At 35.5% G+C, this 60,948-nt stretch overlaps 3 protein-coding genes across 6 annotated transcripts in view; 1 reads left to right on the top strand and 2 right to left on the bottom strand.

The window, feature by feature from the left end:
- The first annotated feature begins 882 nt into the window (after positions 1–882).
- LOC140784784 (uncharacterized) lies at positions 883–46,500 on the top strand. 3 transcript variants are annotated; one of them, XM_073132336.1, is made up of 13 exons: positions 910–1,331; positions 2,928–3,075; positions 4,351–4,505; positions 8,099–8,281; positions 15,146–15,221; positions 20,306–20,383; positions 26,096–26,181; positions 27,771–27,844; positions 28,808–28,853; positions 32,382–32,491; positions 42,590–42,764; positions 45,360–45,489; positions 46,246–46,386. In XM_073132336.1, the coding sequence occupies exons 1-12, from the start codon at positions 1,059–1,061 to the stop codon at positions 45,450–45,452; spliced, it is 1,497 nt and encodes a 498-aa protein (XP_072988437.1). In that variant the 5' UTR covers positions 910–1,058; the 3' UTR covers positions 45,453–45,489; positions 46,246–46,386. The 3 variants fall into 3 exon arrangements, with proteins under 3 accessions (XP_072988435.1, XP_072988436.1, XP_072988437.1); XM_073132334.1 differs by lacking the exon at positions 45,360–45,489 and having other exon boundaries at positions 883–1,331; positions 46,246–46,500; XM_073132335.1 differs by lacking the exon at positions 46,246–46,386 and having other exon boundaries at positions 893–1,331; positions 45,360–46,039.
- A 7,466-nt stretch (positions 46,501–53,966) lies between these two features.
- On the bottom strand, positions 53,967–58,926 carry LOC140784446 (conserved oligomeric Golgi complex subunit 4). Its single transcript, XM_073131863.1, has 2 exons — positions 57,077–58,926; positions 53,967–54,744 (listed from the first exon to the last, which is right to left on the bottom strand). The coding sequence occupies exons 1-2, from the start codon at positions 58,916–58,918 to the stop codon at positions 54,115–54,117; spliced, it is 2,472 nt and encodes an 823-aa protein (XP_072987964.1). The 5' UTR covers positions 58,919–58,926; the 3' UTR covers positions 53,967–54,114.
- A 1,833-nt stretch (positions 58,927–60,759) lies between these two features.
- LOC140784447 (uncharacterized) overlaps positions 60,760–60,948 on the bottom strand; it is an 11,920-nt gene continuing 11,731 nt past the window's right edge. For both annotated transcript variants that reach the window (XM_073131865.1, XM_073131864.1), the window contains one exon: positions 60,760–60,948. This exon is cut by the window's right edge. In XM_073131865.1, the coding sequence (XP_072987966.1) occupies positions 60,906–60,948 (43 nt within the window). In that variant the 3' untranslated portion in view covers positions 60,760–60,905.

Genomic DNA, 60,948 nt, shown 5'->3' with positions numbered 1-60,948 from the left:
AGGATTTCCCATTTCTCCATAATGACCATGAACAGTTGCTCCTGGAGTGCCCAAATAAGACTTAGCTGATTTTATAACTAAAGAGTCAACATTAATAATTAAAATTTGACAAGATTTTTTTTATGTTTCTGTTCAGGTGCAGGTAGTCCGCATCTTTACAAACATGTTCTCGAAACAGTTGGAACTCAATAGTTTTTCGTTTCAATATGTTAAGGATACATATGTATCCACAATTTAGAATTACTTAAGAATTCACTTTTTTATCCTCTTGATAGAGGGTTCATAATTCCTAATCCTAATCATGAATAGAGGTAAGAGAGAAAAAAGAAAAAGAAGGCAATTTGATTGGTATAATCCATGGTTTAATCTTATATGTAAAAACTCATTGGCGCCAAGCGTGAGGGAATGGTAGACGTTTGGTAATTTCTCCTCCGACCAGAATAAAAGATCCCATTGACGCGGAACCATTTCTTTCTCAAATCACCAACGTGGACTCGAACCTCCACGCTTATTACAAAAATTAAAGAGGCTTTTGAATTTGAATATCACATCAAATATAATAATTATATTGTTATATTAGTTTACAACCAAATATTATAATAATTTAAATCCGTATGAACTCATATGCAAGTTTGAAAACATGTGTAGGGTGTTACGATAGTGGTGATTTATACGAAAAAGCCTCGTAAATATGGTATTGGCAGTTATGAGCCGAAGAGCAATTTTACTCATTTACCCTTTAGAAGCGTATTTTTAAATACGTACAGTAGTAAAATAAAAGCATATGTTTTACATATTTTTTATGTATAATTTATATAAATAATGCTTGACGTTTTTAATTAGATTCGAATGTATAACTTAGTAAATTTGAAGATCGACTCTACAAATTCTTGCCTTCAAAGCGGTAGGCGATCGGCTGCCAAAGTTGATTACTCCAACCTACCACTATCTGCGGTGGAAACGACCTCCACCTCGAGTCACCAGACTCACCACTCCCCTAACTCCTCTTCCTGCGAATTGCCAAAACCTCTCTTTTCCCGTTCTCCACTGCCCACGCCATGGCGACGTACAGGCTCGCGGCGGTCATCAAGAATTCCGCCTCCTCCGGCTCTGCCGCCGACGAGTTCCTCGTCGTCCGGCAGGCCCCTCCGCCGCCGTTGCCGGAAGAGGAGTACCAGAGCTACGTCGACTCCGATCTCTGGGACTTGCCCTGGGCTCCTCTGAAAACCCTGCAGGGCGATGTCGTCTCCGATGCGGTCGTTGATGGCGCCGATTCCATCTCCGATAAGCTCGATCTCACGAGGTTCGATGTCGACTCAGCTCTCAATCAGGTGATTTTTTGGCTTTCTCTTGTTCGATCGGTTGTTTCTAATGTTTTTAGTTAGAATTGTAAGTGTCTCTCTTGTAAGTTATTTTAAGTTTGTTCGTCTACTAACCTCGTTTAAGTTTGTAGCGTCTCAGTGATTAATATATAACAAGTTATAGAAATGTAAAGGAAACAATGTAGTATTTCTTGGAGTTTATTGCTTTCTATAATTATGAACAGGTAGATGATCTTAGTTTATTGCCAAGGAGGAAACGATACTTTGATTTAGGGATAATTACACTAAGACCCTTGAACTTTTACCCATCTCCGCATGCACCCTCTTTATCATTTTTTTTTGGGTATATATTGACTCCCTAAACTATAGAAAACATCTCACCTGCAATGGTTTTAACAGAGAATGTGAATCATTTTACCTCGACTTCCTCTCTTTCTTTTCTCTAAAATAAAGACAAATTGTCCATAGAGGGGCAAACATTGATCAGGTAACACTCATATAATTTTTCAATTGAAAGATCTTGATCAGGTAACACTCACATATAATTTGTTAATTGAAAGATCTTGATCAGGTAACACTCACATATAATTTGTTAATTGAAAGATCTAATGGATAACTAATGGAAGGAACATTTTGGAGGTTTTTCTATGGTTAAGGTTCATTGTGTTACGAAAAACAAAATTTGGGATCTATGTAGAAACGAGCAAAAGTTCCAAGAGTCAAGTATAATTATCTCTAATTTTAGTACATAAAATTTCCTTTCATATTTTTTATAAATGGTCCATTGACCATACTCCACAGTAGAAGGCTTGCCAAATGTATATCAATGATTCCATTTCAGATCTCTTAAACAGTATGTGTAGGAAGTGCAAAAGCATTTAGGTGAACTTTATCATGTGCTATAGCGGCTTGTCCTCTGCAATCGCCCTCTACTTGTCTTGTTTATGCTTAGTCTCTCGAAGTTACTTGAAATAAGAATCTGCCTGAATTGCTATCATAGAGTGTTTCTTCTGTTTTTGGTTGACAAATGCTTCTGTGACTACTTTGATCTTTACCAGACTTGTGTACAACTACCTTGCGCTAATCCGTTCTCTGGTGCTATCACTAGCTTCTGTGGGGCTGCCAATGTTTAACTAGCCATGAACTTCACCATTGCCATTGCATATTATCTTAATAAAATACCATAACCGATAGTTAATCTTATCTTGCTGACTGAAATCCAACTTCAGTGTAATGGGTTATGGATCCCATAAAATTGGAATTTAGAAAGCCACTTGGATCCAATTTGGCATGCTTTAGATTAGTTAAATATCTGTTTGACTCTTGAACTTGCTAACTAAGAAATTATATCTGGGCTTATCAGGGATAAATACAAGCCCTAGTTTATTTATCTCATACCATGGAAATGCTTGACCAGATCTTTAACTTTTATACGCTAACTATTATGTTTAATCTATTGTGTGCATGCCATGGAACAAAGCCACTATTATGTGCTAACTTTGTTTAGTCTAAACTACCATTGAGTAAGACAATATTCAACGGCAGTTTTATAGCAGTGAAACGACCTCTAAGTACATATGCAAAATTTTATTGATTATTTTATAGGTTGTTATGCAAGTGGGTTTGGATACTGCAACTGGTGGAAGATGGGTGCTCCTAAAGTATGTAGAAGAAGCTGAATTTGGTCCTGAACCTATTATCAATACTCTTTTTGTCCTTGGAACATTGGAGATCAAATGGGGACATCTACAAGGTCAGAAGTCAGAACACATTTATATGATATCCTGTTATTCAGCATAGTTAAGAATATTCATCTTTGAACAGCTTTTCATTTTGGTATAGACATATGCTATATACATTTTTGACCTTTTTTTTAGAACGTCTATCCTTCATATTCTTGACTCACGGATTAACTTTACACCCAGCTAACCATCATTTATTAAAATCTTATGGCTATCATAACCTATTATTTTATTATATTCTCTAATGTACTATATTCAACTACCTATAAAGATGCATTTCATGAATAATAAAAGCATCTTTTGTAGCTGAGCATGTTACTTGATATGATGTTTAAGGGTTTAATGAATGCAACATACACTTTTGTGGCCCAAGATTGAGTCACAAAAACATCTTTGGTAGTAGGGATGCGTTTTGTATATCTTCTAGTCTCAAGCATCGCATTAGCATGAGGCCAGTTGTAGATGTCCTTCCGATGGAAGTTTTGGTGGTTGTGAACTTGTGACAGTAGCACTCTAGGTTTGCGTATGCTGAGTATTACATAGCATGGCTTCCAGGTGCATGATACAATATCAGGGGGTTACTATGCTATCACTCATACTTTGTTCTATCAATAAGGGTCAGGTGCAGTGCACCACTGATGGTGCCACTTTTACATTCATTAGTTGTATGTGTTGTGTGTGTGTGAGATTGCCACTATAAGTGGCGATCAATTGGCAGAGTATCTATTATTCCCATTTCTAAGCAATGTCATCGTGTCGGTTAGTGAGATTGTCTTCTTTCTCACTTTAGTGTGGCCTTATGCTTTCTATCGTTTGAGACTCTATTTGTAATAGTGGCAGTAGAGGTGCTATGACTGTTTCTCACCTTGACCACACCCCTGCCCCACCCCTTTTACTTCCTACTCATTCTCTCTCACATTTTAGATCTGCTATCATGGCATAAGAAGGTCTCCTAAGTCTACATAGGATGTGCTGCCAATGTGTAGCATGCTAGCAAGATTTTGGTAAGCTCCTGTGTTGCAACTCTCAAATCCTTATCCCATTATAATTTCTTGTAATAATCTAATTCAACGATGGTCGTGCTGATAGTGTACCAGCACATGGCACGAGGGTGTTGCACGACACCCCTCCTAGTAGCGATCCGCTCGCCGTCGAGTTTTCCATCACTGCTGGCCTCATCATATATGTGCCATGTACCTATAGTTTATATATGTGCATTTGTTCTTACATGTGTGGTAGTCATAGTAAAGCAATTGGATACTACTATCTTAATTTCTTATATGCAGAATCATGTAGGTGGATATCCAATGAGAGCTCCTTAAAGTTGCTTTTGGATGTGAAGCCCTGTGCTGCTCGTTTAGGACCTTTTGTAGTTATTGGACTTTTTCCTTGTTCAGCTATGCCATCAAAATCGAAAGCTGCTAATATGCTACATTGCCAGGTTTTATAGTTTTCAATTAGATATTTCAGGCATATTTATAATCTGGAAATGTGCTTATCTTGTAGATTTTGCTATTATATTCTCCTTGTTTTTATTGGGGATAATTTTCTTTTCACTCATTGAACTATCACCATTTCTCATAATGATTTTTTGAATTTTTTTAATACATAATGACCTCCTAAACTATTAGAAATACTTTCCTTGACCTTTTCCATTAGGGGGTTGTTATATATCAAAATAAAAGTTTAAGAGGGTAATTATGTATAAAAAAAACTTCAGGGAGTGAAAAAGAAATTATTCCTTTTTTATTTTCTCAAACTTGTCAAATATTGTTAAGGCTGTATATGAATTTTCTCAAGCCTCACTTGACACTTTCCATTAAGGGGTCATTATGTACCAAAAATAAAAGTTTAGAGGGTTATTATGTATAAAAAAAGTTCAGGGAATGAAAAAGAAATTATCCCTTTTTTATTTTCTCAAACTTGTCAAATATTATTAAGGCTGCATATGAATTAAGGATTGCCAGGAATAAGGCTGCATATGAATTGTCCTTAGGAGACCCTATGCTGGTCTGAGCCTTGGGCATTGGTTTGTATCCTTTCTTAGAGAGCTGAGGTCCTATTTAAAAGAAGAGTAAAATGGATTAATCTGAAAATTGATCACACTGAAGAGAGGACTAGACAGTGTCAGTAAGGCCTAGGTTTTGAATATTTAGAAAGGCTACACTAAAACATGGATGTAGGATATGCCCATCTATTAGAATGAATGAGTTAGTGGAGTATTGAATTAGAATCTTAGGTGTTTCCAACGTTTTAACTAGAAATAAGAAAATTCTGGATTGTACTGTTTTTAGGATGTTCTTCAAATGTTACCGATTGATAAGGGGAAAATCTTGCTTAGAATGGGTGGGAAATTAGTCAATTACACCTCCAAATAAGCTTATTGTAGCACTTGATACTTCCCTAGCGGAACACAGAGGTCACCTGCTAATATGGATGTCACACAAGGTTTCCTGATTTATTTGTATGGTTATTTGGCAAAAAACTGAAGGTAACAGACTATGCCACATTGCCATATTAATGATATTTAGCTGTTAAAATAGTTGGCCAGTTTTGAACGATGAACTTCATGTCAATTATTTAAGCAACAAGATGATAAAGAAAACACAATGCCATTTAGGATGATGGTCTGATTAAATACAAAATTTCAAATCGAAGGACACTAGTCCCTGTTTCGTCATTAGTGCCAAGTTGAGCACTAAAAATTGATTGATCTGTAATCTCCCTAACTACAGCTGAGGGTGGAAGTTTGTATAGGGTAACATATACCAAGGAACATTGCAGACAGTAGTTCAAATCAAAACTAGAGAAGAATTATTTTTTTTCAAGAACCTTTGTGAATACAACTTTTTGGAACACTAAAACCTTCCTAAAGAAGATACAGAAGAATTCTAAAGTATTTAATACTTCTCATCAAGGACTTAACTGCCTTTTGCGTGACGTAGGCAAATAGCTTGGCGGTGTGGTATGTGCCGGTTTTTATGAATTGTGTGGTTTATGCTGACAAAGGAAATATGACATGACCTGGTATCACATAAAGAACACCAGACTGTGCAGGTCTTCTTGTACCATACAAGTCAACATGGCTTATGCTGCATGGCGCACAAACCCATACTTCTCATAGTAACTTTCTTTATGGATAATAGGTGAAGGTTTTACAAAATTTACTAAATACTACTAAACGTGATGAAGCTCCCTTTTTCGACGAAATAGCTGCTGCACCTTTTCTTGTTAGATGACTGCAGGGAAGCCTAAAACAGGCTAGACTATGTAACACAAATGCATGTCTTAAAGAACAACAACATAGCCGTATGGTAGACTTAAAGTTGTCCAAATGCTCTTTTGATCAATTGATTGTTTGATCCTCCTCAATCTTCACCATATCCATTGGCAGTCATGAGGCCCTATTCTTTTGCCAGATACTAGCATGCTGTGTTGAAAACAGTTCAAAGCTGAAAGTGACTACTTTTCTTTCTCTATTAGCGTCTTGGCATATTCATCTATTCAGTGTCTGATAAATACGAAAATGTCTTTTGTCATTTTCATGAGCCTCCCCTTGATCAACTTATTATTTAATTATTAATGTAGGATTTTCATCAACTTGTTGTCTGTTCACTCAGCAATTTCCCCTAGGTCGAAAGCTTTCTTATTTCGAGAAGATGCATACATTTTTCTTTGACTCTTGTCATTTCCTCTAGTAAAAGGTGGGGACCGCCGTTGATGTATAATGTGACTCTCCCCATATGTCCTTTGCCTTGTAATCTCATCTTTGTGAAGTTAATGCCCTCTGCACCTTCTTGGATCATAAGACCACATATGGCTCCATATCTCTTGAGAAATCTTTTTCAAGTATGCAAATTTGATATCGCTGTTCTGGATTATATATTCTAAATTTCTAATAGGGTATGATGTTATTGGAGATAAAAAGGATTTTGATAGTTGATACTACTTGAATTATTGTACAAGGGGAATGCTCGTCTGGAAATGGATTAAGGTGAAGCACTCATAGCAATTAGGATATCTAATCTTATTGCTAAGGTATGGATTTAGAGTGAGATCGGACTGTAAGAATGAAGAAATAAAATGATCTCATTATTGCAGGAATTTAATGTTTAATCTGAATTCTAATTTTGTTCAAGCTACAATTTGTTTTTTTCATGGAAATTTGGAAATCAGTGAAGTACAACCTAGAAGCTATAGAATTACAGGAAACTGAAACATAGAGCTTATCTGTGATAGGAAAAGGACATTTTGGTTATATTATACACACACCCAATGGGTCAGATGATGAAATTTAAAGGCAAATACTAGTTTAAAGTACATCTAAGTCACAAAGTGAGAAGATCAAAAGAGAACAATAATGAAAATATTGGGGTCTGTAGAGACTCCAATTGTTTTTTAGATGCAAACTGCACATCTTTGCAGAAGAATCACAATGAAAGGAGATCAATCACAAATTCACCATTCTGTATTAGAGATAACTCCATATATACCAAATTTTACATGAATAAAGATGATGTTGTGAATTTGTACTTGTTATCCTTTCTGAATATAATTGTCGTTGAAACTGCTTTTGTCATTTATTGTAGAATATCTTGTCAGACTACAATCCCTCTAACTGTGGATATGTATGTTGCAACTTTAGGTATATTAAATTATCCTTTCATTCACAATGGATATCACATTTCTTTAGCAGATGGGATTAACTCAGATGCATTATTGGCTACATGAAAGGAGAATATGGTCTGATATCATATATCAGTATATTTTAGATAAACGACTCAAAATTTACTGATTATTTATATCTAATGGTTCATGTGCCATTGGATACTCTTGTCGCCATCTTGACAATAAAAATATAATTAAAGTATCCAGGAAAGGATACATTCGGTATTCAAATATACTTTTATACTTTGTAAACAAGAGAAGCAAGCTATTTTATCCAATTCTTAGCTTAGGTTAAAATTGCCAAGATTTTCTTATTAGCATATTTGCAATATTATTGCATTTAAACATAGAATTTGTTTATATTAGGAATACCCTCCTGGGATAACACTTATACCAATGAAGAGTAGAACACAGAAGCCTTTTCGCACAACAAATCTAGTCGTCATACTACCAAACAACAGCAACAATGTCTTAGATGATTGTAGTTTCATTGCTTCTGGAGATGCACTGATAATGGATCCTGGATGTTGTTCGCACGTTCATGCAGAGGTAAAAGCATTTATTCGTGTTATCTACTCTTGGATTATTTAGGTTTACTAGTGAATTTTTCTTACCCTTCACCATTTCTTGTGAGCTTGTTCATTTGGTTATATAATGATTTAAGTGATGAAGAATGAAAGTCTACATAGAAGTCTAAGACTCTCAATAAGTTGTTGACTTACATTTACTACTTCTTTTAAGCATAAAGTTTTAATGTATTCTTTTAATTGTTGCAGTACTGTTTACATAAACAATACCGACAGTATTTTCTATTATTTAAAGAGTCATGATTATGGCTTCTTATTAGGTTCTGGTCAAGGTCAGCGTTATCTTCTATGTAGTCATCCAGTCCTACTAATAGTCAAGTTACATTATAGGGCTGAAAGGGGCTGTTTGTATGCACTGGATCGTATCGTGAGAGATCAAGTGAAAGCAATACTCAAGTACGGTGAATTGATGATTCCATCTCTCTCTCTCTCTCTCTATATATATATATAGAGATATATATATATATATATATATATATATATATAGAGAGAGAGAGAGAGAGAGAGAGAGAGAGAGAGAGAGAGAGAGAGAGAGAGAGAGAGAGAGAGAGTGTGAGAGAGAGTATGTATATAGTAAATGATATTGAGAATAGACCCAGGCTCGAGAGTGACTTCTAATTAATGTGGATCTACAAACATATGCCCAATAAGATGAATATGACACTTATTTGAGATTGGAAAATTTCAGATAATGAAATTACATTATTATCACTCGTGCTTTATATTTTTTGATATGAGCATGCTTGGTATATCCGTGTATTATAAGTGGTTGAGCTTTGGACTTTAGAATTACACTTTAAGGGTTATAGTTTTCAATTGTTAATGGATAGACTCACCCACCGATCGAGCTAAATCGTCTATAAAGCAACCCTTTTGTCACCCAAGCAACCCTTTATGATCTGACTAACCCGTTAATGACCTGGTTAACCTGTTTATGACATGAAAAAAAATCTGTTTATAACTCGAAAAAAATTCATTTACAATCTGAAAAGACCTATTTATAACCCGAATAACTTATAAAAAATTAAAAAATTTGTGTCACTCAATAACCCGTTTATGATCCATGTAACCTGTTTAATAAACGGGTAGTGTTCGTATTTAGAAATTTCGATTTGTTTAATAAATAGGTCATGTTGGTGCTTGCATTATCGTGACCCGATCTGACTTGAACCCGGCTAATTCGACCCAATTGCCACCCCTACATACAAGCTAAAGAGAGGAGCTTCTGAATGGTCTACAGATGATCAAGAACAAGCGACCAATCAGATATTGGCCTTGAATGAAGCAATTGCTACATATCTGTTTTCGTTATGATCAATGGTTTATCAACAATATCAAAATTGTCGACAAGGAAACCATTCCATCCATGACTATACTATCGTATTTTATTGACAATCTACTACCTTTAGATCATCTGTTCTTGTTAAACCAAAAGAACTAGACTTTACCACTTATTTGCATCCTCAATTGCGCACGGAACAATTTATTCTGAGATAGACTATGAAACACTGGTACGTGAAAACACATTGCATACCCGTTATCTTATATGTATTGGATACATATATGCATCTGATACAGGGTAGAAGTATCCTTTTTTTTAAATTTATTCTTTTAATTTTTTTTTAAAATAACTGGATATGTGTATGATATGGAGCTGATACGAGAAGATGTGCCAATGATATGAGAGAGACTTTAAGTTTACTAACAATGGGCCGGTTCTGGGTCAAATATTGAACCATAAAGTGTTAAAACCCGACCCAAGATTCATTTTGTGTCATAAACTAGCAGAGGACCAGCAAACGATGTGGCTGTGATCATCCCTCTTTGCTCCCCTTTTTCTCCCTACGTGTTGGTTGTGCTTCCCTCCTTGCACTCTCTTTTCTTGTATGGATGTGTCTCTCATTTTCTCTCCCTCTCATTTATTTTGTCTCTCAAATCTATTGAGAGTTATTACCAATGATTGGTGGGAGGTTACATATGGCAATTCTTAAATCTGCTGCGGCCTATGCCAGTAGGTCCATCAGATGCTGCCTTGCACACCACATTATGCTCTAAGTTTCCAGCAGGTTATTCTCTTTTTTGTTGTTTTTATTGTCTTTGTATGGTCCATATTCTGAGGAAGAAAGACTAAAATTTTGACACCTTTAGCCTTTCAGAGGTCACATCGGTTACTTTGAGAGGTCATGTCAGTTACTTTGCTTCATTATTTTCTATTTTTTCCTTTCATGTTCTCAGCCTCAGCCTTTTATTAAGATATTGCTGCAAGATAATGGTTACAAAATTTCGTGCTTTGACTTAGGTCAATATTTGTAAGATCACCTACAATAAAGGTCAGTTGTCGGTCTTCTTGATAGATAGATGTAACAATGTTTTGAAAAGCGTCCACCATATTCAGGCGATCATGTGGCCACATAACACCTATGTAAAATGCGCGTGCATATGAGGGCATATATGTGGTCGAGCAATAAAAATATTAAAATAAATTATATATATGCCAGGGGGAGATTGTTAGTGCAATATTTTGTAATAGCAAGTTCGTGGACATAAAACACTAGTTAATATGATGTACATTAATAAATGTTTTTGCTAATAATGTAGATGCAGTGTTAATCTATTAGATTGTATGTTGGATAAATGCATGCCATTGAAGTTTAATGTAGAGATGTTTTGATTTCATATATACATAAATATAAATTAAATAGTTTATCGCTGTATCCTTGATGTATCATATCCGTTTAAATGCTTCATAGGAGATAGAAGCTTAACAAGTAGCAAGATTTCTCGGAGGACTTTGTCTAATGATTTATGATCAAATCATTCTCAACCTATCTTCATTCTTATGATGCAGTTCAGATGGCTACGTGGTAGAGAATCAACTAGATCGATTGGGTGGGAGGGCTTTTCCCTTTAATAAATTATCTTCTAAGACAACTTCAGTGGATCCATTATTGAATCAAGTATGTATTTCGCACCGTGATTCAGTTACGCAATCTAGTCCACTAAGAAATCAAATAGGACAATCATGTATAGAACCTCAACCAACTATGTCAAAGAATTCAACAACATTATTGCCATAACAGTTAGAGAACAATGCTGTGTGGAACAAACCATATATCGCTACAAATCCTAGGAAGTGTCAATGATGTGGAAAAGTAGTACATTGTTCAAATCAATGCCCTAAGAGACAACCAGTCAATCTCAGTGTCAATGGTGGTTTGGTCAGAAAAGAGCAATATGAAGATGCTCAAGAGGAAGAAGATGGGGAGCTCATGTAAAATATGAGGACGTAGATGTTTCTCTAGTGGTTCTATAATTATTATATGCTTCAAAAGCAAGATCGTCCTAAGCAGTGACATAACATTTTCAAAACAAAATGCACACTGTCAAATAATAGGTTTGTGACGCTATCATCTAGTGGATCTTGTTCCTTTACTTGATCTTTAGCCTAAACCCAAGTTCACGTCTAAAATTACCACATCTAGACCACTTTTTTACATTTAATATTATTTAGTATATATATATATTTAAATAATAGCACTTCTAAACTATTTAAAAATCTAGGTTTTCTCTCTCCTTGCCATTTGCTACCTCATACATCTTTGCCATACCATCATCTTCCCTACCTTTGCCTCCCTTTTTCTTCATCTCTTCTATCCTACTACAACAAAATCATTTCTTTTCTCCTATCTCGTCACCTTTTCCTCTCCAACACCAACCCACCTCACACCACTCATCCACCTCTCTCCTCATCGCCAACTATTCCCTAGCAAGAGATGGAGAAGATGACAGGCTTTTCAAGTGAAAAATGGAAAGATTCACTTTGTCTTCTCTATCTCTTGCTAGGGCATTGATGTGGGCATCATCTTCAATTTGACCAAAATAAAATTGCTTGAGTCCAATTTTGGTCTAATTGTTGATTTTAATTCAAATAATCAATTAAATTAGTCAATTAATAGATATGGTAGCCTATATACGGGGGATGTCCGTATTGAGTTATTACCTAAATTGGGTTAATCAATTTAGGTAAGGTTTAATCAATTAGGATCCTATTAGAATCTCAATTGATAGTTATGGTAAGCTTATATGTGGGGGATGTCCACATTGATTTATTACCTAAATTGGGTCAGTCAATTTAGGAAGATAATCAATTAGAGTCCTAATAGAAAATAAGTTTCTATTAGAATCAGCTAGAATCAAAATTGTTAACCTATTTAAGGGTTATTGCATGAGAAACAAGGACAAGTTGGAACAAGATTATTTTGAGATCTCACTTTCTCCCCTATGGTCTTCTTCTTCTTCTTCTTCTTCTCTCTCTCTCTCTCAGATTATTTTGAGATCTCACTTTCTCCCCTATGGTCTTCTTCTTCTTCTTCTTCTTCTCTCTCTCTCTCTCTCTCTCCCTCTCTCCCTTTCTCCTACTCTGTCTTAAGATTCTTCTCTAATCTCTTCTATTTTCTCTCTAAACCTCTCTCCTTCAATCTCTACATTTTTCGTTGGTTATTGCTACTGCCCAGAAGATTCCAGTAGTGAAAAAGAATCTTTGGGTGCCCGGACGTAAAGAGGATTTGGTTTCAAAGTAAAAGCACTACTATTCCATTTATTGGTAAACCTAAACTCTACAATCTTTCCTTACAACATATTATAGGCCTTTCTACTATCCACATACCTATTTGAGAGTTGAGGAAGTTACTGTCTTATCTGAGTGGTTTTCTCTCCTTCCATCTAATAGTGATCCTTTTAATCAATTAACTTCTTATCAGTTATTGCTTACTATATTTTACTTTAGTTACTTGTTTGGGTCGATTGTTCTCCAAAACATTACCTTCATACTAGATTTGCATCAGGCATGGGCACAACAGTGAGGAGAGAGCGACAACCACGGCTTGATGAGGAGAATCATTGATGGTGGAGGCTTTGTGGCCGTTAGGATCACGTATCGTTTAGCAATCTAAAGATATATTCCAACTCTTGAGATTAAGGAGAGTCTGCATATATCTTCGGATCCGAGTTTCGACATTCGTGGTGAAAGCCGAGTTTATTGCAGATATTTGAGACAGCGAGATCTTAAGATCCGACGATTAGAATGTCTTGAGATTTGGAAGTTTGGTAGATCGAGGGTGAGGGTATGAATGTACTATAGTGGATGATGGTGGTGGTGGTCGGCCTTGGTGGTGTTGCAATCATGGTGGAGCTGGCGGCAATAGAAGGTTAGGGTTTGTCCATAGAACGTGACAAAAAGGAGTAAGGGCCGTCTCTCCGGGACGAGAGGCAGGTAGCGGTGGTTAGCCCTAGGTGGTGCTAGGGTCGGCTAAGCTTGGTCTAGTCGAACATGGGAGGAAGAAGACGATCTTAACAATTTGATTAATCCAAGATAGTTCAATTAGGTGAGCATTGCAAGTATTTATAGTAAGCTACCAAATTAGAATCCAATCAGCCTAGCTTGATGAGCTCAGGTCCGTCTAACCTAATAAGTACATGGGAGCAGAAACTAAATGATTAGACTGTAGGGTCCAATTTGAATTACAACTTAAATAAGTAAATGCAAAGCTGAAACCAAATAATAGAAGTCAAGGGTCTTTATTGCATTTTCTGGATTGGCTTCGAGTGCTAAACCCAATGTCTCACCCCTGACATGGCTCAGACTGATGGAACTGTATCAGTGGCATGGTTAGTCTCCCTCTCCCTCTCTCCTCTATTTCTCTCCCTCTCTTGCATGGGGCTGGTATGTAGCAGTCCTATCTTGGGGCATACCATAGGCATGGCAATCCTTGGAGGTATGTATGAATTTACAGAAGAGAAAGAACGTGAATGGAGGAAAATAATTGACTAGGATTGAGAGAAAGAGTGCTTTGGTTGCGTGGAATAGAGATGATGAGTACTTTTGGTTGAGTGAGCAAGGGGAGAGAAAATGAGGAGAGATGAGGAGGGGTGGGGAAGATGATGATATGGCAAATGATAAAGAGAGAGATGGTAAATAGTTTGAAAGTGCTATATTTTTTTGAAATATTATTAAAATGGTATCAAATCTAAAAGAACAGTCTCCAATTTATATATTACTTGACAGGACAATCCATGTCTCGAGTAAAAAAAAAATTGACCAGCCTAATTTGCCAACCAACGCTGACACAAATCAGGAAAAAATAATAACTAATTAGCTCATCAAAACCATTTGAATGACATTTAAATTCCATTCAGAGAGAAACATAACAATTGGACCTTAAGAACCATAATAGAACAAAATGGAGCATTGATGCCTGCATCAATTGTTGAACAGAATCTTGGTTTTTGTTTGTCTCCCTTCAGTCACTCTTCATTTTCCTTCGATATCTCATCATCAATAAATAAATTTTAATGATGAGTTCCTATGCTTTCCAACTACAAGTCCATCTCTTGCCGATCATATTCCATTCTACATCCTAAATTGCAGCTCCAGTTACCTCATGCAACTCGTGCCAGTAGGCATAGGTCTGTACCCATATTGGAGTGACATGGGACCGGCACGGGTTCGCACAGCTCAGCATGGGGGTGAGCTACTAGCACACCCTGTGCTAGATGCCATGCACCATCGAAATGACCCTCGTTGGTTAGATGCACATGATCGATATATTTAAACTTTTGTATGAAGGATTAAAATGCACGAAGAATAAAAATGCAGAAATAATAATATATTGCGAAGAATGCTATTTGCACAGAGAAAATAATACTTTAAGACAAGAAGTATGCACATATTTTTGCAATGCTTTCAGTTTTCAGGAAGGGTATCTGAAGTTCATTCCTTCTCCGTTTTTCACTAATTAACAAAACTCTATTCTGAAATTTTTATCAGCTGGCAGAGGTTGTCACTTCTCTCCCAAGAAAGTTAGTGATATTTATTACTCATCACCACTATGACCATGTTGATGGTATGATTTGTCGTTCTCCACTACCTTATTTCATTTTATAAGTTTGTGAATTACATGAAGAATTCTTGCATGAAGACTTATTTCCTTATTGTTTGCCTGGAGTTCTTGCATTCTAAGTGTTTAACATGCATATCAATTCTAGAAGTTTTCTTGATGATATCAATTTATAACTACGTATTACACATTTGGGATCCTGATTTTTCTGCATATGCTTATCTAGCTATTAATATATCAACAAGAATTATTCTTCTTTCCTCTAGTTTTTTCTCGTCATATTAACCATTCTAATGACTTTTTGTAGTACAATCATTTATTGTTGACATGGAGTTTGCTCCTTTTGTGTGTGCAAAATACACTTCCCAAACTAGAAAGTACGCAATCTAGGATTGTCATTGAAGCAATTCCATACTGCTTTGAAACTACATTACAGTTATGTTAGGGAAAAACTTTCTTCCATTGTGGTACAAACTAGAAACTACGCAATTTAGGATTATTGACCTGTAGAATAAGCATGTACGCAATTTAGGATTATTGACCGGTAGAATAAGCATGCGTTCCTTTTTGTTGTATGTTTGGTAATCAAAGCAATAGTTTTGCAGGATTTTATCTGAAATGATTAGGGTTGATTTGCTACTTAATCCACTTACTAATTGAATCAACAATGATGGACCAAAATCCATAATTGAAGCAATCACAACTCTCTAGGTCTTTTGTTAGACTGCACTACCCGACATTCATCACCCAAAAACCCTAAACCCGTAATGATCTCAACCACTTCCCTCAACTATCTAACAACAACTCGAGCACTCTATGGTTGGCTATCTTCTCCTCTAACCCCTCTTTGTTCTCTCCTCTCTCCATATCATCGTCTTTGTCACGACCCAAATTCAAAATCATGATCGACTATGTACCTTAATGAATTTAAGATACATGAATCCTTAACATTAAATTCCTAAATCCAACATATAAAAAACCAAATATATATCAATTACTTAAGTCCATTAGTAATAGAAACTCCAAAGGTAAGAAAGAAGCTCAATATTAGGCGACCAATGCCTCCAAAATGACCCAGACAACTAATGCAACCAAAAGAAAAACCAAGGACCTAATTGGAGGTAAAAGAGTCTTGGAAAACCACGTTCATTTGCCACATCGATTTAAAAATGTTAAAAAACTTTTATGAGCTAATAATTTTAGCTAAGTGAATGAACCCACTCTATATAGATATAATTGCAAGTGAAAATTATAATCTACAAAGCATGATTTTGAAATCCAAAGTTCAACAATATGTAATACATAGACAATATATGACAGAAAACCAAGCAATACTCATTGTATGAATAATAAAGCACAACTAATAATAATACGAGTAACAAACTAATAACATGCTCATATTTCATTATGTGTAATAACACAACTTCATTTTTAGGCACAATAATAACATGAGAATGTTTGTGTTAAATATTATCGATAATTTTCAAAATCCATCCACTGATAGTATTGTTTGTTGTAACATCTCACATGATTTTCATATAAATATGAATTTTGCAATTCTTATATGATGTAATATGGATACTAAATATGACACCAACATAGACACACTATAAACATATGAAGACTGTGGATATAGAGTATAATAAGGGTGTTATGACTTTAGTGGGTATGATTGTTATGATGGTAATGATGATGATGAACTCATATTATTCTGTGAGCGCATCTCATGATACCTGAAGTTGATTGATGATGATGGATAAAAGTAAAAAAAAGTTAAAAAAATTGGACTCTACATAATGTATCATATTTGTTAAAAAATAACTGAAAATGATTGATGATGATTGGTGAAAATAAAAAAATTTAAAAATAATGGGCTCTACATGACATATTATGTTTATCACATGATAAAAAAAGCCTCATAAGATATTTTAGATTTACTACTCTAATGAATCCATATTGTATCAATACAATCTATTTCGAACCTCATGCAACTCGTGCCAGTAGGCATAGGTCTGTACCCATATCGGAGTGACATGGGACCGGCACGGGTCCGCACAGCTCAGCATAGGGGTGAGCTACTAGCACACCCCGTGCTAGATGCCATGCACCATCGAAATGACCCTCGTTGGTTAGATGCACATGATCGATATATTTAAACTTTTGTATGAAGGATTAAAATGCACGAAGAATAAAAATGCAGAAATAATAATATATTGCGAAGAATGCTATTTGCACAGAGAAAATAATACTTTATGACAAGAAGTATGCACATATTTTTGCAAACTATAAGGTAGAGTACAACTAAGTGAATCATGAAATAACTCAAATCAATAAATGAAAGTACAAGAAAAATTGTCACCTTTATCAAGAAACATTTATGCCTCAATTTAACAATTGTTAAGCAAGAACATAATTTTTGAATTAAAAGTAATTAAATTTAGGCGGATTTGAAGCCTAGAGACTTGGGTTGGGTTGTGGGCTAGGCACAGCTCATTAAATTCAATAATTCGGGTTGGGCCCCTTTGGTCTGATCGGCCAGCTATACCCAGTTGGGTTGAGTCAAGACCCAAACCCAAAATCGTAATGAGTTGTGCTGCCTCCAGCCTGTAGCTCACTCAAATCAAAACAATAGGTTGGGCCCCATTTGGCCCAACCGGCTGCTCATGCAAACCAACCACCGCTTCCATCACCCTCCAACGGTCGAAGAATGGCAATGGCACTACACCGAAAAGTATAGAGATCGAGGGAAGAATGAAAGAGGGAGAGACTTTTTGGTAGAAGTGGTCGACGATGAACCCAAGATTCCATGACCAACGACCATGAGGATCACTACCTCAGTGATCTAGGCCACAAGGGCCCTCCCATAAGGCACCGACAACACAAAGCTATTGGCGTGAAGCTTCTTGGTCTGGTGTGGTGTCAACAAAAGTCATCAGCTTGTGAATCACTATGATGAAATCCAAGGTCCAGTAATAACATTCTATAGTCTTGATAGAAGTGAAATTAATTTTGAGGGGAGAAGAGGATTCACAAACGGTTCCCCGGGTGAGAGTTTATGAGTTATGACTACATGGGAGGAGGGCTAGGGTTTTATAAAGGGAAAAATCTAGGGGGTTTAATCAGGATTTTCCCTCAACTATTTTGCGTAGGGTTTGGCCAGTTAACCCCTCCTCTTGTAACAATTATGAGAGGGAAGGAGGTGATTTATTTATTTTGTTTTCGAATTATTACAGCCTTCCCTTGCTCAGCTCTACCATCACTATTGCCTCTACTCTCCTCTGCTAAAAGACGTCCGCCAACTTCATTCTCAATATAAGTGATACTTGAGTTCCTTGTATGTAGAAGCATGATTGTGCAATTAGTTTGTGATTAAGTATGGATGACTAGATCTATAGGTGAAAAATGTTTTTCCTACTTATTTCTAGTTGTCTTAAATAAAAGGCTTGTATGGGAGTTGGGATTCTGATGTCCTATGGTAAATGGATGAAACTGCCAAATATAACCATATGAAACTTTGGCCTTGACCCAATCTCAAATGACCTAAATGCTCATTGAACCATGAAAGAAATGAAAGGTATGCCTTTGGTTTTTGTGAAACAAATCAATACTGTTCAAAACGTCCAAGAAAGTGATACGAACTGGCTTGATCCGATTTGTAATATTTTTGGACAGATTTGAGGATGGAACTTTGAATATGTTGTTGCTCTTGAAGAGAGATTTTCAAAGGATTTAAGATCTCACGGTTTGACTAATTAGATTTTAAGATATTGACCAAATAGTGGATGAAGGTTAGAATATATTCTACGCTAATCGAGAGGAAGAGAAGATGAGAGAGATGAGGTCGGCCTTTAGGGATAAGGGTGGTGCAGCAGACAAGAAAGCTTAGGGGTTGAACAAAACCTTGCCAACGAAAGAGGTTGCGTCAATTGGTGAAGGAAGAGGGAGGAGTTGTGGCTGTCGGCTAAGATGAGAGGGAGGAGATAGGGCGACCAGAGGCTTAAGCCAATAATCCTTCCTTAATTGATTGATTGATTAAAACTAGGGCTTCACTCTACATATATATAAAGGGTAATCCTAAACTGACTTTTACTAGAATTTGTATTAAGGGCTAACATTAGAGATAAATATGAATTAGCTAAATCAGTTTTTCTTATCTTTCTCGGATTAGTTCTTCGTTTCGCTGGAGAAAGAGTCCAAATTCGAGGAAACTTTGAATATGAAAGTTTTAGATTACGACTTCTCCAAGCTTACCGAATGGTTTTATCATATTTGGACATTTGATGAATATTTTCTAAATATTTTTCCGAAATTGCACAAAACTTAACCTAACTAGACTTAAATAATTAAAAAAATTCTAATCTACTAGAACTCTCTCTAAATCATATAAGCAGATAAGATAAATAGATTCGATTTATTGAGCTCAATATCCCCAATAATGTGGTCCGACCTAACCCGGTTCACATCAGATAGTATGATATAATCTTATGCTCCTCCTTTTTTGATAATAAGTATAAAAAGATATACCTTTCAGATAGTACTTCTTCAATATGATATTGTCTAGCACAATTTTTTTATCCTTGATGGTATGTGACCAAGTTGAATGTGCATGTTTATATCAATTTCTACGAAAATTTATTTCTGCAAATAAAATGGGTCTCTAATAAGCTAGTCAGACAATGTTACAAACTAATGTCAGGCTGTAGATGGGTTTAGGTTGTCTTGGACCTGGCTTTGGTTGGAGATGCAATAGGTCATACCTGGTCCAGACTGACCCAGAGAGGAACCAAATTCAATATCATTCTTCTGCAGTTCTATAATTTTATAAACTGGCTTGTCACAGGTTAAAAGACCGTAATATTTTCCAGCCCAAGTGCAGCTCTAAAAGTTTCATTTGCCTAATTGGAGGCTAGTAATAGTCAGCTTAGTACTCACCTGCGGGCTGATAAAACTCAAGTTGGTTTACTAGGTTACTTGTACTAATGTACTCTTTGAGAAAAAGGACATACTCTATATTTTGCTGAATTATTTTTGCTTCATATTAGCTCATTTTTTCACTTGATATCTCCTTACACCGTTTTGTTGCTTTTCAGGCCTTTTAGTTGTCCAGAAATACAACCCCGATGCTATTCTTTTGGCACATGAAAGAACCATGAACCGTATCGATAAAGGTATTGTTGATTATCCTTTAAACATTTCATAACTTGTCATGAGTTGTGCATATATTTATATATAAAATCTAGACACATTACATAAATAAAAATTATATATTAAAACATAATTTGTTAATTGCATGAGTACAAATAAAACCTAACAATTCTCCCTCCCCCCTTTGGCAATTTGTAGCAAAATATAAAAGTGTCTACATAACAATGTATACATCCTAATAATGCATAGTACAAGTTTTCTTTTGTTATAAATTATTCTGCATAACTTCAACACTCATACTAAGCGAAACGCATGTGAGGATATAAAAATAAATTAAGCAATTCATAGCAAAACCAAACCCAAATGATTAACAATGACTTTTTGTCATAAATTAACAAAAAATGCAATCAATACAAGGAGAAAATACTAAAACATGAAAAAAATGTTACCCGATATTGTATTTGATTCATGTAATCATTCAAAGACCCATGCTCCCACTCAAAATCATAGCCTATTTTACATCACTTTTCATCCAATAAGTTTTAGAAATACACAAAAATATTGTAAGTCTCAAATTCAATTTTCAAGTATTCAAATTCAAACGATTCACAAATTAAAAAATTTAACATTTGAGTTTACATATTATATTCAAGTATTTTTGGTTGATGCGCTCAAGAATTTCAAATTAATTTATAAAAAAAAGCAGACTCATTATAAAGTCAAGAGGAAATAGATGTACAAATATTTACATCAGTATATTATAGATTTAGTGATTTGATCACCTAAAATTGTCAAAGGAACATATCCAATTATAATGTTTTGATAATTGGCTATAGTAATTCGCTATAATGTCTTGATAACCTCTCGCTCTCTCTCCTTCTCTTCCTCCCCGTAAGCAGACCTCTCTCTCTCTTTCCCTCTCTCCCCGCAAGCAGACCTCTCTCTCTCCCTCCCTTCGTCCCCACAAGCAGACCTCTCCTTTAAAGCCTTTCATTTTTTCCTTTTTTTTAATACCGATAGGGCTTAATTTAAATTTCTGTTGTTTATACATTAATTCTAATTAGTGTGATAAACTGATAATGTGATAGGTAGATACGGTGATATTTGCTTTAATGCTTAATTTGATATTGTAATCTTTGATACTGTGATATAAAAGTCTGTTAAATTTGTTAATCTTCTAATACATATTTCTATACTAATATAGTTTTAATGTAGTCTTATTTCTAAATTAGTTCTTATAGTTTGATGTATACTTCTTAGTTCTTATAGCTTAATGTATACTTTTTAGTTCTTATAGTTTGATGTATACTTCTTAGTTCTTATAGCTTGATGTATACTTCTTAGTTCTTTGAATGATATTTCTTAGTTCTTATAGCTTGATATATATGTATTTTACGATACTAACTTGCAAACTTTTGTTTTAGATGTATCAATAATTATATATTATTTTATTTATTTATTTCGTCGTGTCCTATGTCGTGTTCGTGTCCTATTTTTTTAAAATTTGCTATGTCGCAGTGTCCGTATTGTGTTGTGTCAATACCCTGTATTCGTGCCCCATGTCCATGCTTCATAGATGAAAATATAAGACAATTTTAAGACATCAAACGTTAAAAGGAGAAACTAAACTGAGTCAAACTAAACTTAGTTCAGAATCTCTCCTTTCAATTCAAAAACTTTTTTTATTTTCTATTATTTTCTATTTTTTCCACTAATTTTTTATATCAAATAACCATTTTGGTATAATGACTGCTTTCACACACGAGTTAGATAGCCATTTTCTTACAATGTATTATATTGAAAATCAATGTTTTGAAAGGCGGCCGCGGGTGGCGGGCGATCACCCCACCGCCTAGTGCCTAGGTGGAAGGCGGGCGACAAGGCGGGTGACAAGGCGGTTTAGCATTTTTAATAGAAAAAAATAAAAATAAATAAATAAACATATATAATATACATTACATACTTATGTGTAATTATTGACAAACAAACTAATAGACTAGTTACTAAGTGATTAACATTTAACAGATTAAAATATTTCAATGGATTAAGTGATTAATAGATAATTACTGATTTACAACTTTGTAAGCATTTATTCTTCAACAGATAATTAATTTAGTCGACTTTTGACTTGTCATTTTGTCTAATTGCCTATCATAACTGATTAACGGATTAAAACAGATTTTAAAAAAAGGACATTCGATCTGTTCGATTGAGAAAGTGAGATGGCAGCCCGCCTTATGTGAGCGCCATACCGAAAGGCCGCCTTTTCCGATTTTGAAAACATTGTTGAAAATATAGATGATTTATGAATGATATAAAGGTGCACGGTGTCAAACTGGACACTTTTATGATAATTTTCACACTAATCACAAGGTAGCCCTTTTCATTGCTCTTTTAACAAACAATACCTAATGAATGAATGAAATAAGTCAAAAGGTTAAACAATCAATGTCAACCTAATGAGTGAAATATTTAAAGAATACCTAATGAGATAATGCTTGGACAAAGATTGAACCGTAATAAGTATAATGGATGTGCATAGAAGGTAATGAAAGATATCCAAGAGTAAGTAAAGACACTTAGAGATAATATACCAAATGTTAACTCTATAATAAGACGACTTTATGTCATTAGAGTCTTTCTGACTATAAGTGAAGCAAACTATAATCCAAAGCAAAAATGAAAATTAGAAACCCAAAATAATGAAACCTAAAAGTATTCAGAATCACACAAATGGTCAACCAATTAAAAGAATAATCTAAAACTAAAAAAATTAGATTTATATACAAAGCATATAGCTAGAGAATATAAATAAGCAACCAAACTCTCGATAGATAGTATATTCGACTAACGAATTACTCAATAGCACCACTCCGAAGGGTTGCCGAAAGGTCTTATTTCCTAATCCAAACTTGTTCAGTTTTCATCCCATAATAAAAAAACATGTTTAGATTTTTGTAAAGAATTACAATATGGCCTAATGTGTTCTTGAACTCCACAATGATAACAAGAATATAAATCCTACCCTTAGACCCATTCGTATATGTTTTAACATTCACATTATACTTCTCATTATATATCTTAATATTGTCTTAGAATCAATATGAGAAGTAACGATGGCTGTGCCACAGGCATGGATTGTGCCGACCGCTGGCCGGCACGTGCAGCGACACTTGCTGGTCGTGTCATAAGAAAAGGAGAGAAAAAGGTAACACCTTCGCCGCTCGCCATCACTCGAGCTTGCGTTGGGTGCCCTAGCCCGAGAGAGGGGAAGAAAGAGAGAGAGAGAGAGAGAGAGAGAGAGAGAGAGAGAGAGAGAGAGAGAGAGAGAGAGAGAGAGAGTTTATCGGTTAAAACATAAGTTGCGGATTTAGATCAGCGGCGACGGCGAAGGCGAGCAACGATGGCGATGGCAATGGCGACGGCGAGCTGGATGACGAGGTCAATGGCAAAGCTATTAGGAGGGGTGCCACGTGCCGGTATGCCGCCGGCATGCCCCGTGCTGGTTGGCACGGCCATCCATGTTGAGAAGTGTTAATGTAATGATAAGATGATTTAACAAAAGAAGAAGAATATACATTACGTCGCACTTTTGGAGAAGAGATATTTGATCCTTTAACATCATATCCTAGCCTTCTTTTCTCTCTTCCTTTGTGATCTAAGAAGTTGATTCAAATTTTTGGACCTTATAGTTGTCAAGTGCAATCTTAGCATTATACAACTCATCATCAAGACGCTTCACCTTTTCAAGCAAACTCTTTTTAAGAATAATTTGCTCATGCACATTAACCTCTAAAAATTTAATTTTATCTCATAAGGAAGAATTTTTAGAAATTTAAGAGTTTTGAGTTTAAAAGAGTGTTATCTAATGTTTTTTTGAGCTTTAAATTTTCCTCTTTGAGATGCTCCATGACTTTCAACATATCCGTATGATGCTCCATCATCTTGGCTTTTTCTTCTTGAGTCATCTTGAGCATTCGTAAAAGTTTTAGATTAGCCTTTTTCATCTTGTAGGATTCTTTATATATTGCATCATCGATGACTTAGATGTCCATCCCATTGTTATCATCGGAATTACTTTTATTTTTCTTTCTTATATTTGACATCTCACAAGAACTATTAGAAGATGACAAGGAGGCAGTGAAGCAAAATAATTTCTTTGATCGAATTACAAACCATCATTCCTAGATTTATTTAGTATTATTCCAAAAAATTATAAACCATTATTCATAGTCTTGTACTTTTTCTTGCAATTTGAGCACTCTTGAGCAATATGCGCATAACCAAGGCTCACAACATTGAATTACTCCCTTATAATATTTAGTTCTTAGCTTTTTGTCGGAGCCATATTTAGAAGTTTAAAAAAATTCTTAATAATTTTCATAAAACCCTCATCAAGTCAGGATTAATATAATTGACCTCATGAAAAGCATGCATCTTATCTTTCTAATATGAATCTTTGGATCTATCTAACATGGCAGGGGTATCAATAACTCTCAAAATATTCATCTCCTAAAAGATCTCTCTCTAAGATAAGAGAGTCTGCTCTAATATTAATTGAAAAAACGAACTTACATAAATTATTAGGTATGCTATAATTGAAAAAAAATGTAATAAACGTCATAGGGGATGAGATCTATCACACGCTATCGGTAATAATATATGAAAAAATAAAGCATGAAAATAATAATTGAAAACACAACTTTTTATGTGAAAATCTCCAAATCGAGTGAAAAACCACAGATGCAAACTTGAACTAAAACGAATCATGAAAACCAATCTTCTAGATCTGATATAGATGCATATAGATGAGAGCGATTCAGGACATTCTGTCTAAAGTTGAGAAGTAATCTCTAATGGTCTCCGAAAGATGATCTCAAAATAACGATTGACTGCATTCTATAGAGTTAGATTAAACCTCTTTATGTACTTTTTAGAGATAAGATAGAATACTTTTTCAAACATTCTCTATCGATTCTCTTAGAGATAAGATAAATACTGTCTCGAGATTAGGTGTATATCTCTTATAGATAAGGCAAAAAGATGATTTAGAAAAATAGCATATTTTATAAAGATTCACGATTCCATTCGAACGCAAGTTCACCTCATTCGAATGGTTTGACTTGAGTCTTTGTATCTTTGAACGACTGCCAGGGTGTGTTCGAAAAGCCAAAAATGCTTCTCTATATCTTTGAACATTTTCTAGGGTGTGTTTGAACGATAGAGTGGACAGTTGAATGCAGAGTGATCTCATTCAAGTGACTTTGTATATTTTTTCATACTACAATCGTTATGATACTGTTTGAGCACTTCAATAACGATTTTAGAATCGTTTTGAGCAATTTTAATTTCAAAACCAATCTTTCACTTTAATATTTTTCATCAAACATCTCATAACTTGTCATACTTTGTGCATATATTCATGTATAAAAACTAGACACATTATATAAATAAAAATTATATTTTGAAACACAATTTTGCCAATTAGTATAAATAAAACCTAACAATAGTAGATTTTTCTTAAAAAGTCATACTCAACCTATCTGACTCTCTTAAGTCTCTTTATTCATGTCATTATTATTTATAACTGACTGTTGTACATTATTGTTAGAATATAAAATTTGGAGGGTAAAATCATTTCTCATCATTGACATAGGGAAAAATCACTTGATACTGTAGGTAACATGCTTTGAATTCCACTCTTTCATCCTTTAAATACTGGTATAATATTGCAGGAAATTGGTCTCTTGGATATATCTGTATATCTGGCAGCGAGAAGATATGTATAGGTGGGCAACAATTGGAAGTTATTTCTGCTCCGGTATGATGTAGCACATCTTAGCTGATCGTGACTATCTGACTTTATAAAAGTATGATGTTCAAAGGAGCTGTTGCATTTATCTAATCTAATGCAGCCAAATGACATTTTCACTCAAATGGTATATCAAAAGACACAAAAGTATAGATGGTTCTTTTGTTTCGCTTGTTTTTTAAACACATCCCACTAAGCATCAAGCCCAGGATCACCATCGAAAATGATATATTTCTCTGATCTGCTATTTTGCCATTGAGATTGAATCATTGAAAAATTGGACCAGGGGGAACTTTTGATGAGTTTTTGACCAAAATATTACTACCGTACAAAATATTATTCTCTAAAATACAATATTGTTCAAACTATTTTTCAAACTAATACTATAGTAAAATCGCTGTCTTAGACAGCAATTTTTAATCATTTCCTCTATATAAATCGCTTTTAGAAGAAATCTCTTTCTCTGAAAGTGATTTATATAAAAACAATGGTGAAAAAAATTTCGTTGTCTAAAACAACAATTTTTCTAACAGTTTCCAGTGTATTACAAAAATTAAAAATCACTGTCTAAGACAGCAATTTTGCTGTAGTACTAGTTTGGGAAATAGTTTGAACATTGAACTAGTTTGGTAAATATTTTATATTTTAGTAATATTTTGGTCAAACACTCAACTTCTGATAGCACTTAATGCATCAATTTAGATGCAAAAGAGCCATAGAATATTCTTATAAATTTTATTCAGCAATAGATTCCCCTTCCAACATTGGACTACAGCCTTATTTATAGTTTTTAGTTCTGTAGCAGACTATGGACTACAGCCTTCTCTATAGTTTTTAGTTCTGTAGACTAGTCGTAATCTTAATAGGAAACAGAAGACTCATTTAAGTAGAGAAATCTATAGAGAAATCTCATTAAAATTAAGACTCATTCTAAGAATCTAGAGAAATCTCATTAAAATTAAAGGCTTGGAGTCTCATTTAAGTAGGACTTGAGATGTATCTCTGTCCAACTTCTTTTTACCACCTCCTGCATCAGATCCACAAGTCAATTACTTGGCTTTGTGTTTGTTCATCTTCTTAAAAATTATTCCAAATTAATTATGCTTACCAATATTTAGTTTTTTATTCCTTTTTGAGATTAAGCAGTGATGGAAGTTACTCAATCATTTTCTCTGGAAAATATTACAAAATAAAAATATGTAGATTCACAAGATTTGTTAAAGGTCATTCACATTTCACAGTATCTCTTCATCTCAAAATATTTTAAAAAAAAGTCCTCTTTTATTGTACATTTGAGTCTTTTCTCAGTAGCCGACTATGTTCTTTAGAGAATTTAGATATGTTGTTTGGGTGTCCTAAACGAATATTTGTAATAGATAAAAGTTATATTTGAATGACTTTAATCTCTTCAATGTAGATTTCGTCATTTCTCTCTATTAATTTTTTTATCTTCGTTCAAAGTAATTTACTGGCTCATCAATATCTTCCAGACAAACACAGATGCAATCTATTCATCATTAGCTCATTCTCATATTTTTGATGGACAGATTTTTAATGCTGTTTCTCAAGTACTTACAACACATTTTATATAACCTTAGGGCCACACGGATGGTCATCTTGCTTTGCTTCATGCCAGTACAAACTCGCTTATTGTCGGAGACCATTGTGTAGGGTAAGACTCTTGATCCTATCATTCAAGTGTTTACATGGTTTTGCCTGCATGCCTACCCTTCTAAAGATCTCTTATTTGTGTATAGACCCCTCTAAAGTTGATAGTTGTGTCAAAACCCTTGGTTTTCAGATAGATGCCCCTTTAACACTCTTGGCTTTTGCACAGATACCTGCAGAGATAACTAATTGTTTAAGTTTGGTCAATTTTATTGTAGAAGTGAAGGCAATTATTTTGTAACGGCGAATTGGTGGATAAAATCACACGTATAAGTGATGCAAAACGTGGTGGAGAAAGATGAAAGAGAAAAATAAGAAGGAAAGGAATGGGGTTTCACACCTCCACCCTAAGAAATGGTTTCATACCAAAATTCTTTAGAGAACAAAATTACATAAACTTTTATTAACCTCCAAAGAAAATATAACGGGTCTATATATAGACCTACAATAAAATTAAGTAAAAAAACACCCTACATAGAAAAAAAATAAAAGACATCCTAAATAAATTAAAATTAGAACCAGATCCCTATAGGAGGGATCATCAACTGTCGGCGCCTCCTGTGCTGGTACACACGCCATCGCGTCCTATCAGTGATGTCCGCATCAATAAGAGTTGTACAAATTAGATTTGAGTGTGTAGCCAAGTCACATTGGTCATAGAAGATTGGATTGTGCAAAGAAATCAAGTAGAAGTGAGTAGAATTCAAATTCAGCAAAGTTGTTCTAGAACTCCATTTGGATGGGACTAAGGGCGGCCGTCCTCTCTAACTTCCAACTTTGGTTTCCTTTGTTTCTTCAAAATTATGAATATACATATAACAAGTAAGAACTATTGTTATACCTCTCTAATTACCAACTTTTATCAGTAATATTATGTTGTTTGATGGATATTCTATTTTAATTTTCTTATTATCACATGTTTAAGTTTTTTCTACCATATAAGACTGAAAGGTTTCCTACTTTGCAGTCATGGGAGTGCTGTCTTGGACTCTACAGCTGGCGGAAATATGAAGGTAGTCTTGTCTTACTATCTCAAGATCATTGTTTCAGAAATAAAATGAGTTACTTGGAGCTAGATATATCACATGGCTGGTGGTATTTATCTTCCTGTCATATTATTTCATCATGTACTCCAACTAATCCTTGCTTCTGCTTTCTTTGGGACTTCCTGATATAGCAATATATCGAGAGCATTTACTTCATGCCATTTAGTATCTTATTAGTTACTTTCTACGAGAGACATAATATAAAATTAAAAATTAATAAAAAAATCAGCTCATGAGTTCAACCATTTCATAGTTAAGTTAGAACATCTAGAAGTTGAGATTTCCAACTGATTAATTGTCCTCTATACAACATAATGGCCAAATATGCCACTACTTTGTTTTCTATTGCATCTCCTGGTGCTTTCATATTAAATGTGGTTTGCCTTTTCCATTTGTTTATCAAGTAATTCATTAACTACAAGAAAATTGTTCTGCATTCCTCTCTGTATATTACCATTAGATACTTTAAAGTCTTCCAGCCTTAATTACCTTGAAAAGAATGTCCTTATCTTAGATGCACAGTGCTAGACTGCTTATTTACATGGCTTGCAAAATTTATAAAATACTATTTTTCATATATTAGTGTTGCAGAAAGCCAGAAAGCAGCCCATTCAACCTGAATTTTGATTTCAAGCTCTAGATGCTCCTTTAGGACTTCGCTTTTAGCAAATTGGTCCTTGGAAATCTCCCAAGCCTAATGAGCCAAATGTGCAATTTTCATGTTAAGCTAACCTTGTTTGTATGTTGACCCTTATCTAGTAAAGCATATTCTTGTCCTTTAGTTATTAGTAAGCTCAAGAAAAACTGAGCCAAATTTCATACATTTTCCAGTAGCTTCTCTCAGTTTGATTATAGAAATGTAATTAAAAACTTAAAATCCAATTAGAATACTGTGAAGCACAAAATAGAAGTATATTACTTTGAACTATAGATTTAGCAACAAATAGTACTTATCTAAATCCTTTGTACTCAAGCATGATAGGCTTTAGGTGGTATCATGTTTGATGATTTGACCAACACAAAACAGTTCTGACTGAGACATTCAAAAATTAAGGTCAAAAGACTCAAAACTAATTGTCCAAGGCTGGAATAAGAAAAATTGCTGTTTCGGCTTCACTTTGACAACTCTTGGTCGAAACTGATCTATTTTGACTCAAATATTTCATTTTTTTCCACCGGTAAAAACTGAAACCAACCAAAAGTGAAATAACAACTTTGAACCATAGGTGGTACAATCTAAATCAAGGGTTAGTTCTTCTTTTCCCCAGCAATTTCTTGAATGAAACATAGCCACTTAACCAACATCTTTCACTGTTATTGTAGAGGAAACAAATTAATCTTACGGAACACTTTTTCAGGCCCATAGCATGTCTGACACTAAGAAACACTGATATGGATAATTGAATTTGAGATATGACAACAGATGCTAGGAACATGAACATGCATATGAGATATGGATTACAATACAGCACGGATGCATCAACATGGTAAATCTTGGAAAACAAGGATAAAACAATTTACTTGTGTATGCTTATAACATATTGTTATTTATTATTGTCAAGAGAAAATAAGAGAGATTTGATCCATATATGAAACGATTGGGGTAACTCCCCATGAGGTAACTGTATAATTTCTTAAGGTAAAAGAGCACATGACCTATTAGAAACCAAAATAAACAGTAAATAGTTCCAATAAAGGGAACCCAAGGACCATATTCTTCTCCAATTTGGTTTTTGCTCTAGCCTTGGCTAAATGCAGGACAAATTCGAAGAAATTCTGATCATTGGGCTGAATGGTCTGAACAAGTACAATATTAGATACCTTTGTATGATGAGCTAGTTAGTTGTTGGAACTACACAGTACACATTACACACATCTTTGTCCCTTGACCAGAAACTATGTATTCATGGCTGCCACAAAGACCCAGTGCAGCCTAAGCCGTTCGACATTAAGCATATATGTTGCAGCATGGCACAGAGATACTGACTGGACCTTGTAATTGAAAAAGGTGGTGAAAAAGTCCACTGAATGAACACAGTGATCAGGAAGGGCTGCTTGAGTAGCCCTCCATTACAAATAAAGTTCAACTAGGAAGCTCTTTGGTGTATTTGTATAATGGATCATGTACCAATATGAGTTAATTCGGTTGGACAATTCACCAAAGAAAGAAGATGAGGCCATGACTTGCTTGTTCATTTCTCTCGTATAATCCAATTGACCAGTCATCCCTTTAGTTGTTGGACTCATTTTTTTGCACTATAGTGTTGGTATTGATTTTGTCAAGATTTATAGGAAGCAAGGAGATTTAAAACATCACAATTATGTATGACTAATTCTTTTCCTGAATGATCAATCTGTATGATCTTGCAAAAATTAAGAAGCCTACTAACAAAAGATTATGTCATGGTCAAGATGAGCTTCAAAACTACAGGCATGCATTATGGCTTTAATGTTGGAGTCTGCTGAGTGTGGTAAAGTAAATCCTATGCCACTTGTTTTTAGCTTGAATAGTGAATGGCCCACTCTTTGATGATTGTCAATGACCAAAGTAATAGGTACGCACTGGGATCCATTTGGTGAGTAAAATCAAACAAGGGAAAGAGACATGGAAAGGATGTCATTGCTAGTAGTAATGACTTGTCACAATCTATTGGTTCATACAAAATCCATGTCTAAGTCTACAAAAAGCATTCTTCTCGCTGAGTTATATATAGTGAAATAGAATGAAAAGGTACCATCCTGGAACCAAGAGTTATATATAGCCAAGTGCTCTCTGAATCACAAGAGATAGTCTTAAGCATGTTTGAAAGTTCTTTCTTTGTTAATAGAGGAATAAGAACTTATCCGTTTGGTTGGGAGATATGTCTATTGTCCAACCTTTCCATCCCCCTCTATCAAAGTATAGAAGAATTTAATTACTATTCTCTATTAGCTTAAACTTTTAGAATAGTTACTGAATTAACATGGTACTGAGTTTGAATTCCATCAAACCTACTTTGTCAGTTAAATAGGAAAACCTCCACCTATTTAATTAAAGTACACTTCTTGGACTTATAAGAAACGCCTTAACTTTAGAAGTGAGGAGGAGTGTCAGAATATAAAATATGAAAACCACATATTTTTAATAGCTTAAGTTTTTAGAGTAGTTGGTGAATTAATATTATATAAGAGTAGGAGATTTAGAGTTTGAATCCCACTAGGCCTATATGTCTTATATATAAAACCTTCACCCGTTCAACTCAAATCCAATTTTGGACCTATTAAAATATCTTGGGCTCAGCAATAAGAGAGGGAGTATTAGAAGTATATAAAAAAAACCATTGTGCCATATCAGCTTAAGCTTTTAGAATAGTTGGTGAGTTAACATGCATATTTCTAACTTTTTTTCTCTTGATTTCTTCCGTCGAATCCTTCCCTTTCAAGGTAATTGATTATTTTTATCTTTTAAGGGCATTTTTATAAGAATTTCCTAATAATATGTATCTGCTTGTGCAGGACTACTTTGATACTACATACAAGTTCTTGGATCTCTCACCACATGTTTTAATTCCAATGCATGGTAGAATCAACCTCTGGCCCAAACGGATGCTCTGTCAATACCTCAAGTATGAAATTTATAAGTACCTTATAAATCCTTTTATATCTATAGTTTAGAACATTTACGACGTACATTTTCAATATATATATATCTAAAGATTTTCCTACAGCAAATCCTAAGTAACATATTTAAATGGCGTGGTTCTCTTACATAACAATTCTTACCATTGTTATGAGTGCTGCAAGTGAAAATGTTTACATTGGCCTTTATGTCATTGTTACTGCACTTTGAGTCTTTTTTTTTATTTTAACTTTTTCTTTTCTCATGATGTCTTAGTTGATATCCAGTTTACTATTAAATTTTGTGTCCTGTCCCTGTTCTTTTCACTAAACTAAAGTGACATTCTTTTGTTTGAATGTGTTGTCTATGATATAACCTCACCCTAGGCCATGACCTTCCCTAGCTAGAATTAACTCTGTTTTAAATATGACATCTCGCACTAAAAGAATCAAATGTGCACACTGCACCTGAATTCCAATTTTAGAATATTGTCCTAACCCAAAACAAAATTATGACCAGCCATGTAGCCCTATAGAACTTGAGATAGTAACTTGATATAAATTAATCAAGGTTTCCAGTTTCGGCCGATCTTGAGTGGGATTGGCTGAAACGGATCTGGCCCTAGCTGATCCCGATCCCAGCCGAAACTAGTCGGTTTGCTGGTTTCGGCTGGAGTTTTGGCCGAAACCCGATCCGTTTCGGTCGGGATCAGCCGGTGGGAAGATGTCCCCACCCCCCACCTGCCTCTCTCCCTTTTCTCTCTTTTCCTCTCTCTCTTTTCTTTCTTTCTCTTTTCTTTCTTTCTCTCTTTCTCACGGATCTCTTACTCTCTTTCTCACCGGCAACTGAGTAGTAAGTAGATCTTCGTCTCTCCGGTGACCTTGACCTCCGGTGACGTTCTCCGACGAAGATTCGACGACCTTGATCTCCGATAACCTTGGGTAAGTTTTTTTTTAGTTTTTTTTTTTTCATTGTGCCCAACAATTGCTGCAGCAGGTGCTGCTGCGCACTAGCAATTGCTGCAGCAGCACGACTTGCAGCAGAGACTTCTCTGCCAGCAGACTGCTGTTGTTGCTTCTCAGCACAGCAGCAGCAGCACCCGGTGCTGCTTATGCAGTTATGCCTCATAAATTTTAAATTATTTTATATTTTATTTTGATTTTTGTTTATGTTTTTTAGTTGTAGAGTTAAAATATCAATGGCTCCAAAAGAGAAGTCATATGATACCGATATTGGGTGGCAACATTATAGCACTGTTGAGCAAGATAAAAGACGCATTAAATGTAACTGGTGTGGAAAGGAAATGAGTGGTGATGTCAGCCATTTGAAAGAACATTTAGCTTGAAGACAAGGAAATGTAGCAACTTGCACTCAAGTGTCTTTGGAAGTTAGAAAGCAGATGTTGGCTCATTTAATTGGCAAAAAGAAGGATAAACAATCTGCATAACAAAGAGAGTCAATGATTCATGAAGAATTGATGCATAATCCTATACACATTGATGATGATAGCGGTGAGCAAAGTGAGGAGGATGAGGAGGAGAAACAAATGAGGAGGGCAATGAAAGAGAACAGAAATATGCATAGAGAAGAGGAAGAGATGAGAAGAAGCACTAGTGGTAACTTTTAGAGATCTAGATCAGTTAATATACGAGGAGAGAGAGAATATGGGGGCAGCAGTTCTACCCATAGGACTCCTGGTGTTACAACAGAGTCTGAAAATATTGGACCAATGGATACATATCTTCAGAAAAAAAGGGGTTGTATACAGACTTCCATCAAGACAGCTCTCAAAGGAATTAAAAATGTAAAGAAATACATTGGTAGAGCTATCTCTAAATTTTTTTTCTACAACCATATTCCTTTCAATGTAGCTGATAGGCCTTACTATCACACTATAGTGGATGCTATACAATTAGTAGGGCCTGGTTGTTCCCCTCCTAGTTCAAATGATATTGCTACTAAATAGCTTGACTCAGAGGTAGATGAACTTCATACTTATATTGAGACATTTAAACGGTATTGGGATGAATTTGGTTATACACTGATGTGTGATGAGTGGAGTACACAAAACAAAAGAAAAATATAATTAATTTCTTAGTGTACTCTGGCATGGGGACAATATTTTTGAAGTCTGTGGATGTTACTACTTATTTCAAAAATACAGATTATATTTGTCAGTTGATGGATGAGGTGGTACAAGAAATCAGTGAAAAAAGAGTAGTCCAAGTGGTTACTGATAATGGGGCAAATTATAAATCTGTTGGAAATTTACTGATTATTAAAAGACCTCATTTATATTGGACGCCATGTGATGCACATTGTATTGATCTGATGTTAGAGGATATTGCAAAAGAGTCTGAAATTGACATGGTCATATGTGAAGGTCAGAGGTTAACAAATTTTATATATAACCATGGTTGGGTTCTTAATTTACTCAGGCAGATGACTGGTGGTAGGGAGATCATCAGACCCAACGTCACTAGATTTGCTACTCACTTTTTAGCCTTGGAGAGCATCATGCGCTACAAGGATGATATTATGCGGATGTTTACATCACAGGAGTGGTCTATGAAAATTAAGAATATGAAACCTAAAGATAAATCTTTAGGTGAAACTTTGAAAAATATGGCTCTTGGAAATACATTTTAGAATAATATTACAATTGTCACTGTAGTATTTGAGCCTCTTGCCAAAGTATTAAGACTTGTAAACAGTGATGACAAGTCTGAGATGGGTTTCTTATATAAGGCAATGGACATAGCTAAAGAATCAATAAAAAAATGTGGGCCAAAGTTATAGGAAGTGGTGGAAGATAATTGATTCTAGATGAAACAAACAACTACATAGAGATATACACGCTGCTGGTAAGCATGCTTTTAAGTTTTAAGTTTTAATTTACTTTTATTTATGAATATTTAAAAATTTGAATGATTACAAATTTTAAATTTCTACCGTGTATTTTCTTAATCCAAGATTTCAATTATCTAAAAATGTCAATAATGATAGTGAAGTCTTGTTGGGGCTTAGAAAGGTAATCAGCAAGGTTGAGCCCGATATTCATAAACAAATCCTATGCGATAAAGAAGTGAGTTATGATTCAATTAAATAATTTTATTATCATTTGTTTTAAATTTTAACTTTCAATATAATCAATAAGCTAATAATATATTTCTGATTTCAGATGGAGAGATATAGATTGAGAGCTGGGCAATTCAGTACTGCTAAAGTTATTGCAGCTATATCTCATAATACTCATGGTGGTCTATTTATGGATGGGAGGAGGCATCAAATTTGACGCCAATAGTAAAGAAGATTTTAAGTCAAACTGTGTCTTCATCACAGTGTGAAAGAAATTGGACTACTTTCTCCTTAATCCACATAAAAACACGCAATCGATTGACAATGAAAAGTTTTGAAAAGTTAATTTTTTATCATTATAATATGAGATTGAGGGAGAGAAATTTAAGAAGAAAGGCAGAAAATGAACAACTGATTTATTTAAATCATATTTTTGATGAAGAAGACCCCTTGACTCCATGGATCAGAGAAATAGAGGACAGGTTGTTAGATGACAGAAATAACTCATGGTTAGATGAAATATTGACCACGACGATGGCAGAGGCTGGTACGAGTCATTCAACAGCGAGAGGATAGTATACCTACTAGTACCAGTCATAGTCCTGATGATACGTATGGTGGTGAGATCGTTCTATCTACATTTGTTGAGGAAAGTCAAGGAGGCATAAGGAGTGAAGACAGAGAAACTGAGGATATATATACATATCAGCGACGTCGTCATGAGGTGCATTTTGGTTCCTATGATTATGGTACATCGGGTATTTATTGTTTGGATCCATCACAAGATTCATATGCTAGTTATTATTCTTAGTATTCTTAGTATTCTCAGGCATAAGATCCAAATGCTAGTTATTATCCTCCTCAAACGCAAGTCACACAACAAGATCCATACAATATGACTAGTATGATGGAATCACTTTTTGAAGCATTAGGTCCCAGACATCAATATTTACAAACTTATGGTGATTATAATGATGAAGACTATAAAAATTTACGAGAACTAGCTCGGTATTCAACAAAGTTTTAAATTTTGAGTAAGTTAATACATTTTTTTAAGTTTTTAGACTTCATATATGAGTAATTTTTGTTTTCTTATTTTTTGTCATTTTTTCTAAATTTTTTTGCATTTTTTAGCATTTTAAAATAATATTTAAAATTTTATATAATTAAAAAATAGTCTGATTCGATACGAACGGCCGATACGTATCGTTTTTCTGGACGGCCGATACGTATCGTTTTTCTGGACGGCCGATACCGATCCCGATCCCGATACTAGGAACCTTGAAATTAATAACTCCAAGTCAATTAATGAAAACTCTCAAGGTAATAAAAAGGTTTAGTACTAGGAAACCAATGCCTTTTAAAATAATCCTAGTATAACTAATGTGATAAAAAGAGAAAATCAGAGTCATAAGTGGAGGTAAAAGAGTCTCGGTGCACAGTGTTCATTCGCCATGTCGATCATCATCTAAAATGTTGAGTTTAATGAATTAACAACTTAGCTCCGTCCACTCTATGTAAATAGAATATCAAGTGAGAACCGTAATCTATAAAGAATGGTTCAACAATTTATAATAAATGAATAAACCCAAGCATGCCCATAACATGAATAACAAGATACAAGTAATAACAATGTGAGTATTAGATGATAACATGCTCAAATTTATTATATAGAACCTCTTAATCTCAATAAATGCCATATTTCTCTTTCTCGGGTTTGTGATTTAATTTAAGATTATTATACTATAAATTGAATTTCCTAGCAGAAATTTTAATCTTTTATCTAGGCCGATTTGAAGCCCAAAAATTTGGGATGGCTACAACTAGCCCATAGACCACCCACTAAGCTAGTGTAGACTGGGCCAAATCCCAAATTCAACTGTCTGTTTGGGATAAACTTAATAAATCCAGTACACATTGCAGATTTACAGCGAATGTATCTTATATTGGCGATAAAGCCTTTGTGCTTGTATATATAGTATTAATAATAACAATAATGATAGATATATCTCAGTCCATATTTATCTATCCTTTTCTTAACAATGAAGTCATGATGTCAGTTGAGTATGTGTACTCGCACATGCATGAGGTTGAAAGCTAATTACTCGAACAATGAAGTAGCTCTTCTCATTTTCAAATGGAAATAAAGAACTCTTTAAGGGCATAGCTTGATCTTATTTTTCCTTCAAGTTGTTCTCTTCCTCTAGCCTCTGTTCCTTTTTAATAGGCATTAAGAATGTCTGTGATTCATACTAGGAGAGTTTAGAAAAGGGAAGTCCAAGTCTTAATAAGTTTCTAAATTTCATATCCTGCCACTCAGGTGCACATCTGACTTATCTGTACTCAAATAGACACAGGTTAGACTCCATCCACTAGAAATCCAATATTCCCTATAATGCAAGGTGCTAAGTGCTAATTTGAAGAAAAAAGTCCAGTCATGCTCTAATTTTTCACATAGGCCAACACATGATCAACTCTGTAAGTTAAAAATTTTGATATGCATTTGCTGGCTTTGACACTTATATGACAATATAATCCTTTCCTTAAATCTTTTTATTATGTTATATGCAAGATTTTGCTTTTCCAATATGTTTTTTTTACTTCTCTTATGATTTTGAGATTTTCAGTTGGTTTCTTCAATTTGTGAAGCATTAGTGAGTCAAGATTTTTCTTGAACGCTTATATCAAAGTGGCTTTCAAACCTATTCTCTTTCGGTAACCCTTCCTAATGCAATTTTTTATGATCTTCACTATCATGCAAATGCACTTAGGTTATTGATCAATCTAGAGTAATCAATGTATAACGTATCCAAGCATCTAGACATAAAAGGATCAACGGGTGAAATATGGACTTAATATGCATGCCATGTATGATTTGTACTTTTAATTCTCATTCAATGTAGGAATATGATAACCCTCACTAGAGAATAATACAACATGCTCGAGGAAAGTATAATGGCAAAGTAGGAAACAGAGGCAACGTGACTCCAAATCCATGTTTTGTCTCCAAGTACTTTTTGGTATTTCTGAAAAGAAGCACTAAAAAACACCCCAAAAAATTGTAAAGGGCTAAAATATAAGAGAAATAATAAAAATAAAGAATGAGGCCTCAATATCTCAAAATCAGAAGTTTGTCAAGATATAAGATGTACCAATGAAAATCATTCTTAGTCAGAAAGGAATTTCATCAATGAAATCCAGAAAACTAATCCAAAGGCCAAATTGTAAAACAATGAAATCTGCCCAAAAACCAAAGTTATGGATAAAAAATTTTCAAAATAGCTTCGCCTAGCCCACTTACCTTTTGTGGTTCACTTTGAATGTCACCCCGATGGGGTGCAATGATTCTTCTTTTCTGACCTACACTGCTCGTGTCTTCTAGCTACTTTATCTTTTGAAGTTCTGCCTACATGGCTCATGAATAACTGTGACTTTTTGGAAACTCTCTTTTTACCCCCTCTAGTTGTATATCCCAATATAGTATTACACTTCACGCATGTAATGAGAATCAAATCCTAAGCGTACATGGCAAGTACTACGAGAGATAAAACACCTAACTCTAGTGTGACCTCTAATACCACATCTATGATACGTAGGAATGTTAAAATTTTCTATTTAGATCCTTCCTACTCATATTATGCTTCATATCACAATCAATTGTAGATCTCATGTAACAAGAGATACCTTGCTTTTTCAATGTAGACAGTATATCCTGGAGGTGCTTCCAACATAACTAAGTTCTTTTTTTTCCTCTATCCCTTTTGAACTCTTTGTGATCTTATCTTTTGCTTAGAATGTTGTTTACTCATCGAACAAGAGGATGTAGATATGTCACTTTGATATTTCAATCATTTCTCCTTTTTCCCTCCTTTGGATTGATCTTCAATGTATTTGCTTCGGTTAAGCTTTAATTAATTGAAATTCTAATTCCTTTATTCCCTTATCTAGACTTTTCCTAGATTCTACATGTTTATGCACATGAGTTTCCAAACATTAAATTATCAAGTAAGGAAATATTGTCGGAATCTAATTCATAAGAGAGATAAGGAATTATTCAAATCCTATTGAAGCTTTATTTTTCTTCTTTGAGTTGCTCCACTTCATTAATCCACTTGGCTAGTTGTTCCTTCATCTCATCCTTCTCTATTTTCAAGCTATTCAAATTTTCACCAAGTTTCAGATTTGCCTTCTTCAATTTGCATGTGACTTGAAGATCCATGTTGACGTCTTCATCATCCTCACCCTCAATTTGTCTATTTGAAAAAGACATCTCGCAAGAATCATTAGTAGATAGCAAATAAGAGCCTGGAGCTACGTGCTCTTCTCGGTTAAAACATTCATCATCTCTAGAATATATTTTCGATGTAACGTTATGATGAATTGGGTTAGGATAATCCATATCTAAAACCAATCTCTCTAAGATAAGAGAAATCCACTAAGACATCCTGTTGAAAATTCGGCGGAGAAACAATTTCTAGTTTGAGTAGGTTTAAATAAATATGAAAAGTCAAAGTCAAAGTCAAAAAAATTGAAAGTCATTTAGGTTGAGGAAAGTCAAATTTTACTCAAAATAATAAAAATCAAATTGAAATTGGAAAGTGAAAATCCATTCAAGTAGGAAAAAAGCGAGAACAAATTGGAAATGTAAACAAGAAAAAAATGTGACAATTTTTTTAATGTGAAAAATCTCTCACCAAAGAGGAAAAAAAATCACAGATTCGCCCAAATTAGATCGATCTACTCGCATAAATCATAGACAAGATTCTTACAATCATTTCAACAGCTATTGATTGAAGTCTCTCTCTTGCTTGAACGCATTCTCAATTATTTATTTTGTGACATAGAAAGCCTCTGATTTGTTTTGCCACTAAGCCACAGGTCGATCTCTTAGAACAAGTAACATAGATGATAGATGACGCCTTTGTTCCACTACTCCAAGAACATCTGAGGTTAAAAGTCAAGCACTCGGATAATGAAATAGCTGTCCTCACCCTTTGATGGAAAATATGCTCTGTATGGAAATCTAGAACTCTCTAAGTGTATAACTTGATCTCCCGTGAGTTCCTTCAAGTTATTCTCTTCCTGTAGCCTCTGGTCCCTCTTATATGGGCATTAGAAATTGTCATGATTTGTACCAGGATATTTTAGAATAGTTTTCTTAATTTCATATTTTTGTCCTACTGCTCGAGTCTTAGTTACGTATAAGTATGTACGTAAAACTCGTGCTAGGGTGTGCACTCGATTCTTTGATCTTTTTCGCACGTATACTCTTCTACAAATCATGTGTGTTGATCTTACATCAAATCAAGATTGTAGAACATATTTCAAAGTGTTTTGTGCCCATGAATTTCCCATTACATATAATTGCACTTACATTCTTATATAGAAAATAACCTAATTTTCCATTATCATATAACCTTTATTGAAAATGTAGTAACTAACAATCTAAATTAACATCTATGATAGCAATGCATTAAAAGGCGACCGCGGATTGTGGCTGGTCGGCCCACTGCTTAGCGCCAAGATGTACACCAAGGCGGATGCTAAGACGGTCTAGCATTTCTAATATATAAAAAATTTAAAAATATACATATCAATATAATATGTAATTGTATATAAAGATTTAAATAGTTTACTACACCAAAATTATTAAAACATAGGTGCTGTCATATTCCCAAATGAAAAAGAAACACAGTGGGAGATATCATGTTCCACATGTCTGGCATGTGAGTTCATTTTTTTTTGGAGATAATTGAAGATTGGTCCAGCATGTGTCAAGCACCAACTCGACCCCTTTCCCATTAAAATAGTAGGAGAACAAAGATGATGGGAAATATTAAAAGGAATTTTTGCTCCACGTTATTGCACAAGCACAACTCCACATCGTTGCCACTGCACGAGCCTGATCTCGACGATTTTGCCACCACGGCATGAGCTCAACCTTGACGCTGCCTCACAAGCCCAATCTCTAGTGGAAGTGAGAGAGAGAGTGTGTGTACAGAGGAGCTCACCACCATACTCTGCTTGTTGGCTCATCCTCAACCGCTGAGAGAGGAAAGAGCTCGAGAGAGGAGGTATCGAGATATTGGGAATTTAGGGCTCATTCTAGAGAATGGAGGTTTTTCTAAAAAAATTTAACTGCTCCTGCCTGGCCCGTTCTCATGTGACACGCGTACCCCGCCAAGTAACAAATCGGCCTGCCAAAAACTCTCTAATATAGTCCAAACACATAATAGGGGCACATAGCAAGTTAGCGGGGCAGTCAGCATGCCGCCCTGCCAAGGCGGCCGCCTAGCTTTTCAAAACCCTATGTGAGAGTAATTAGTTAAGCAAATTGAATCAACTTTGCAATCAATATGTAAAACTAGAATTTCATCTAGTTAAATGCCTGATGAAAACAGAAATAAAACATAAAATTAGAAGATTTAATATAGATAGAAAGAGAGAGGTACTACCAGACAGAGATGCCCACCACTATCCTCGGTTTGGGGGAAACTAGGTTATCGAGGTTCGGGTGTGACAACAACGAGGTGTGAAAAGGGTTGGCGTGAGGTCGCTAGAGGTCGAAGGGATAGCAGCAATCGTGATGCCGGTGATGGGGCTATGGTGGATTTGGCGTGAGTAGGTAACTCAAGATAGAGGAGAGAGAAAGAAAGGAGAGTGGTGGAGTGGGAGAGGCTCATTGTGCAATGACAGTGAGGGAGAAGATGTCAGGAGCATTATACGTAACAGAAGATCCAGATTGGAATATTCCAGAGGGAGTATTATTTGTCGTATACTGTGTATGTGGAATATCTATTATTCGTAAGTAATATAATCAGGTCTGAGCATAAATTGTACTTTTATTTCTTTTCTTCTAGGTGTCAATGTTCTAATAAACTATGGGTTTCTGATCCCTCTGGAATATTCCTAAATCTTATTTTGGAAAGTAGTAGGTTCTCTATGTTCTTGTTTTGTAATATGGTATTTGGTCAACCTTTAGCTTATTACTGTAATTTCTCATCTTATTGTGAAAATATGCTTGCAGGCATCGTAGAGACCGAGAGTCCTCCATCTTGACATCTATCGAGGATGGGGCTTCGACTTTGTTTGACATTGTTGCCAAGATATATGCCAATCTGGATGTTAACTTGTGGCTTCCGGCTTCATCTAATGTGAGGCTTCATGTGGATCATCTAGCTTATCAACAAAAACTACCCAAGGTATATTGCATGTATGCCATGCTTAATCTTGTCTGTCTAATAGGAATTGAGCCTGCATCAAGTTCGCATGACCTGTAATATTTGAATTGGAATTTGCATGTCATCCCTTCTAAAGATTTCTTATTTGCGTGTATACCCCTATAAAATTGATGCTTGCATGTATACCTCTAAAAACACAGTTTTTTTTTTTGCATGGATACCTCTTAAAACCCTTCTTTTTTGCATGAATACCCCTCCACCTAACCAACCAATAAAATCTTACAATTTAATTATAAAAGGATAGAACTTATTATTTTTTTTCCACACATTCCGATTAGTTATGGGTATCTATATCTTTTCATTTGTTATATTACTAAACTTTAAACTATCATTATCATAAAGTAATCTGAAGTACATGCAAAATTCATGAGTTCCGAAGGGCATACATGCAAATATGAAATTTAGAAGGGTATAAATGCTGATAAGGAACTTTTGAAGGGTATACTTGCAGAAACCAATTAGAAATGAGTTGTTCACAGAAATTAGATTTTCGGATTATTAACCATAACTCAATAATATTCACCATTATTATGTCTTCTGATCTTGGATGAGAATATTGATAGTTCCGGTTCCATTTAATTGACTTCATTTTTTGGTTATTTAGATTGTTGTTTTAACTAGCAGACCCTGGATGCTGTCATTTGGCAGTTCATGCATTTAGAGTAAACTTGGCGAAGTGAAATCTGAAACCTTATCAAATGACTTGATTATGGGGCTGCAAATAATCAGATTAATCAAGTTTTCTTAGATGAACTGAAGATATGTGATAATTGTATCTTTGTTTTCAAGATTGAATTAATAAAATTGAACATGTCTAAAAACTAAAAATGTAAACAGTTTATGGATAAAATAACTTTCTCTGCTAACTAAAATAGACAATGTAACTTTACCTCCATTCCTTAATCTCCTGAACTTCTAAAATTGACTACTTGCATATAGAAAATTTGTTATAGATAATGATCATTTACTCATTATTTCTAATTACTTTATTGATATGATGCAGAATATAGGCAATGTCTAGACATGGTTGGATAATTTTTCACATATGTTTTAGCTTTTCCTAGCAAAATAAATCTCAAGATTAATCCAGAATGATCTTATATAATTAGCTTAAGCTTGCACTCTTATTTAAGTATGAGGTCTATTTGATCATGCTAAGAAGTAAGAACATGTTGTAATCTATCACTTGAATGATCTGTCCTATCAGGTACTTAACTTGAATGGTGTCACAGCACCTGGCACAGGGTGTGCCAGTGGCACACCCCTGTGCCGAGCCATGCTGGGCTGTACTAGTCTCTTTGTGAAGGCCTTTTTCTAATTTTTTTATATTTTCATCAATTATCATCAAATCAACTTTAGTCATTTTTTTAACAATATTATTACATCTTTTTCTTATTTTCATTAATGAATCATTAATCATCTTTAGTCATTCTAGAAATGACAATTCATGCCAATTTTCTTTTATCGTTCTCTAATTTTCAATCAAATCAAATAATTAACTCATGTTTTGTCATCTAATCTTATTATTTGTCTTTTTCATCCATCCATAACTCTTTTAAATGCCTTTAAAGCTCTCATGAAGTGTTAAATATAATTATATTATAGAGTGTTCAATCATTAATGTTAGTTTTAATAAATGTATTTAATCATATTATGTGTCAAATAATATTTATATTTGACTATTGCTTTATCTTTAATAAAAATAGGTCATTTACAAAAACAATCTAAAGATAAAACACCATAATATAAGTTTTAATACATATATTTAAATTGAAAATCAAAGATTGTTATGTTGAAGACCCAAAAATATCTTTAAATATTCTAAATTTCTTATTAAAAATATATTAAATATGTGCCAGTAGCACACAGGGGCGTGCCAATGGTGGCACGGCTATCGTTGAGGGGTTTAGCCAACACAGAACATATCACCTATCAGTGTGTCACTATCGTCACTAAGTAAGGCCAGCCAACACATAAACCAAAGAACAAGAAGGAATTAGGAGATGAAGCACTTACAGCACACCTAAATAGTACATATAACATAGTTACCTTTCTCAGCATCGGCCTTAAGTGTTTTTCTTTGACATGGATCCATAGGAGTATAAGGATTTGATACTAGTCATTATGTGGTCATAGTGACCTTCTCCCTTAAGGATCTTTTTTCGCCCTCTAGCTCCTTATCAGAAAGCTGAACCATTAGTTGGATTAGATGTGAAGATAACGATGTGTTAAATACTTAAATGTCTAAATGCTTCTTCTAACTTTTGCAAAATATGTATAATCTCTTTTTTGGATCTTTTTGACCTTTCAAAGGCATCATCCTTAGTGCTTTCTGATTATTTTGAGTGTCGTATTGGTAATTAAAACAAGCTCTATTTTCAATAGTTGTATGGGCCCTAGACATCTGTGATGGTTAGTTACTGTGCCATGAGATTATTTTGATTTTGTAATGTTTCATGCTGTTAAATGTCACTACTGGGCACTGAGTTTTACTAATGTGATGTATTCCAGTCACATTCTGCATTGTGAGTTTTTTCTTTCAATTGGAAAAAGCAGGGTTTCTCATTGGAAGCTTTCAATATGAGTTATGGTGAATTTATTGCAAACGTGGGGTTGGAAGGGCCCAATCAGGAAGGAAAGAAAAACTAGAAAGGAAACTTTAATAGAAAGGAAACCCCAACTTGAGGTATGGGTACCACCTCTGCAACAACCAACAAGAGAACTAAATTGCCTGTCATTGCTGTGCATGGCGTGCTTATTTATAATAGAAGTCCTTAACAGTATGAGAACAGAAATGCAAAAAATAAAAGGGTACTAACTGATCAGTTAACTTTGTCTGCTGCCAACTTACAAACTTCATGCGGAAGATCTGCTCCCAAAGTAATTTGGGTTGGGTTTCCATATTATTTGAGTTCTATCAGCAGTGCCAGGGAATGAAATCAGTGAAAGCATATTGAAAGTATTTTATACCCTTGTTAAGCAGTCTGGGTATTTGAGTCATGTATTACAACAAAACTGAAAGCTTTATTCTTTCCTGTTAAACTGAGGGAACTTTTTCTCTCTGATGAAGCTGCAGTATGAAACTTCGAGAAGCATGTTTGTCTAGAACTTATATGACCATTATAAATATATGTAATGCAAATAGAGATCTTTCCATTTTATGTTTTGTTAAGTTGCACGTGATGCAGATTGCAAACATTTTGGTTGACATAAATAAATTTTTAGTTGATGTCCTATCTGAATATGTTTTTGAGCTGTCCAGACAGATAGGTATATTATAGATGACAAAATTGTTGTAGTAATGGATGAGGATATACATGAATGACCTGGATGGTTCCATTGACTTAGCATTGCAGTTTCATTCATAATTTACATGCAGTTGGTTGGCCTCTTCTCTTTAATTTCAATATACGAAGCTAAAATACCTGCATGGATTGTGCAGGATTTTCCTATGCAAAAGTTCCAATCATCTTGCACACTTCCTTTCATATCTCGATGGACATGGAAATATATAATAAATAGAAGGTCCAGTGTAGTGCTTGTAGCCATCGGATGCGGGGTTTTAGCTATTTTATTTGGCATGAAAAAGAAGCTTTATGCATGAATTTCTTTTAGCAGGGAGACATCCAACATGTATTGGAAGCAGTACTTTATTATGCTTCAGAAATTTAAAACGGTAACAAAGGTAATTACAGCATCCACTTCCTACTTTATTTTGTAAATGTTCAACACAAGTTAGCAGCTCTTGCTCTTGGGTTGGTGCAATTCCGCTTTTTCTCCCGTCTTTCAACAACTTTGGCTTTAGCTTCCAAAGGCGACCAATTGACGTCTCCGTCGTTGAAGTATTCGTGACTAGAGACCTTGTCATGAAATCGAAATAAAGTGGAGAGCAGAATGCCCAGGTGTTACTACCGGGCAGTATGAACTCTCTGTATCCTTCTCAATTTTTGCATGTATCATTCATTATCTGTGTGAATCTTAAGACAAATACCGCAAATTTTTTTTTCTGGAAGAAGACGGATAGCTCAACTTTTATGAGTAGCTTTTGCAGGAATCATAAATACCTTAAACATGCATCCTAAGGACATCATAATGCAGTTTATTTTCCAGGTTTTCTTCTGATGACTTCTTGCAGGAGAGTCGCTGCATGAAATATCATTTCATGTATTTGAAGAAACTGCATCTATATATATAAACTGTAATACAAAAATCACTTTTTAGTTTATAGATCTCATAAATATTATTTCTGAGGGTTTAATTAAGTGGAAATTAAAACACATTCTCTCAACTTTTGATAGAAAAAAGTGAGGGAAGATATAAGACTTTTATCTATGGTGATTTGACTGATTTCACATTAACATTATAGATCATAGTTATCTGATATTGACCCATCATTGGGTTATAGATTCAATCGGTTCACTTAATCGGGTCACTAGTTTTCTAAAAAATATTTTCAAATATTAAAATAATAAATAGATAGTTTTAAATAATTATGGAAACCAAAAAATATATATATCTATAAAAGTAGTATATAATGTCTTCTATTACTTAGCCTTTTTTTAAATGTTTAACAATATCAAATTTTAAAAACTTCTGGTTTTGCATATCACAGCTAATAGCATATTGATCAATTCTTGAATAGTAAAATATTTATATTGTTAACTAAATAATCTCAACACATGAATATAGTATATTTGTAAGAAACAATAAAATAAATAGAACTATAGAAGTCAATCTCAATCCATTTGATAATTAAGGGATAATTCTCTTTTCACCTCCTAATCCATTAATCATTTTCACAATAACTCCTTAAACTTTTTTTATATATACTGACCCCTTGAACTATTAGAAATATCTTACTCCTAATGTCGTTGACAGAACCGGTGAATTAACCAAGTTGTCTTTCCATTTGTAATGGCAAGATATTTATGCGACAAAGCTAAAATTAATATTTTAATTTTTTTATATTCCTTAATTGCCCTCTACTCTAATATCTTTTTCTCCCAAAATTTTTGCATTCCACTCTTCTCTATCCACCCTGACAGTCTCCTCTGAGCACATGCCACTGCAAAACTTCCTCTACTCTCATCTCTCATCTCTCATCTTTGCTACTCCGAGCATATCTCCACCCAAAAAAGCTGCTCTTAACTATTTATAGGGAATATAGAGGAGAATAGATAAGAAAGGGTGTTAGATAAGATGTTCCCTTGCTCAAAACCCTTAATATATTTTATATTCTTTCTAGGGCATGAAATTTTTATCATAGGGCCCAACTTGCGCAAGTGTGTAACCCTAAATTGGTGTTAGGGATCCATTGTCCAAACCCTATAATTTTGGTCCCTTGCCCTTAATTTAGTGTCAAATGCCTAAAAAATTTTGGACCATTTATTTATAATTGTAGAAATGGGTCCCATGGTATATCATAACTTTAATTTCTACTCCTCTTTGGTGGACTAGATGTTTTAGTCCACATGTTTTGTGGTCTCCTGTAATGTAATGTGATTTAGATAGTTAATTTTGTTATTTTTTGCATGAAAAATGGCTGATTGCAAACGAAATCTGAGAATATTTTATGGGGGTAAGATATTGCATGATCCTAAGAAACTTTACATGGGTGAGAGATATCTTATTCTTTTGTGGCCTAGATAAGATGTCAGTTATTGATTTATGGATATAGCAGTTCAACTTGGTTTGCCACCTACTTATAGAATATACTATCTAATGCTAGGGTCATCATTGGATGAGGATTTAGTGGAGATAGTTCATAATAAAGATGTTCTTCATATGTTTAGTACTTTAGATTCACAAAATATTGATATGTATTTTGAGGATAGTACTCTTAACATAGAAGAGCTTTTAAGACAAACTACTACAATATTGGTTGTTTTTACTAGAGAAGAATCATTAACTCAAGCCACTACAATTGTGGATGCTTTGAATGAACCAGCTGGGAATGAAGATGATGATGTTTGTGATGAATATGTAGCAATGATGATACAAAATATGATGACATCCCTTAGATAGATAGGTCAAGTAATGAAGAAAATGAAGAAGATGATAGCAATGCTTGCATGGTTTTGATGATGAATGTGGCAAGCTTGATTTTTTAGAGTTTAGAAGAGAAAGAGATATGCAAGAAAATAAGCTCACTCACTGAGTTTAGGACTTTCCTAAAAGAGTATCATATTAAAGAAGGATATGAGCAAAGTTTATTAAAAATAAAATAAGTAGAATTACAGTTGTATGTAATAATGGTTGTGCTTTTATATGTCATGCATCTCCTATTGGGCAAACAAGTAGTTTTCAAATTAAAAGTTTGATAGGTCCGCATACTTAGTGGTAGGGTATATAAAAATCATAGTGCCACTTTCAAACAAATATTTGGACAAAGTAGTGAATTACCCATAATAGATTGTTGGGTCCATTAAGGGGACAATTAGAATTGGATGTTGGATTTTTTTTGCTAAACAAGTATATAGGGTTAAAAGGAGGCTATTAAGGTTATTGAAAGAGATCATTCTATACAATATATAAGATTAAGATATTATTATGAAATGATAAGAGTAAAGAATTTAGGGAGTGCAACTATGTTGAACTTGATAGGCCTATCTTGGAAAATGTCACTGTGTTCTAAAGGTTGTTTTTGTCATATACTGTACAAATAAGTGGTTTTATCGATGGTTGTAGGCCCATAATAGGTCTTGATGCATGTCACTTAAAATGACCTTATGGTGGCCAGCTTATTCATACTGTTAATAGAGATGGAAACAATCAAAATATTTCCTATTGCAGTTGTAGTTGTTGACGAGTGTAAAGATATATAGTTGAACTTGGTTTTTGGAGAATCTAATCTCACTAATTGGGAGGCTTGCAGAGAAAGGGTAATGTTTTATTAGTGATGGACAAAAATGTATAAATTCACTGTTTATGTTACAAGTTTACTATTTTTGTTTTTAGTTTTTAGTTTGTGTTAATTTTTACATGTATATGATTATTTATATTGTTTATGGGTAATTCTTTAAGAGTATAGTGTCTACAAGTTTACTTCTTCTTTTTTTGTTTATGTTTATGTTAATTTTTACATGTGTATGATTTAGGTTATAGTTTAGAGTTGAAGGTTACTGTTAATGTATATGAATTATATGTTTACCGTATATATTGGTTAGGTCACTATTTATATGTTTACATTAGACATAAAGTTTAGAGTTGAAGGTTTATGTTACTATTTATATATTTACTACTACTTTTAATGAACTAGTTATTTATATGTTTACTGTTACTATTAATGAACCACATGTTTATATATTTACTTTATAGAACTTGGTTCAAACATTTGAGAACCTTATGACTAATGTGAAGCATAGATATTATATGCATCATATGTATGTGAATTTCAACAAAAAATACTTTAAAAGGGAAGGAATATAGGGACCCAATGTGGGGAGCAGCATCAGCTTACATGGTGCAAGAGTTTGAACATTAAATGGAGATGTTAAAAAATAAGAATAATAATGAATGAGATTGGCGAATGAAAGAGCCTCCATGCTATTGGACAAGGAGCATGTCTAGCACAAGAGTGAGGTGCTCAAAGATTCTGAACAATTGTAGTGAATCATTTAATGTTTATATTAAGGATGCTAGGAATAAACCAATTGTCATAACGATGGAGATGCTAAGAAGACAACTTATAAGATTTCAACTTCTTGAAGTTGGAAAAAAGTTTAAAGGGAAATTGTATGATAAAATTTAGAAAAAATTGGAGAAAAGGAAAGCACTTGCAAGACATTTGTTGCAATCACCCTCGAGGAAGATGATCACAATCCGAGTCATAGTACTAGATAGAGCTGAATATGGAACTTTTGAAGACAATAAGTATCGATCTAATTGTTGGAATGACTTGCGATTCTGATACATTGTTCCTCGAGAAGTTAGAAATCCAACGCAACTAGAATCTGTCGATCGGATCGGTAGATCAAAAGTTATAGTGAATATGCTGATCAAAGGTTAGGGGATGGCAGGATGGATGTGGATGATGAAAGTTGGTGATGTGGTTAGGGTTGTGAAAGGGAATAAAAGGTAAGGTGAGTGGAATAATATCTTGAAAATGATGAAAGGGGAGAAGGGAGCTTTCAGGTATGGATGATCAGTGGAGTGAGGAGGAGAAGCGAGGGAGGGTTAACCTCGGCCATGGGAGGAAGCTCGGGGTAGATACCGAGGGGGAGGAAGGAGGAAGAAGGTCGGCTCAAGCCTAGATGCAAAACAAATGCTCTAATAATTAATGATCCCAAAGTAGTTGCTATTCCACATATTTAGAGGCTAGCTAATCATCTAAAAACCACAAATAAACCTTAACATGAAACAATTTAATCAATGGGCGTTCGAACACCTCTTGACCGTATTCGAATGGCAAAAAATAGTGCTCTATATGTGCGGACATTGTGCATGCTCGTGACCACGTTTGAACGGCTAAAAATAGTGCTCTATATGCGCAAATATTGTGCAGGCGTTCGAACGCACTAGCTAGAATTTCTTATTTTTATCAAAAACAAAAATAAAAAATTATTCAATTTTGAGACAATTTGGTCATGTCCAATCCATATCATGATCAAGAACTATAACAACCCAGCATGCTTCCCTCACCTTGCCCTCAAGGTGCAAAGTAGTGAAAATGGTCCATCAAGTTATCCTCCAACTCCCATGTAGCCTCATATATGGGTTGTCCTAGCCACTCCACCAGAACCTCCATCTTCATTTGCTCGTTGTGTCAATGTCGTCGCTTGGCTAGGACTCGCACTGGCTTATCCATCTCATGATCTTTAGCTAGCTACGGGACCTATGGTTAAATCTAGTCCAATCCTTGCCTTCAGAATGGAGACGTGAAAAACTGGATGTACTTGTGTCCTTTTAAGTAACTCCAAGCGATAAGCTACGGGTCTATTACGCTCCAACAACACCTTATATGGACCAAGGTATAAATATGATAACTTTTGGTTTTGCACGGGGTCGTAAAGTCACCTTACGATATGGCTGCACTCGTACAAATACTAAATCACTCACTGAGTGTCAATTGTGCCTCCTGCAGTCTGAAGAACTCTATTGGAGACGATCATCCTCGACATCCCATGAAGCTTTGGTACATCCTTCAAAAAGATTTCAGCAACTGCCCTTATTGAAAATGGATGTGCTAGAGCTGAAAAATAAGCATACTTGCTTATTTTGTTATCAATCACGAAAACAACTAAATACCCCTGAATCTCGAGTAGCCCCTCTATGAAATCCATCAATATTTTCTCCTAGATCTGCACTGAAAATAGCAATGGTTGGAGTAGTCTAGTTGGCTTGAGAGACTCCATCTTTGCTTTTTTGACAGATTTGACACTCCTTAACGTAGCACGTTATATCTGCCCTCATTCTCATCCAGGTACAGATTTGGAAAGTTGTTTGTATTTCCTCAACACCCCTTCATTGTCCACTGTTGGAGTGTCGTGGAATCCAATTGTTGACGGCGCGCCTCCAAGTCTGCGAGTATGTGGATGCGCCCACAATCCAAAAATTAGCCCATCGTGAGCCTCAACCATCGGATGTCGTGTTGGGTCAACTATGATCTCTTGTAACAACTCGAATAACCTTGGCCAGTTGTATCTGCATACCTTAGGTCCTCCAAGAAGGGAAAATAGGAGCAGAGAATGTTGCAAACTTGGCTAGCATCGGGTTAAACATGGTCTTTTATGCTCCTATGTAACCCTGACATTGAAAATCAAATATAGTTGAGTTTTCGTGCAAAGTCTCAAATATTCTTTGTTACATAAAACTCCTAAATTTTGTTAGCTACTTTCAATTTTCAAAACTTAAATAAGGTAGCTAAAATTTAGGAAAATATGGTGTCGGTTTATAAACTAGTTTAGTGATGTCATGATTACTCTTGATGGTGATACTAAATAATACTAAATTTAAGATATTTTATTTGATCACTCTATGTTAATGGCCTTTATTTCAATTGATAGATATAAACTTAATAGTAGACGGCTGAGGAAACAACAGAGAAAAGAGAAAATGAGTGAAGGATTAAAAGTGATATTTTCTAAAGATAAAATACTAATTTAATTTTTTTGATATATATAAAATAATTGCATGGAAGAGGAGAGGAGAAAGAAAATAATGGGTTTAAGTAGATTATCCTAAACCTATTTTATCTTAAACTAATAGATACTAAGCTAGTTTGTTGGTATTCTTTCTGACAAAGAAGAGCGGCACGATTAAGTGATTACACTCAAGAATTTTTAAGGCGTTGTTTATTTTAGAAATAATATCAATTCTGGAATTGGTATTCATCTCTATTATTCCTAAAATAAGATTTTTATTTTAAAAATAATTATTCTTATGTTTACTTATTTTCTAGAATAAGATTATAATAATTATTTTGATGTGATATAAAGTAAAAAAATATAGGAAAAAATATATTTTTTTTATAAAATTATTATGAATACTCTTTAATTTGATATAATGTAGATTGATAAGATAGATATAAAAAATAAAGTAGTAATTGAGTTAGTGTGTGGTATAAGTTGTAATTTTAATTAATAATATTTATATTCTAAAATGAGGTTATTATGATACTTAGCTATTATTATGGAATAAGTGATATTTTAGAATAAGAAAAAATATAATTCCTAAATAAATGGGGAAACTTAATGAAATACTCGTACTAAAAGAAAAAATACCTTTATTCCCCATCAAAATAGCGATTGCCACCTTCCTCTACTTTCGTTGTGGGAGAAGATGGGCTTCCTAGCTAGTTAGCGGGGTGGTGGGATTTATTATATTCAAGATTATGATTTAGATGAAAGAAAAGAAAGAGGAAGTTGAAAAGGATGACATTTTAGTCTAAAATGGGCCATATGCAATGCTAGGCATGTGAAATTTCTATGAGAAATCCTACCGATAAACAAACGAAGTCGATCCATTTAACGATTTTGAATAGTTGAGAGGTCAAAGTTGTGCAAAGAGAAAAAGATTATCTGAGTAAAAGTCAATATGTCTTGTAGTCGATGTGTCAAAGTGTAACTAAATCTATTTTTATTGGAGATCGTTAAAGAAAATAAAGAAAAAGATGGAGAGTAATTTGTTGCCAGTTATAATTTAATTGTTCATAAAATCATAACATGACCAAGCTCTTCAATTCCATAACAAGATGAACTTACAATGACCTATATCCGGTAAATAGATTGAACAATGATATCAAGCTTCTCATAAGGTATATTTGAAGAAAAAGAAAAGAATAATAAGATGACAACAAAGTCTGACCTTAAAATTACAACCTCAAGGCAGCAATAGCTTCAGGCCTGAAGTCGATTCTAAGGCCTAACACTCTCCTCACTTCAGCAGGAGTAAGCAACCATGTTAAGTGCCCTGCATTGTCCCCCCAGAAATCCAAGATCTCTGACACCCTCTCGAAATTCAAAATGGTCGACATCTGCGAGAGGCGGGAGAACTTGTCCCGAACCGGTCTCTGCGACATCTCTGAGAAATGGTTGATCAATGCCCTGACTTCCTTATCAAGTTGCAGGCCACCCAGCTGGCTAAACCTCTTCTGCATCATTATTACTTCAACCCTCTTCACAATGAAATCAATCGCCAGATGCACAAAAAGGTCATAATTGTTGGATGTCATCGTTGGCTGTAGCCACACCATGTTGGCTTCTACTGCATGAAGAAGCTTCTGGACCCACGGGTCATTCACCTCATTCTCCCCATACTCGGCATCATTGAGCTCATAGCTGATGGTGGCAACATTGTCCAGTACTGGACGAATGCGAGGTGTTACAGTCGCAACTAGCTGCTCCATTCCAGCATTCAAGATCTTCTTATAGGCGCTACTTATCTCACCTAGCTCTGATAAGCAGGATTTGATCTTCTCTCTGTCTGCGGGTGCAGGGAAAGCCTGAGGCACATTACAGAAGGAATTGATTAGTAGAACTATGAAGATTCTAATCATGCATATGAAAAGCACCAACGCAGACAAACTTAATATAAAAAACAGACCCTGGTTATCCCAATTGCATTGATCCTCACTGGAGGGAATTCATTGATTATTCATTCTTCATCAATAAATGCAAGAAGCATCAAGCAGGACTTCTGTGTGTATGTGTACTTTGTACAAGTATAACAATGTCACAATTTTCATGTTACAGTTGACTCCCAGATCAATATATCAACCACAGGAAGCCATTGGGATAGCAAATCATTCATTATATGTCTCTGATGTAGGAAAAGGCAATAACTGAATGGTTGTCGGAGAGGTACTTAAAGAGTTCACTGACCTTTGATGATTAACCAAACTCCATATAAGGGAAGCTTTATTATGAAAGACATGACATTGCATTATGCTATAGATAAAATGAAGGACAAATTAAATTTTACCCCTATGGACTGGCTTGATTTCAGTTTACAGTCCCATACTTAAAATTTAAACTCTTAACCTCCCTTGTGGTCCAGACAAAGTAGCAACTTTTGAATTTTCCATTCAAAATTAAATGACCAAACTACTGCTACCAAGTACCATCATTGATACCAATGTTTATATCACAAGCAAATTGCTAAATAACTAAATTACCACTACCATCATCATTTTAGACTTAGTCAAATTATAGTTTGTATTTCTGTGGTTAAATATTTTTACATACCCGTTAACATTGACTAACTATTGCCACTTAGTCTGGACGACAAAAGGAGTAAGTGCTCAAGTTTAAAGTACATAGGAGTAAGTTAAAATCGAGCCAAACTGTAATTTACCCTAATGAAATAGAAGGTTAGTGCATCTTTAATGGATCCTGTGCAGATTGAATTGACCCTGTAAACAACTTTAATTTCTTTCAGCTGATCTATTCAAATCTCAGTAAAGAGTAATAGAGATCCATCTTTGCCTTCACCCACTAAGTCAGTTAGACCTAATACTGAGGTAAAACCAAGTTAGGAATGAAATTATGAAACTATTGTCAGGAAAGGTCATTGGAAAGAGAAAATGAAAAAGCATCTGATCTACCAGTGCTTGGGCCTGCATGTGGCAATATGCAAATCACTATACCTTAAGATTACGTCAAGGTAGACACACACTCACAACCTTAATTTATTGTCTTGCTAGGTCAGAATTCAGAACTTTTTTTTTTTTGATGAAATAGAATTCAGAACTTAAAACAGAGATCTCGTGAGGAATAAAGCAACGACTTCTAGGAAATTAACTTTACAAGACAAGTTATGCAGAATTATCATCATTAAGTGCAAAACAAAATAAATTTGTGTTCAAGCTTTGAGTAGTAAATTTTAATATTCAAAGATCAGTGTAAGTTTCTACTTGGACTTCTGCCAGTCAAACTAACATATATGTGGCCACTGTGGCCTACTGCAGTAAGCTGATTTCTACGATTCTCCTACAAAACACTCTTCAAGTGACAGATATTGAATTCTGAAATACCAAACAACCAAGCCAAATCAGCAAACTATCTGACAACTCATGCAATGATCAGAGTACCAATAATAAAAGGAACACTGCAGAACCCACATATGGCCCTTTTAATCTTGTATGAGCAGCATCTAATTTTTACAACATTTTAAACCTTTAAGGAGATAATTCATCCATGAAGAACCCAAAGAATGGAACAACACTTAGGATTTACAAGAGAAGCAATCATGCTCGAACAAAGATGTATAAAGTGGATGCTACCAATAAGATATGTATTTTTATTCTCAAGACCTACTTTGCATTCTTGCCACATCATTGCATAGATCAGATAGCATAAAGTAAGGTGGCTTGGAAGGGTTTTTTGGATTACATTATGGTTGCAATCAAACCTTAGAGCTTACATAGGTATCCCCTATATGTCAGATTGGAAGCAAAACTCCTACATTCATTCTTCTGGTTTCATCACAAAAAACAAACAGAAAAACAAAAACAAACAAACCAAAAATCATTCTTCTTGCACCAAGGTCAAAAATATGTCGGCTATAATATGCATCAATAGTTCATTAAAGAGTTAAGACATGTATGTCAATGTGGGGTACATATTTTTCTTTTCTCTTGCTCACCTTGCCACAAAGTGCCATGAGCAGCAATAGGAAACACTGCTTTTGCTTAAATTTCAATTCTGCCTCCACTGTCCACTACTTGTCTATAAATTCTAGACGGCATGTGATAAGCTAAGTTACCAAGAACTTATTACCAAAGTGTTATATGTAAGAAATTAAAGGAAACAAGAATGAAAGGAAGCGTCATTTACCTCCAAACTCTGCTCCTCAATCTCATGCCGAAGCTTCAAAACATACTCCGAGCTCACGTCGATGTTGTTCAAAGCGGTGGCTATCTCCGTCCCCGTCTTCTGCACCCCAACGCCACCCAAGAACAGCTTCGCCCCCAAGTTGGGCTCCCTCATCTTCAGCTGCAGTGCGTCCTGGTATTCGTTGCTTAGCAGGTTAATCGTCCCGCTCAACACCGCGAGCACCGAGTTGATGCTCGAGGTTGAGATCGCCCTCCTGCAGCAGCTCTGGAGCACGTAGAACACGTCGTCCACCATCGACGTCGTGAGGCTGTCAAGACCGTGCTCGTCGATATTGATCGCCTTCCTCACATTCTCCACCATGAAGAACTCCTCGAGGATCACGTAGAAACCAGTCAGATCCTGTACCATCTTGCTAAAGCTCCCGCTCCGGAAGGCCTTTGTGGCGCGGGGACCGAGCTCGGAAGCGACGGATCCGAGTCCCCGGATCTTGGACACCATGAATTCTGTGTAGTCCTCGCCGAGCTGAGTCAAAACCAGGATCTCCTCCAGGTAGCTCTCCACCTCCCTCGGGTCCGGCCCCTCCGACGTGGCGGCCGCAACAGAAGAGAGCAGATTCTTGCTGTAGGAGTTGATATCGGAGGCGAGGTATGCGAGCTTGCGGAACTCCATGTACTTCTTGAGTATCTGAGTGCCGCGGGAGTCGCACTCCTCCTGGAGCTCACAGATGGCGTAGACGACGCCGTCCTCGCCGCAGATCTCGCGTAGGACGGCGTCGTTGTCCTCGACGGCGAGGACGATATCCTTAAAGAGGGCGGTAAGGCAGGCCACGAAGTCGGGGGCGGGGGCGCGGTCACGATCGTCGAGGTTTTCGATCTCGAGGCGGGAGCGGAAGGCGATGACCCTCCGGAGGTAGGCGACGTAAATCTGGAGGCCCTCGTCGCGGAGGGAGAGGAGGGGGAAGAGGCGGACGAGGCCGAGGACGGCGGGGTGATCCTGGGAGTCGACGGCCGCGGATAGGCGGCGGCGAATGAGGGACTCGAGGCGGGCCTTGAGTTCGAGGAGCTCGCGGCGAAGGTCGTCGGGCTGGGAGCGGGAGGAGGGGAACTGGGCGTCAATTTGGAGGAAAGAGTGGATAGCTTGGGCCGCGGTGGGGAGGTCGTCGTTGGCGTCGAGGGAGCGGCGGGCGAGGTCGAGGGCGTGGGAGCGGTCGAGGAAGGCGTGGACGCGAGAGAGGGTGGAGGAGGCGCGGGACTGGGCGAGGTCGAGGAGACGAACGCGGGAGGAGAGGAGGTCGGCAAGGTGGGAGGTGGAGGATGAGGAGGAGAGGAGGAGGGAGGCGTCGGAGCGGGCGAGAGAGAGAAGAGGAGGGGAGGAGCGGAGGAGGGAGGAGAGGAGGCGGTCCAGGTCGGGACGGTGGGAGAGGAGGGAGTCGAGGCGGTGGTCGAGGGCTCGCTGGTAGGCGATGCACTCGTGGAGGAGGCGGGTCATGGCGCCGACATCGGTTAGGGAGCGGATCTGGGAAAGAGCATCCGGAGAGCCGAAGTCAATGGAGGATGGGAGTGAAGAGTCGTCGGTGGGAGGAGGGAGGGAGGGAGGATCGGGAGGGAGGGAGGCCACCGTCATTGGGGTGGGGGTGGGGGTGGGGGTGGTGAGATCGAGATCGGGGGGTAAAATCTGAACAAACGGGATCGGAGAAGATGGATGTTGGATCTTGGAAGGAGGGAGTTGGATCCTGATCAGATTCGGGCCAACATTCTCAAGCCGGACTGGACCGAACCATTTATTAGAAATCCTACAACACTGCAAATTTAGACCGGGCTGGACATGAAAATGTAAGCCCATTTATCATCCACCGGGAGAAAGTCTACGGACTTTCTATATATATTTATATATTAAAAAAAAAAGAACATAAGAGAGTAAAGGAGTTTGAAAAACATTAGTGAAATTCAATCAATTTGGAATTTTAGTTTTTCCAGACACCCTTACTTGGTGGCTTCTCGGCCAACTCCTTTTATAGGGAGCTCTGTAGTGGAGACTGGGCTTCTTCATCCAATTATGAAACAGTAAGAAAGCTAGTGAATTTAGTTTGGCAAAAGAATGAACCAATCCCTAGGTAAGAACCTTTATTTGGCATCGTCTTGTGGATGCAATACCCATTCTATTCCAGCAGCCTTAAGCATGTGTGCTCAAATGATAGATACTAGCTACCCTATTTGCAAATCTGAGTTAGAGATTACTAAGCATATCCTCCTCGGGTGCAATGTGCCTAAAGAGTCTGGACTCATGATTCCTACCGTGAGCGAGCATGTCTCTCTTGATCAGCTTATGTATATTTTTTCTCTAACGTGGGAGATATGAAATGCAAGAAACATCTTGTTTTTTAGGCGAGTGGAGATTAACCTAGAGAGGTTTTGAAGGAGCCTGATAGACTGTCTATGCCAGCCACTATGTGATTTTCTTGGTTAGTTGCTAGCAACAACGTTGAGGGATGAGGAGTCCACTAAGTGCCCTTCAAAGGGGATTTTGTATGTTGGCTTGATGCTGCCTAGATTCGGGGACATACTAGAGGAGTGGAGATTGCCATCTGCAGAGTACCAGTAGAATATTGCTAGAAAATATCAATGTTTTTAGAGCACAACGAGAGTTTGCTGGTTGGAGAAGTAGTCTCTCTTCTTGAAGGCCTAAAAAAGCTCTCAAATTTGACTTTTTAGTGATTGTCGGGTGGTTATCAAAGCAGTTAACGGGAAAGACCCAGATCTTGATTCGTCTAGCATCTCTATCATTGACGAGTGAGTGTATTAGATGAATCTCAATTTTACTTGGTGCGAGGTTTGCTGCACGAGTAGGTGCAACAATACTTTGAATCAATTTGATTCTTGTAAAACTTTGATTGATCTACCTTCAAATTGGAGTGGTACTTCCAACTTCAATGAAATTTTATCTGGTCTACAAACTATAAATAATAAAAAAAAATCTACATCATTCCAAGCAATGAGATTGAAAAGGAGTTATCTGACATTGCAGCGATCGTCAAAGAAAAAAGAGTTAAAATCTACTCTTAGAAAAATAAAAATAATCAACTCAAATAAAAATATAAATACAAAATAATAAAATTTAAACTCAATATTCATTCTAAACTTAAAATAACTCGTGACCACTCATACTTATACAAATAAAATCTTATTAGGTCACCCTATTAGGCTTATACTGTAAATTATTCGTTTCAATCCAAAATTAAAAATAATAAGTAAATCAACTAACTCTAATTAATTTACTCGACCCATGCAGATAACAATTCTATCTGGAATTGAGCCCACCTTTGCTTTTTCAATATTACCAAGTCTAGGAAACTCAAATGATATTTGATTATAAAGGTAGGATAAAAATCCTTCCTTTTTCAACTGAACTGCAATCAAAATGTATTTAACTCTCCTAGTTTATGACACAGGAGTAGCCGCGTGATAAAACTCAAGGCCTGGTCGGGCATTATTGCTGTATCTCTCAGGAAGCCACTCTTCGTAGATTAAAAAAAAATGGAGAACAACCAGAATATGTTAGGCAATAACACCATTTTCAAGGAGAGAACCGAACTCTTAATAAATAAATAAAAAGGAGAAAACCGAAAAAGCCTAAAATAATAAAAAAGAAAAAAGAACCTGTACACTGAATGAAAAGATCGAGGCTCAGGAAGAAAGCAAGATACAAGATCATATATATACTGACCCATGGGCAAAGAAAAAGCATTTGCAACTTTGAACATCGCAGTACCAGTCAAGCACTGGCCATGGAAATTTTTTTGTTAAATCTCTACTCAGTACCAGTCCTATTGTCAAGATCCTGAAGCAGCAGCAACTTTTACTATGAGATTAATA

Source organism: Typha latifolia, chromosome 3, assembly GCF_019914945.1.
Source record: "Typha latifolia isolate L0001 chromosome 3, TyphaL0001v2, whole genome shotgun sequence".
Lineage (NCBI taxonomy): Eukaryota > Viridiplantae > Streptophyta > Magnoliopsida > Poales > Typhaceae > Typha > Typha latifolia.
Note: the sequence above shows the minus strand (reverse complement) of the source record. Positions and strands in the feature narration are given on the sequence as shown.

Excerpts from the sequence above, each read along its gene's own strand:
- LOC140784784 (XM_073132334.1), top strand. The coding sequence starts at position 1,059 with ATGGCGACGTACAGGCTCGCGGCGGTCATCAAGAATTCCGCCTCCTCC. Across the intron at positions 15,222-20,305 it reads CCACTATGACCATGTTGATG|GCCTTTTAGTTGTCCAGAAA; the intron begins GTATGATTTGTC and ends GTTGCTTTTCAG. Across the intron at positions 27,845-28,807 it reads GTCGGAGACCATTGTGTAGG|TCATGGGAGTGCTGTCTTGG; the intron begins GTAAGACTCTTG and ends CCTACTTTGCAG.
- LOC140784446 (XM_073131863.1), bottom strand. The coding sequence starts at position 58,918 with ATGGGCTTACATTTTCATGTCCAGCCCGGTCTAAATTTGCAGTGTTGT. Across the intron at positions 54,745-57,076 it reads TTGAGGAGCAGAGTTTGGAG|GCTTTCCCTGCACCCGCAGA; the intron begins GTAAATGACGCT and ends AATGTGCCTCAG.